This window comes from Hypomesus transpacificus, chromosome 3, assembly GCF_021917145.1.
Source record: "Hypomesus transpacificus isolate Combined female chromosome 3, fHypTra1, whole genome shotgun sequence".
NCBI lineage: Eukaryota > Metazoa > Chordata > Actinopteri > Osmeriformes > Osmeridae > Hypomesus > Hypomesus transpacificus.
In genome coordinates, this window is record NC_061062.1 from 14,798,211 (window position 1) to 14,861,432 (window position 63,222).

The 63,222-nt window shown below is 46.7% G+C and overlaps 2 protein-coding genes across 2 annotated transcripts; one reads left to right on the plus strand and one right to left on the minus strand.

Moving 5' to 3' along the window:
* Positions 1–34,882: 34,882 nt before the first annotated feature.
* cldn11a (claudin 11a) lies at positions 34,883–38,362 on the plus strand. The gene is made up of 3 exons (XM_047014793.1): positions 34,883–35,349; positions 35,719–35,883; positions 37,250–38,362. Exons 1-3 carry the CDS (start codon positions 35,124–35,126, stop codon positions 37,504–37,506), a joined length of 648 nt encoding a protein of 215 aa, XP_046870749.1. The 5' UTR covers positions 34,883–35,123; the 3' UTR covers positions 37,507–38,362.
* Positions 38,363–42,017: 3,655 nt separating this feature from the next.
* slc7a14a (solute carrier family 7 member 14a) lies at positions 42,018–51,854 on the minus strand. The gene is made up of 9 exons (XM_047015684.1): positions 51,434–51,854; positions 50,801–51,037; positions 49,721–49,938; positions 49,208–49,354; positions 47,328–47,536; positions 44,911–45,058; positions 44,295–44,790; positions 43,720–43,956; positions 42,018–43,171 (listed from the first exon to the last, which is right to left on the minus strand). Exons 1-9 carry the CDS (start codon positions 51,741–51,743, stop codon positions 42,873–42,875), a joined length of 2,301 nt encoding a protein of 766 aa, XP_046871640.1. The 5' UTR covers positions 51,744–51,854; the 3' UTR covers positions 42,018–42,872.
* Between the last annotated feature and the right edge of the window lie 11,368 nt (positions 51,855–63,222).

A 63,222-nucleotide genomic window follows, 5' to 3' on the forward strand; every position in this document is an offset into this window, starting at 1 on the left:
AGATTACCAGTGCAAGCACCAGTAAGTGTGTGTGGTGCTGGCTCACCTGAGGCAGACAGGGTGTGATATTCGCAACAGGAATAGCAACACTACCTCAAACACAGCCAACTCACCCAGATACATTTCATCGACATTCACATTTGCAACCATTTGTGTTCATGTCGAAATCGTTTTGAATCCATCAAATGTGTGCATCATTTTTTATTTGGATGTATCAGTCGGGTGACAGTTTTCCTTTGCTAAATCCCATTCTTCAGAAATGTATTGTTTCTAAAAGACAGGCTGCACCTAAGCATACTCACCCAGTTCCCCAGACTGGAGAGAGGGTGAAAATAGGGTGGGTGGGGAGGGTGACAACAGTGAAAACAACAACAACAACAGGAGTCTTCCGAGCACAGCAGTGATGAATCCAGTGCTTCATCCAGGAGTTTGACCCCAGCTCTCCTCAATAACAAGTGTGGCGGTGAGCCAAGAAACAGAATTCTTTGGATGATGAGGGTATGAAACACACAGGGCTTCTCCCTGACCTGTGTAGAACCCTGCTGTTAACCCAGCTCCACCAAGATGGCGGCCGTCAGTAGGAACACCTTAAAACACCTTGACAAAACGTGTCCTGCACTTCCACCTGCCTTGGTCTGCTACTGGCAGCTTGCGTGTAGTTAATAGAAGTTTTTTTTAGTGTAGTTACAAGGTGTGTGTGTGGTTACAAGGTGTCTGTGTGTAGTTACAAGAAGTTTGTGTGTACTTACAAGATTTTTGTGTGTAGTTACTAGACGTTTGTGTGTAGTTACAAGGTATTTTGTGTGTGTAAGTTACAAGGTGTGTGTGTAGTTAGTTTCAAGGTGAAGGTACAGTAAGAGTCTGCCACAATGTCGCTGAATCATCTGGGTCTTTTACAGTCCGTGTCCACGGCAGCGACGCGATGCGACATGCTTTCCATTCATTTTCAATGGAGCCAGGCGAATCACTTGCGTGGTGCATCATGGGCAGCGACATAATCCAATCGATTCGAGTTGAGATTTTCTTAACTTTATGCAAATGAGGAGCGATTTTCGCTAGCGGTGGCCAATCGGATGGTTTTCTTGTTTCTCGTAACGTAGCAACCATGGTAAACATTTCTAACTTTCAGTTTCAAGATGGAGGACAAACTCTGTCTGTGTGGCTGCATACCCAGTCCTGTTCGATACGTTTCTGTATTTGTACAGATATGTTAACAAAAAACAATTAGGCGTGGCCAGGGTTTGCCAATGTTGTCGGTGCTTGTAACAAAACAGAACTGCTAGCTAGCTACACGACTGGTTGTTGCTTGTTGGTGACAGTGTGTGTGAACTGGCCACTGGTGAGTGTTATTGTGTGTCAAAAGGAGAAACTTGTAATAATTATCTTGACTTTTAGTATGAACAATACATCCAAGCGAGTAGCCATTAGTGGTTTGCCAAAATTACACCGAAATTAGTAGGTTTATGGCTAATGAAAGCTTGCGATTTCCGTTATTGTTGGTCAACTGTTGGTGCGCGCACCTGGAAGAAAGTGTCCCTCATTTGCGGTTGAGAAAGATGGCAACCCTGCCCTAAGTGTCCATACAGTGGCATACTGTGTAACATTTAATCTTTCACCCTGAATAAAATACAGAGATACCGTTTTCTGAGTAGCGGATAGGATCATGCCACATCTAGCTAGCGTATTGGATTTCTTGCATCATGTGTGTAAAAGTTATTTCATCAGTATTGTGAGAGTGCGTTGCACATTATTAGTGGCGTTCGTGTCCGATCGCTACAATCAAATCTTTTATATTTCACTCTAAATTAAATACAGCAAAAAAGAGCTGAAACTATGTGTATAGTAGATAACATCATGCTACATCTAGCCAGTGTATCGGATTTTTGCTTCATGTGTGTAAAAGTTGTATTTTGATCGATATTGCGAGTACGTAAACCCAAGTCTGCACACTTTGCCATGACGTTATACGAACTACAACAGTGACTTTAGGGAACTAAAACTCTACATTCATCCGTCTGACACGCCCCCCGAGCGTGGTGCACGGTGGGAAGGCACGCAGGGTAACTGAGCTTTTACACACATCAAACAAAAATCCAATCTTTCCTAATTTGCATAAAGTTGAGAAAATCTCAACTTGAATCGGTTGCATCGCTTCGCTACCTACTATGCCCTACGCAAGCGATTTGCCTGGCTCCATTGAAAATCGTCGCTGTAGTGGACACGTCGGGTTAGTCTCTTTATATCTGTCTCTTTTTCCACCCCCTCCCTGCTCTCTCTCTCCTCTCTATCTCTCTGAACACCTGTCTGAACATCAGAATTATAGTAGCAGTCTAAACAGACTCTCCAAACATGACCTCCCTCCTTCCTCCGCCCACATCCCCGTAATGAGACAGAATCACGTCCTCCTCCACTCCTCCTCTACTCCTCCCATCCTCTCCGCAGACATAGCCCGAGATTTACAGTTGCGGGTCATTCAGTGGGGTCTAATTAGCTTAAGTACATTGGGAGGAATAAGCACTTTCTCACCAGGCTGCAGATCCTTCGGTTCTCACCAGAGGGAGGGGGTGAGAGAGCAGAGGGGGAGAGTGTTGAGAAAGGGGGGTGGGTATCGAGAGAGAGAGAGAGAGAGAGAGAGAGAGAGAGAGAGAGAGAGAGAGAGAGAGAGAGAGAGAGAGAGAGAGAGAGAGAGAGAGAGAGAGAGACAAAGGAGGAAGACAAAGAGAGAACAAGAGAATGAGAGAACGAGAGGGGAGAGAGAGCGACACAGGCAGACAGTTTGAGGAAGCACCGAGGCCAGCCTCTACCACTGGGACCCTCCTAATGTAGTCTGACTCCCTGAGGCCCTGCTAACCACATTAGCCGCTGTTTAATGTGGGACTAATGCTTTCCAAACTCACACTTCACGTCACTGTCTGTTTGTTTTTTTTTCCTGACAGAGTCCCTGCTGGGTGATGGGATAATGGTGTGTGTGTTTCTTTGGTGATCTGAGACCATATCAAACTACATATATCACCATGTCTGACTCATGACTGATGATTATGAGGGTAGACATTTTGCAGTGGGTCCAAACATTTCGCTCCCTCTGATTCTCTCTCCCTCTCTGTTTTCTCTCTGTTTTAAACCCTTTCTTCCTCCCTTTCTTTGTTTATCTTGGTGTTCCCTCTCTTTCTCTCTCTCTCTCTCTCTCTCTCTCTCTCTCTCTCTCTCTCTCTCTCTCTCCCTCTCTCTCCCTCTCTCTCTCCTTCTCTCTCTCCCCTCTCTCTCTCCTCTCTCTCTCTCTCTCTAAGCACTTCTGTGTCTGTCTCTCTCTCTCCTACTCCCTTTCACCCCCATCCCAGTATTACGTCAAATTCAATCAAGTCATATTCAACAAGGCTTTACTTGAGTCGGAAGAGCAATCCTTGTGTTGCCAAAAACACACAATGAAGCAGATTTTACCTGTTTTTTCTCTTTCATCCCAGAAACCCTCCTGTCTGACACTCCTTCCTGGAACTCTACTGAGCCTGTGTGTGTGTGTGTGTGTGTGTGTGTGTGTGTGTGTGTGTGTGTCTGCGAGTGTGCATTTGTGTGTGTGTGTGTGTTTGTATGTACGTGTGTGTGTGTCCATGTTAGTATTCCCAGCAGCAGCCTAAACTGTGTGCCAGTCAGTCAATCCAGCCCCAGCCGTATCTGTCTCTCTACAACTGAGCAGCCAACTGCAACACATACTCGCACACACACACACACACACACACACACACACACACACACACACGCATACCCACCCATAGTTTAAGAGGATCCATACAGGGAGATAAACAGGAGCATCTTAAAACACACAGGATTATATACACTTACAGGCTCAAAGACACACACACAGACACACACACACTTATGCACACCCACACACACACACACACTCACACAAAGACCAGCCTCTGAGGGTGTTTCTCCCCACACCTCTGCTGGTGTTTCATCTGTTAACATTGAGTGATTCTCACTGAGAAGTGCTCAGCCTCCTAATCACAACCTCCACCCTGCAACCCCAACCACCCTGCAAACACACACACACACTCTCGTACTCTCTTCTGCCCAGATCCTCTTCCCCCTCTCTCTTTCTCCTTCGCTCCCCCTTTCTCACTCTCTCTCTCTCCTTGTCTCCCTCTATACTTATCTCTCTTTCACACACACACACACACACACACACACACACACACACACACACACACACACACACACACACACACACACACACACACACACACACACACCTACTTCAGGACATTTTAACCATATTGTTCTTAGAGAATACATCTTTTTTTACATTTACATGTATATTTTGTCATTTAGCAGACACTTTTATCCAGAGCGACTTACAGTAAGTACAGGGACATTCCCCCGAGGCAAGTAGGGTGAAGTGCGTTACCCAAAGACACAACGTAATTCGGCCAGCTGGGAATCAAACTGGCAACCTTCTGATTAATAGCCCGATTCCCTAACCGCTCAGCCACCTGAATCCTTTTTTTAGTTATAAAACCACAGACCCTGTTTTATATAATCGTCAGATTCACTGTCTAACACACAGACTAACAGTCCACACAAATACATCACACACAGGCTAGTCTACATAGACACAGTACACTTGGTTGGACATACTGGTCCTGGACCAGTAAGGGATGCGACAGGTTTGGTTTCCTCTCTCCCTATCAGCTGTGTGCTGTGCTGTCACACTGCCAAACAAGACAGGCTCTCATTCACTTCATCACTAACACATTGACTGCCACATAACGGGATATTGTATTCGGTTCCTGGCAAGACCTTGAAAAGTTGGCGAAGGCTAAAGTACATTGATGTTTTGTACCAGTGAAACACGCGCATGCACACACAGACGCAATGACACAGACACAGGTCTGGACTGGGACTGAAAAACGGCCCGGGACTTTGAAACGCAGACCGGCCCACGACAGTGCTATTATATTTCATTGCATTAGCCTATGCCGCGGCCGTTTGACCGACCGTTCGGGAAATCTCCCGACTCCCGATCAGTCAGACCCTGCACAGACAACATATCAAACACATAAACACGCACCCCCCCCCCCCCCCCCCCCCCCCCAAACACACACACGCATTCTCAATCATAATCACACACACGCGCATCCTGTCCTACCTTAGTCGCGAGTGGCTCCGTCTCCTCCAGTATGGAGATGAACGGGATCTCCAGAAACGACGAGAGAAAGTCCACCTGGATGAGCTCTTCTGGTGACCGGGGAAAAGCCAGGATACCGGAAACCCCACGCACCACCAAGTCCTGGCAGGCGCTCCGAGATAGAGATTCGGGGTCGCCTCCTGCGGGGGACCGGGCCACCATCTCGAGCGTGAGGTTGTAGGGAAGCAGTGGTGGCGGGGAAGTGGCAGCGACGTCTGCCCCGGTTTGGTGCCGGAGACTCGCAAGAGCGCGGTTGAGCGCGTTTTGTATCTTCGCTGGTTGTCGGGTCGGTAAGAGGGCACCGAGTCGCACAGTGTGCCCTATCCGGGCCAGGATGTGGCAGGGCTGGGGATGCGGAGCGCAACGGTCGAAAGAGAGGAGGACCAAGAGTAGAAGAAGCGGAACAAGTTTTGCAGTGGGAAAGTGTCGGGAACGGAGAAGTCTTTCCAGTGGAAAGTAGCAAGTCCAGAGTCCAGAGAGCGACACCATCCTGCTGCTCCGTGAAGGACGACAGGACCACTGGGCTCCGGTCGACGGGAGATGGCATAGCTCCCTCTTTCTCCCGGCTCTCCTTCCCTTCTCAGACTTGATGTTTTCTGTTGCCTTTGAATTGGACTTGGTCTGCTGAAGGCGATGACATTTTGACTGGTTGATATATTTTTTTTCTTTGAAAGTTACTGGAGATGAGAAGAAGGCGAAGGAGACGAGAAGGAGCAATGAGCGCGCGCAACTGAGAGCGGTCGCCCCGCTTCTGTCAGTCTTTCACGATGAATCTTGGCGGAAGACAAAGCGCTGTGTGTGTGATAGTGAATGATAGAGAGAGACAGCAAGAGAGAGAGAGAGAGAGAGAGAGAGAGAGAGAGAGAGAGAGAGAGAGAGAGAGGGGGGTAGGACGAAAGAGAAGTGTTACATAGAGTGCGCTTACATTTTTTAAGACAATCTCACCTGTTCAAAGTTAGGCGATAACCTATTGCTCGTTGCTCATTTTGTCACCCAGCCTCTACTCTGTCCTAAAATGAGGAAGGTTTCAATACCTATTCATTTCCCGATGGTTTAATTATGTAATGATGATTTTATGAGATTGTCATTGAAAATCGTAATAAAATTACGATTCTTCTCCTTATTTTTTTTTCATTATAATTACAGTGACACAGCGAAATTGTCTTTATGTCGTCATGTACTGCGTTAGATCATATGTCCCCACCATGAATAGCAATGGTTACAGATCCATAGTGACTATACCCAACCCTGCTCCTGGAGGGCCTCCATCCTGTTGAGATTTCACATAACCCCCGGTGGAACAAACATAACTCAGCTTGTCAATGAGCATAGTATTAAAATCAGGTGTGCTGGATTAGGGTTGGACTGAAAACTACAAGATGCTAGCTCTCCAGGAAGAGGTTTGGGAAGCCATTGAGATAAGCTTGTGTGTCTGTTTCTCGGCTGGTCTGGCGGTAAGTCTGTGTGAGTCTATTTTCATATCTTATCGATTCAGCTCCGGTAGCTTTGTCTCATTACCTGTAATCAGGCCTAGTCGTGTGTGTCACTGTGTTTCAGCATTGCCCCAAAAATGGTTCTGCTGTCACGCACATGTAGGGATCACAGTCCAGAGAGCTGTGTGTGTGTGTGCTGGTGGGATTGTGTGTGTGAGTCGTATTTGTGCAGTGTGTGTGTGTAATAGTTGTGTTGTTTGAAAAGGGGTGGAGTATCAGAGAGCTTTCAGATGTACACGGACCATTTGAGCCCTGACGCACACACTGACACCCTGGGCTCACTAAGGCGGAGAGAGGTGTCATTAGATCACACACACACACACACTCCCGACTTTTCACAGGATCAACAAGTCATTTCACACCTGGATAGCCTTGTGGTCTGATGGCGGAGATCACCCTTTCTCGTACTCCTCCCTCCATCCACCCTTTCTCCCTGTTCTCCCCCCTCCCTCCTCGTCTTATCTCCCTCCCCTCCCCTCTCCCTATCAATCTCTGACAAGCACTGTGCATGGATGCATGTCTTTCCGACCGATCACATCCCATAATAATCGCAGGTCTTTTCCTCGCTTGTTAGACAGACGGACGAAGAAAGGGCTAGATTGGGGGTCAGGAACTGGAGCCGTGGCTTTGTGGAGGGAGTTCTCTGTTTGCACTGTGCTGTGTCAGTGGCATGTGTGTTATATCAAGAGATTACATTAAATTCCTTGTGTGTAGCAGTTTGAACTGGTCAGGAAAAGCTATCGAAATCTCTCTCTGTAGCTCTACATGTGCTTGTGTCTGACTGTGTGTGTCGGTTCTGTATGTATGTCTCTGGGTGTGTGTCCGTTTGTGTGTGTCTCACTCTTTGTATATGTGTGTGTGTGTGTGTTTGTGTGATAAAGGGAACCTGCCCGCGTATATCAGAGCTTCCTATTATAACGCGTGTCTCTCTCTCTGGGGTGTGTTTGTGTTGATTATGTGCGATGTATGGGATTAATAGAAAGAATGGGATTAAGGCTGAACCTAATTAAACTAGCATGTATCTAAGGGGGATTACTCCCTCAGCTCAGTTAACATGGGTTTGTTCCTGTCCATAATCCTCCACTCTCATAACCTCCACACCTCCATCGCGCATCCCTCCATCACCCTCTTCCTTTCTGTTTACCTCCGCCCCTCCTTCCATCACCCTCTTCCTCTCTGTACACCCCGCTCTTCTTCCCCCTCTCCTCCCTCTGTCCTCTTTGTTTCTGTATTCACTTTCTCATCCTTCATCCTGCCTTCATCTCCCTTTTTCTTTGTTCCCTTCTTTCATTCTGTCAATTTTCTCTCACCTGCCTTTGACTTTCTTCTTGTTCGCCTCCCTCCTCTACGTATCCCCTTTTCCCCTCTCCTCCCGTACCCGCCTCCTTCAGTGTTATCTCTCTTCATCTGTTCTTGCTCTTCTCTCGCTTTGTTTCTCCCTACAACCCTAAATCTCTCTTTCACTTGCTCTCCCCATGTCTCTATCTCACTCTCTCTGTCTCTTAATTGCTTGTAATTGGCATGTATGTTTAGGTTAAACTTACATCTCTTTCTTTCTATTTCTTTGACCCCCCCCTCTGTGTCTATCCCCCTCCTTCTCTCCCCATTCTCTCCTCCATTTCTCTCGGTTCACCTCTCCGTGGCTGGCTGTGAGAGGAAGCATTAGCACTGCTCTCGTCTTGGCCATTTCCCCACATCAATGATTCATTCACTCACTGACACTACAATTAGACTGCTAAAGACTGCCTCCGAAAACACCCGTTCTTATAACGAGGTCCACCACAAAAGCAGCCAATTGCCCATTTACTGTAAGATTGGGGGTGGTGTGTGTGTGTGTGAATGTGTGTGTGTGTGTCCGTGTATGAACAGTTGTATAATCCACAGTAATCTGGCAGCACAGGCTCTGGTTGAGAGAAGCTGTACAAATGTCAGTGAGCCATGAGTTAGAATTCCTGGCATAGCTCTAAAGCTGCTATTATCACCTTTTACCACAACACCTCCTAGCATGGGGAGACAGGGGAGAGGGGGAAGCAGAGAGAGACAGGGTAACAGAGAGAGGGATAGGATACAGGAGGAGAATGAGGGATAGAAAGAGGGGAGTGAGAGAAAAAGTCTGAGGTGAATGAGTAGAGGGTAAGAAGCTGAGGAGTGGTGAAGAGGGGTGGGGAGGAGGGTGGCGTGGAATGAAAGCGTCCAGGAAGTCAAAGAGGAACAGACGTGTTTAGAGAGGATTGGAGCATTGGAGTGTGTTGTGGATTGAGCGTCGAAACAAATTAACAGCAGAACTCACCGCTCTAACCTCATGCTCTCCCAGAGTCTCTGTCCAATAGAGAGACTTATCTGGCTTTAGCAGTACCCACTGTTATTTTTAAGCCACTGTTTGACTGACGGACAGACAGATGGATGGAGAGACAGACAGACAGACAGACAGACAGACAGACAGACAGACAGACAGACAGACAGACAGTCAGCCAGTCAGACAGACTGACAGGCAGACGGACAGACAGACAGACATACTGTCAGACAGACAGACAAACAGACAGACAGACATCACATAAACATTCTTTTTGTCAACTTTTCAGGTAAATGCACTCAGAAGCAGCCAACACAATTAGCAGACTGCCGTCCCAGCAGCCCAACAATAACAGACACACAACAACAGACTCATTTCCATTAGAGCTGGAATCTAGATGGTTTGGAAGGGTCTGCAACAAAACAGAGAATTCTGGGTCCTATTAAAACACCGTCTGTCAGATCAGACGAGGAGATCTCAAAGAGGGAGCGAAAAGGCAAAGAACACACAGAGGGAGGGGCTAACAGCCAAATAGTAGATCATACAACTGCAAAGGAATAAATATAGGGTGGATACACATGGAGAGGATGATTATGTGCAATATGTGTGCATGTATGCGTGTCTACATGCAGTATGTATACAGTGTGCAGAATTTGTAGTGGCAGAGACTGCATATGTATATTGGAGGTATGTGTATGTTTTGGTGTTACAGGGTTACTGACGTCCTCCTTTTCTTTCCCTACCAATCTTATCTTGAGTGTGTGTGTTTGTGTGTGTGTGTGAGAGAGAGAGAGACACCTTACCATGACCTCGCTTTGGGAGTGTTTGCAGGTGAAGGACCTACATGGGCTAATGAGGACTTCGGGCTTCTTGGCAAGGATGTGTGTTTGTGTGTTTGTGTGTGTGTGGGTGTGTTCTCCTGGATGTTTTTGCTCATTTATGGGTTTTTGCGTGTGTGTGCTTCTGGATGTATGTGAGTTAATTTCCTTGTTATCTGTGCAGACACGTTGATCTAAAGTGGCGAATGAGGGGAGGGATTTACAACCTCTGACATTTGAGTCTGCAGTCAGCTGCTCGACCACTGAGCTCTACCTGTCCTCTATGGGTTCTTTCTGTTGTTTAGATGGATCAATTTATAACTTTATTTGTCCTTGACAGGAATTGAGGTGTCCATGTGTTTCTCTCACATGTATGCTTTTGTGTGTGTGTATGTCTGTTTGCTGTCATATTCACATTCCTACTGTTGTTTAGACAGCAGAGCTGAACATCCATTGTTAATATCTATTCTAGCATGCCCTGCCTCACCCGTCAGTTTGAACTGAACATCACAGGTGAATCCTGGGAAATGGCCTTCTCCTGTTCCCTCCAGTTTCATCTCCCAGGGAGGGCGGGACTCTACTTTAATGAGCTGTCCTGTGACCCACCTTCTGAGCTTAAACCAATCAATGCTCAGCTAATGGGCTGTCAATCACCAAGCCCCTCCCACTCCAGGTCAGGGTCACCCCATCAGCATCCCTTTTGAACAGCACAAGTGTATGTGTGTGTGTATGTGTGTGTGTGTCTGAGAGTGTATGTTTGTATATGAGTTTGTGAAGGTATGTGAGTACATACAGTATGTCTGCGTGTGTGTGTGTGTGTGTGTGGGGGGGGCAAGGCCAAATCTCAAAGAAGGTACCCCCCCCATGGTCTCCAGTCCAGGGGTTCTGTGGGTTAATGAAGGAGGGAAAACCGTGTTGTAATTCAGGCTGCTATTACTCCTATTGTCACCCCGGGCTCCGTTATGCTGAGCTGGCATAGTGGGATCAGGGGATTACATTAACATCATCAGCCTAGAGACTGACCGTTGGGCAACCTGCTCTTTATACGGTGAGGAGGAGGAGGGGGGAGGAGGAAGAGGGAAGAGGCAGAGGAGGAGGGGTGGGGGAAGAGGGAGAGGGCGGGTGCCGGGGTGGAGGAGGGGGAGGATGAAGAGGGGGAGAGGAAGGAGGAGGATGAGAAGAAGGTGGGGGGAACAGGGCGAAGGAAGGGGAGAAGGAGGGGGGAGGGAGGGGGAGACCCAGCAGGTAATGTAGTGTACTGTAATGCAGGTCCCTGTAAGAGCTAATCTCTTTCCTCTCTTGTCCTCCCTGCTCCTATCTGTCTGCCATCAGTCATTAGACTAACAGGGCCAGCTAATGAAGTTCACTGTCGCCCTCCACCCTGCCTGGTTGGCTGTCGCTGCCACCATGGACCCATGCTGATGGAATTACAACCCCCTGTATCTCTCTCTTCCACTCTGCTTCTCTCTCTCCCTCTCTTTCTCCCTTCACATGGCCGTCTCTCTCTCTTCCCCCCTCTCTGTTCCACCCTCTCTCTGTCTCTCCCTCTTCCCTCTTCCTCTGTGTCCGTCTCTCCCCCCTCAAATGGCTATCTGTCTCTCCCTCTGACTTCTCTCTCTCTCTCTCTCTCTCTCTCTCTCTCTCTCTCTCTCTCTCTCTCTCTCTCTCTCTCTTTCTCTCTCTTCCTCACTGCTTTACCTCTCTGTTTGTTTAACTTCAGTCTACCCTGATCTTAGTCACCCACACACTTCTAATCTGCTCTCCCTCCATCTATCCCTCCACCCTCCCTTTCCCCCTCTGATTCCTTGCCTCTAAATCTCCCCTTTTCTCCCTCCTTCCCTTTCTCTCTCTTTATTTCTTCCTCCTCCACGCTCTCTCTCTCTCTCTCTCTCTCTCTCTCTCTCTCTCTCTCTCTCTCTCTCTCTCTCTCTCGCTCTCTCTCTCTCTCTCTCTCTCTCTCCCTCTCTCGCTTTCTCCCTCTCTTTCTGTCTGTCTGTTCACTTTGAGGGAAGGCTCTATTGATTCTCCCTCTGATGATATTGCCCAAGGACGACCACAGGGCAGAAAAACTGTTTAACTTCCTTGTGTGTGTGTGCGTATGTGTGTCAGGCCACAGGGTAGAGGACCAGTTTAACTTCTAGGCACCATTGCTAATCACACGTCAGAGAGCAGAGCCCCTAGGTGTGCGGGCATGTGTGTGTGTGTGCGGGCATGTGTGTGTGTGTGTGTGAGAGAGAGAGACAGAGAGAGAGAGAGTGAGGGAGCCTTTTCCACTTCCATTTCTAATTTGTGGAACCATGGGCCATAAATCTGAACCCCAGCCCATGAACAAGCCATCACAACCAATCAGGGTGTGTTGTGTGGCGCTGTTGTTGTTGTTGTTGTTGTGCTCTCCAGGGTTCCAGAGCACATCTGCAGCAGCCCTCAGTTCCACCTGATTACCACACACCTCAGAACTCCTTTGGAACACGATACAATTTTCAGGTTGCTATGGTGGTTGTGGCATTAACATGGAGTTTACCCCCACCCCTTTTTGTGAATATAACAGCTGCCGTTATTCTGCAAAAGATGTCTGCAAGGTTTGAAGTCTGTCTTTGGGAATTTGTGCCTGTTCAGCCACAAGAGCATTAGGGAGGTTGGGCAATGATGTAGGGTGAATAAACCTGGCTTGCAGACGGTGTTAGAATTGATCCCAAATATGTTTGATGGTGTTAAAGTAAGGAATCTGGCCGGTCAAGGTTTTCCACGCCAAACTCTACAAAAGATTTCTGTATGAGCCTCGCTTTGGGCATTATCACGCCCAGTAACAATGATGGGCTATTTTTCATGGTTTTCAACTTGCACAAATACAAAGGCTAAAGCATAACATGTCATTCTAAACAACTTTGTGCCAACAAGGCCCTTTCCAGCTTCAGCTTGATAATCCACCAATGCCCAAAGCGAGGCCCACACAGAAATGCTTTGTCAAGTTTTGTGTGTGAAACCTTGTACTGGCCTGCACAGATCTTTGACCTAAACACCATCCAACACATCTGGAATGAATTCCAATTTATTTATTTATTTATTATATGCACCACACAGATAATTCTGAGCAATTAAATTCAAGGCAAGGCAACAGCCCATAGTAGGCATAAAAACACTAAAAAGGAAATGCAACTGCTCGTCAAAAATCCTGGCAAAAAAGCAAAAACATTCCAAACAGTAATAAAAAGCAACAAAAGGACGAAAGCACCAGTGAAAATAAACGCAAATAACAGAACAATAATACTAGCAGCCAAGATGGTTGGAAAGACAGTTATACTGGCGATTTAAATATATTTAATATAAAGTGTTGAAGTGCTGATAGTGTATATTAAATATTAAATAGATCATGGTTGCTGGTTGAGGAGCCTGATGTCCTGGAGGGAGATAGTATTCATCAGTCTACCAGACGGCAGCAGCGAGAATAGTCCACAGGCTGAATCCTTGATTCTCCGTGCTTTCCCAAGGCATTGTGGGTAGTAGATTCCTTCCACCGAGGGGAGGTGGCAGCCAACAATGTGCCGCCCTGTCTTCAACACCCTCCAGAAGGTCTCACGATCAACAGCAGAGCAGTTGATTACCAGGAAGTGATGTAGCCAGTGAGGGATGCACGTTGAGATCAAGAGTTTTTACAGACATGCCAAACTTCTTGAGTCACCTCAAAAAGTACAGGCGCTTTGGGGCAGATTTTACTGCCGCATACAAACTCTTTGACAAGTCATCGCTGATGGATCCACCAAGGATCTTGAAGCAGGAGATTTTCTCCATCTCAGCTCTTGTCAATGTGAACAGGAGTGTATTGGTTCCCGAAGTCCACGATCATCTCCTTGGTTTTGCAGACGTCGAGAGGTTGTTCTCCTGTGGCCAATATGTTCAACTCTCTCTAGGCAATCTCATCATCGCTGGAGGTCCAGGATGGTGGTGTTGCCTGAGAACTTCAGGATAGCGTTGGAACTGCGCGTGGCCACACAGGCGTGCATGAGCAGACCATACAGGAGGGGACTGAGAACACAGCCCTGGGGGACTCCGGTGTTCAGGGCCAGTGCGGAGGAAAGGTCATCCATTCTCTCCACCTGGATCTGCCCTTCAAGAAGTCCAGGATCCAGTTACAAAGGGAGGTGTCAAGACCCAGGATCCTGAGCTCAGAGATTGTGTTGAATGCTGAGTTGGGGTCAATCCTCATGTATGTGTTGTGGTAATCAAGATGGGAGGTGATGGGGTCTACAGTATTGGGACGGCATGCAAATTGCAGGGGGTCCAAGGTGTCAGGAAGGCAGGAGAAAATTCAGATTCGATCTGCAAGCCAGGTCTAATCACACCAGTGCTGTAGGAAACAAGTTGGAAGGAAATTGGAAAGCCTTCCCAGAAATGTAAAGGCAGTTATAGAAACAAAGTGCTAACATGATTTTGGAATGAGAAGTTCAACAAGCAAGTGTTAGTATACAGAGCGGACGAGTGTTTGCCACATTCAAGCTAGGATAGGTCATCTTTTTGAGAAGCACTTTTGTCATATTTGCTGAAATAAACTTCACATCATAGCAACAGCATGGCAAATATAAATCAAATGCTCTGACAACAAAACATGTTTTATCCGATATCTGTTGCCGTCGCAGGACTGTCATAAACACGACCTGTCCTTGCGTTCGGATCAGATGCAATGATTGGATGGCAGTCGGACCGAATGTGATGAATGAGCAGGCTACTTGTCTGTCTACCTGCCTACCTGTGAGCAGTTGTCAGGCAACGCGTTCATGTGTTTTGGGTCAAGTGGCTTCGAAGGGAGGGGGGCCTTATGTTTAGGGGTGGATGCTTTCAAACTTAAGCCAAAATTACTAGTTTCACAAAACGTGCCTACCCTGCCTTTAATATTTCGATTTTATAATTTCATGTGTGTTCAGAGTCTTAGTGGTGCAGTCAGGAGTTTGAGAGAGGGAGGAGACTGCATCGAGGAGGAAGAAGAGGAGGCGGAGAAATATCTACTGTATGGGATGGACGGAATACCCTGGATCTGTACCTGGTTCCCGCTGTGACTGGCACACACACACTCACATGCACACACACGCGCGCGCACAAACACACACTCTGAAGTAAGCCAATAAGACAGAGTGAGAGCATGCATAAATTGCTGTCACGGGGAGCGGGTTGTCCTGTGAAGGTCAGAGCTGCGCTTCTCACAGCAGCCTAGAGAGTGATGGATCCTCTCTCTCTCTCCATCTACACCTGCGCCTCACTAAATCTCTCTCTCTCTTTCTTTGTATGCCTACGTCTCTCTCTCCATGGTATGCAATTTACCCTCCTTCCGCCTTTCCACTCCTCTCTCGTTCCCTCTCTTGTTCTCTCACTTGCTGCTGTAGTTGTTAGGCTCTGACTCCTCTCTCACTTGCTGCTGGAGTTGTTAAGCTCTGACTCCCCTCTACCTTGCTGCTGTAGTTGTTAGGCTCTGACTCCTCTCTCACTTGCTGCTGCAGTTGTTAGGCTCTGACTCCTCTCTCAGTTGCTGATGTAGTTGTTAGGCTCTGACTCCTCTCTTACTTGCTGCTGTAGTTGTTAGGCTCTGACTCCTCTCTCAGTTGCTGCTGTAGTTGTTAGGCCGTGACTCCTCTCTCTTTCGCTGTGGATGTATTACGTAGGTTCTCTGAATCCAATCTCTTGTTGTGCAGTTTTTTCTCACTTCTTCGACTCACTTCTTTCTGGTTTTTAGGCTCTCTTTCTCACCTCTGGCTGTTAGCCTCTCTGACTCCTCTTTCTCTGGCTGTTAGGATCTCTGACTCCTTCCTCTCTCTGTTGTGACTCCTTTCTCTTATATGTACGTATCTAGGCAGCACAGGGACCAAAGGAGTCTCAGAGTAGCTGTTTGGTAATGAAATAGAGAACAACACACACGTTTGGAGACCACCAGCCTTACTCCTCCTATCTCTCTCTCTTTTACTTCTCTTTATCAAACACACTCTCTTCCCCCAGTGTGTACGTGTGTCTTTGTGCGTGTGTGTTTTGAGGATCTCAGTAGACCTTTTGTGAGTCTATCAGACGCTGAGCTAATTGAGGTCAGTGGTGGAGCTAATGCAGAAAACAGGGACAGGACATACACACACACAAGAGACAGCCGAAACAGCCTGCTTTGAACTCTCTTCAGCTCAGAGCAAACATCCAGAACACACATTCTCTCATCATGCTCTTTTTTTGACTGTCTCTCTATCATAAACACCCACACCACACACACTTTTAATATTCCTGCCAATCTTCAGGCAAACAGAGGCTGTGAATTCTCTGCTTGCTGTATGTTTGTTTTTCTGTCAGTGTTTTTCTACAAACTTTGTATGTTTCTGTGAATTACACACACACAAGCATTGGACTTCAGTATGTGTGTGTGTATGAGTGTATGTGTGTGTGTATGGTGTGTGATGGAATGTGTGTGTTTGTGTGTGAGTGTATGTGAGTGTGTGACTGTGTGGTTGTGTGTATGCGTTTGAATGAGTGTTTGGTTGTATCTGAATGTGTGAATGTTTTTTGTGTGTGTGTGTGTGTTTGTTTGTGTGTGTACTTGTGTGTTTGTATGTGTTTGTGTGTATGTGAGTGTGTGTGGGAAAAATGTGTGTGTGTGTCTCTATGTCCCCACCTGCTACTGTATGAAGGATTGCCTGAAACAGAAATCAATCCTGGGAAATACAACCATCTCTTTTACCCAGGGGTGTTTCTGTCCTTCTGAAACTGTCAATAACAGACCCGCCCTGACCTGCAACACACACATACACACACAACCACACACTCACACATACACAAACAACCAAATGCACACACACAGATAAGAGCTAGTGAGGCAGCTCCTAACTCTGTATCCCAGTGATTGATGCATTGATTTGTCACAGCCGTGACAAACCACCCTGTCATCACCTTACTGAATACGGTCACCTCCTAACTGAATACCGTCATCTCCTAACTGAATACTGTCACCACCTAACTGAATACTGTCACCTCCTCACTGAAGACTGTCACCTCCTAACTGAATACCGTCATCTTCTAACTAAATACTGTCACCACCTAACTGAATAGTCACCTCCTAACTGAATACTGTCACCTCCTAACTGAAGACTATCACCTCCTAACTGAATACCGTCACCTCCTAACTGAAGACTACCGTATCTTTCTGAAAATAAGCCGCATTTTCTATAAGCCGCACCCCACCAGTACGGGAGTATAAATCCACATTCGAACAATCACATGTGCAACACTACTCCTTAACGGATTGAATAGCAGTCACGAAAAAAGTGTTTCTACTGTTGTTTTGTAAAAAAAACGTGCTATAAGCCACATCGAAATATAAGCTGCACCACCTCATTGAATACTGTCACCGCTGAACTGAATCCTGTCACTACCTGACTGAATACTGTCCTTTATACTGTCCCTTCCTTAATGAAGACTGTCACCTTGCTGAATACTGTCACCACCTAAATGAACTATCACCACCTTACTGGATACTGTCACCTCCTCACTGAATACTATTACCTACTCACTGAATACTGTCATCTCCTTACTGAATACTGTCACCTCCTCACTGAATACTGTCACCTCCTCACTGTATACTATCTGTCACCTCCTCATTGAATGCTGTCACCTCCTCACTGAATACTGTCATCACCTGACTGAATAATACTAAAACTGAATTGAATGCTGTCGCCTCCTAACTGACTACTGTTACTACTCATTTGTCACGTGTTCACTGAAGATAGTTACCTCCTCAGTTGAAACTGTCACCTCCTAACTGAATACTGTCACCTCCTACCTGAATACTGTCACCTCCTAACTGAAGACCCACTTCTCTTCAATCCGAAACTTCACCCAGTAACACACACAGCTCCATCAGTCCTGACCCCCACACATCCTTTGGGTTAAGAACAGTTTTTCTCCGATTGCTTACACATTCAAATAAAAAAGAACACACAGTGGGCCCTATCTTGCACCCAGCGCAATTGACTTATTCAACGACGCAAGTGTCATTCCTAGTTTGCACTCGAAGCAAAGCAGACTTTTCCCTCCACAGACGCACGTCGAAATGACTTTGCGCTCCGTGGGCGGTTCAGCGAAAATGGAGGCGTGTTCTGGCGCAAACGTTCAGTGGTGCTAATTTGCAGTTTCAGAAAAACAATTCCGTCACTGACCAGGAAAAACGTGGTCTAAAGTCAATGGCGCGTTATTCTGATGCTATTTTAAGGGCGCAAGCCTGGTCCGTGCTCACTGCTGGTGAGGCCAGGGTCTTCTCGCGAAGCTACGTAGGCTATTGTTTTGATTGCATTGTTTGTGTTGCATTTCTTCAATGATAATACAAATATTTTCATGAGAAATCTCCATGTATGTGAACTTGATTTATAACAATTGTGGCAATTTCCTCCCACCCCTGTTTAACCGAAACTAATTTCGGTGGTTTTGTTTCTCGCATCTCTATCAGAATCAGAATTCGGTTTATTCGCCATGTAGCCTATGTTACACAAACACAGAATTTACTGTGGCAGGAAGGTGCAAACATTAAACATATCATATCATAAAGACACACGGGTCTTTAATTAAGTAAAAAGTACAATAGTTAAACTAATTTTAAGAACTAAACAATTAAAAAATATAACAATTTAAATAGCCTATAAATAATAAGAAATTGAATGAGCAGCATGAACGGGCAATTTAGCGCAATGAAAAAAGGAAAACTGCTCTGCCTTTCCCATACAATGATACTTCTCTATCTGTTACGGCCCTGACTAGAACGTCGGTCTCCTCGGCTGTGAACCGCTCCTGGCGTGCGTCAAATCCGCCGTTATACAGTTTTTTTTATTCGTTTTGGTACTATTTTCACAAGTATGTGGTAAAACCTCACAACTATTAGTAAAAAACTCAAAGCAGATCAAGTCTGTTTTTTCAAACATGTAATAATCACATGTTCAATTGAAAAAGTACAATGGACAACATACACAATCACTTTTTCACCACAGCTATTCAGTGTGTCATCAAAGAAATACCTTTCATATGAAGTAATTGTCTTTCACAATGCTCACGATACTTTTGATAGGCTTCTCGTCTAATTTGCCTAAATAAATACATTTGACCAACACTTAATCCAACTGATCTTAATGGTTAATCACTGAACCGTTTGGTAAACCTATACATTTTCATTTCAGCAATAAACAGTATATCGATTTTGAGAACTAAAGAAATAAAATGTGTTTTTGTACGAACATATCAATTACTGTAACCACACATGATGAATACTCGTTACAGTTTTTTTTATTCGCTGTGGTACTATTTATTTATACATTTATAAGTAAGTTGTACATTTTCAAAACTCTTAGTACAAAGATCCAAACTCAAACTTGTAACGCAACTAGTCATTCTTTCAAAACCTGATGGAATGCTTTCAGTTCACATAGTCATTGTTTCAAATACAAGATTATTGTAATATGTAATGGGAACATTTGGTTTAATCACCGAAACACAACAGTATGATCTTCTTTCAGTTTAGTACTTTTAACAATCAGTTCATCCAACAGCAAATAATGCAAGATACATGTTTCAAATCGGCCTTAGAAGTGCTGAAATTACTGTAATATGCTACAGTACTATGTAAAAGACATGTTACAGTTTCACATTAATGCACTTACATTACTCACATTTACATAATCTATAACTTCCAAAATATCCATCCTATGTGTAATCAAGTAAAGGATCAATGAAGACATTGTCTACAATTATTTGGCCAAATAACTTTTTATCCTACTGTATTTTTCAGATAAAATTGTAACATAGGTATACTTTCTATTATGTAACTAAATGAGAACAAAACATAACATTTACTGTAAAGGCCCCATGCCCACCTCTCTGACATCTCTGTTGGAGCCCATGCCCACCTCTCTGACCTCTCTATTGGTGCCCATGCCCACCTCTCTGACCTCTCTATTGGTGCCCATGCCCACCTCTCTGACCTCTCTATTGGTGCCCATGCCCACCTCTCTGACCTCTCTGTCGGAGCCCATGCCCACCTCTCTGACCTCTCTGTTGGTGCCCATGCCCACCTCTCTGACCTCTCTGGTGGTGCCCATGCCCACCTCTCTGACCTCTCTGGTGGTGCCCATGCCCACCTCTCTGACCTCTCTGGTGGTGCCCATGCCCACCTCTCTGACCTCTCTGGTGGTGCCCATGCCCACCTCTCTGACCTCCCTGTTGGTGCCCATGCCCACCTCTCTGACCTCCCTGTTGGTGCCCATGCCCACCTCTCTGACGGATCCCTTGTCCACAAGCTCTTCCTGTTTCCTGCTGTCTATCCTGCTCCATGTTGAAAGAAGCCAGTGTTTACGCCCCCACTTTTACATATATCTAATGACCAATTGTGGTTACCCCAATTTGAAATCAAGAAGCAATAACGAGTATTCATCATACGTGGTTACAGTAATTTATATGTTCGTACAAAACACATTTTATTTCTGTAGTTCTCAAAATCGATATACTGTTTATTGCTGAATTGAATATATATAGGTTTACCAAACGGTTCAGTGATTAACCATTAAGATCAGTTGGATTAAGTGTTGGTCAAATGTATTTACGCAAATTAGAAAAGAAGCATATCAAAAGTATCGTGAGCATTGCATTGTGAAAGACAATTACTTCATATGAAAGGTATTTCTTTGATGGCACACTGATTAGGTGTGGTGAAAAAGTGATTGTGTATGTTGTGCATTGTACTTTGTCAATTGAACATATGATTACATGTTTGAAAAAACTGACTTTTTGATAATCTGCTTTGAGTTTTGTACTAACAGTTGTGAGGTTTTACCACATACTTGTGAAAATAGTACCAAAGGGATAAAAAAAAACTGTATTGCAACTTGATTTCAAATTGGGGTAACCACAATTGGTCATTAGATATACGTACTGTAAAAGTGGGGGCGTAACACTGGCAATTTCTTTCAACATGGAGCCGGATAGACAGCAGGGAATAGGAAAAGCTTGTGGACAAGAGATCCGTCAGAGAGGTGGGCATGGGCACCAACAGGGAGGTCAGAGAGGTGGGCATGGGCACCAACAGAAAGGTCAGAGAGGTGGGCATGTGCTCCAACAGAGAGGTCAGAGAGGTGGGCATGGGCACCAACAGAGAGGTCAGAGAGGTGGGCATGGGCACCAACAGAGAGGTCAGAGAGGTGGGCATGGGCTCCAACAGAGAGGTCAGAGAGGTGGGCATGGGGCCTCTAAATGATATATGTTCAGTTACATACGTAATAGAAAGTATTCATATGTTACAATTATATCTGAAAAATAGTATAAAAACCAATTTGGCCAAATGATTGTAGACAATGTCAGAGAGGTGGGCATGGGGCCTTTACAGTAAATGTTATGTTTTGTTCTCATTCAGTTACATAATAGAAAGTATACCTATGTTACAATTTTATCTGAAAAATACAGTAGGATAAAAAGTTATTTGGCCAAATAATTGTAGACAATGTCTTCATTGATCCTTTACTTGATTACACATAGGATGGATATTTTGGAAGTTATAGATTATGTAAATGTGAGTAATGTAAGTGCATTAATGTGAAACTGTAACATGTCTTTTACATAGTACTGTAGCATATTACAGTAATTTCAGCACTTCTAAGGCCGATTTGAAACATGTATCTTGCATTATTTGCTGTTGGATGAACTGATTGTTAAAAGTACTAAACTGAAAGAAGATCATACTGTTGGGTTTTGGTGGTTAAACCAAATGTTCCCATTTCATATTACAATAATCTTGTGTTTGAAACAATGATTATGTGGATTAAAAGCATTCCATCAGGTTTGGAAAGAATGACTAGTTGCGTTACAAGTGTGATCAGTTTGGAACTTTGTACTAATAGTTTTGAAAATGTACACCTTACTTACAATAGTACCAAAGCGCATAAAAAAAACTGTAACCATTAAGATCAGTTGGATTAAGTGTTGGTCAAATGTGTTGACACAAGATTTCCAGTGCAAAACTCAACCGTTGGAAATGCATGGATGCATTGATTGATTTTACAATGTGGAAACAAATTCATATTTTTGTCAGTTTGCAGTAGGCCTACTGGTCTTTTGTATTGAATTTGGTCAATATATTCAAATACTTTACTCTAACAATATCTCTGAAAAAATCAAGCATTAACCATTAAGCATTAGCTTAATGGTTCGCTGAACCATTAATGGCTCGCCGAAGTCTTGAGCACACCCATTACTGTAAACAAAATAAACAAGATGAAGGGATGAGTCGTGTCTTAGCCTGTAAGTCCAGTTTCTTTCCTGGACAAAAAAACATTATTGTAGAACAGACTAGACCAGCACAGAATCAACAGTAATGGCACACACTCGGACCAGCTACCCTCCAGCTACACCACACCTTTACGTTAAGTCTCCTCAGACACACACCCACTCTTACACCCACTCTCGCTCACACACACACTCACACTTTCACTCATACACATACACTCTCGCTCATACTCATACACACACTCTCACTCATACACACACACTCTCAATCATACACACACACTCTCGCTCATACACACACACTCAGACAGACTCTCACTCATACACATACTCTCTCGCTCATACACACACACTCTCACTCATACACACATACATTAGTACCCACTACAGTTGCCATACATCATAGTCCCAGTAAGGGCGAGTCAGGTGACAGGAACATGAAGCTGTTTCTCCTTCCTGTGGCCCAGGGCTGGGAGACTCATTAGCTGGTGTAGACCTCTGCCTTCTGCTCTGCCACACTGGGTCAGAATGGTAATTAGACTCCAGGTGTTTGAGAAACAGTGAGACTCCAGATGTTTAAAGAGCCTTGAACTGAGGGTCTGTGGATCACTGAGGACAGCTGGAGGGCTGGAGATCCATGGGTTCTACACTGGAAAAACCCTCTCAAATCAGAGGTTCCTTAAACTGTAGAACCCTTTTTGGATCAGAAGAACCTTTAACTGTTCTGAATAGCATGTTGCAGTAAGGAGGTGGAGATGAATGTACCTCGCCGCCTAAAGTTCCATTTAGAAACAGAGGGTCCTAAAATGTTTCAGAAGCGGTCTTTTATGGATACCTATGTTTCTACTGAACATCTGTTGCATGCTAGATTTTATAGCAACAGTTCCGACTAAATGAGTGCTGGTATTTTAGCAATACCAATACTGGTACTTACTAACTAAACATGTGCCAGTAAGTGTCCATTAACAACCATTAGACTTCGCACCACGACAATAATGGACGTATTTCCACCAAATAACGTTCAATTAAAATGATGAATCGTCGTCAGGAGAGGACCATGTGGAGATACCTCTACTGATACATATGACATCAGCCGACCTAGACAAAGTAGAGAAGAGCCTCCATGAAGCTAACACTGGGAGCCCAGTCCCAGTCCAGTGGTGGAACGATTTTGTGCTGGCAGAGCCAAATAAATGACCAAACAAATCAATCATAATCTGTGGTCGCTTTGTGTGTATAAAAGCAACATCCCACTCGATGTTATGCGTTACTGGCCTCGTAGCTATGACCGAATTACAGCCATGCTGACAGTCAGCAATCACCCACTCCCTGTCATCTGCTTAAGTACAGAGTTTAGGAGGCTGAGTGCGTACTGTTAAGCCTTTCTATCTCTACATCAATTTATTTACACACGCATACGTATTTTTTGACTGTATCAGTCTGTGTCTTGGCGTGGAGGGGTGAGGAGGTGCGAGGGGCTTGTTGCGTCTCTGTGAGAGTGAAGCAGCAACGAAGACAGACAGCAGCGATACAGCGCTCCTTATCCCCTCTCCGGCCAGCTCTGCATATATGGACGACTGCACATCAGCACTGCTGACGACACACACAATACACGAGTGCATGTGTAAGCACACTCACGCACGCTGAGAACTCAGTGAGAAGGGCGCACACACGCGTGCACGCACACATTGGTGCACACACATACATACGTGCACACACACACCTACACAGACCTACACGTGCACACACATATATGCATTCGTGCACAATTGAACACATACGTGCACACAGACACACACACACAGAAATGGGCAGATGACCCTCGGGTAACTGCTCTTATCAGTATAAGCCCTCCCAGTCCACAGGATAAGCAGTAGGAAGTACTGGAACACGCAATTTGTATAGATTTCTAGAAAATGTACAGCTCATGCATTTCATATTTGAGTCCCAAGGCTGGAGTTACAGTAAAGTAGTGTTGGCTGAGTGAGCAACCTCACTCATTGGTCAGAACCCATTTTGGAGACTCTTCCTGTTATTTGATGCTCTCCTCTGCTCTCCTGTGGAAGGGAATATGCAACGTTTTCACTGCGTACCAGACTGTGGATGAAATGGGACAACTGAAATCCGGTTTCTCAGTCACTCACAGTAAATCCCACATGTGCGGAACCCACCAAACCATCACAGTCGTTTTTGTAAACACACAAATCCTTCCGCCTCTCCCGACCCAGAGCAGCAGAGAGAGAAAGGAAGGGAAAGAGGGAGAGGGAGAGGACTCAAAAAAGACAGACCTATGTGGCAGACAAAGGCAGGGAAATATCTAAACACCCATTGTCTAGCCCAATCAAACCCTTTAGGGTATCTGCTTCACGTACAGTTGAGACTGTGTGTACTGTGTGTGTACTGTATGTCTGTGTGTGTATTATATGTGTGTGTGTGTGTGTACTGTATATCTGTGTGTGTGTACAGTATGTCTCTGTGTGTGTGTGTGTGTGTGTGTACTGTCTGTGTGTGTTTGTGTGTTCTGTCTGTGTGTGAGTGTGTGACAGAGAGAGGGAGATCGCACGTGTGCTTGAGCATTCGCGTGTGTGTTGAGTGTAGTTCTCAGGGTCTGCTAAAATGAAGATAAGCCAGTTGGCCCTCTTAAGGCACAACACTAAAAGACTGTTAGGTAAAAGTAATCAGGCTGTTTGTCCCTCAGCCAGCTTGGCAAGCCTCTCTCCCCGTACAGAAAAGGATTCTCTTGTTGATGCCTTGTGCCTGTCATCATTAAAAAACTACAGTAGCAGCAGGTGTTTAATTACGAAAGACAACGTGAAGCTAACATGGCACGGCTGACACTGTTGGTCTCGCTCTCGCGCAGACTAACAACGTGCTAGAGACGTTCTGGAGATGTTCTGCAAAAGTATGCACCCCGAACAATATGCTCTCCAGCTTCTAACCTCTCCTTCTCTTCTCTCCTCCCCTTCACAGTCTCCAGATGTCCTCATGTGGATGCCATCAAGGTCAGTGTGAGAAGACCCTGAGATTTCCTGACTCTCCTCATCCTTCTCGTCATCCCTCAAGATCTCCCTCACATCCCTCATCCTCCATCCATCATTCTCCCGACCTCCTCCACTCCATCTCTCGACTTTTCCCACCACCTCGGAAACCTTGAAAGAGAGGAGGGAGAGAAATCGAGAGAGAAAGAGAGAGAGACAGTGTGAGAAAAAGAGAGGCAGAGAGAGAGAAATCAAGAGGCGATAGAGTCCTCAGTAGTCCCTTCTGGTAGTGTGTTGAACCCTGATGACCTCGGATCCCTCTGTCACTCTTTCTTCTGCATGCCGGGCAAGTGACACCCTTCCAGGACGAGAAGAGCTGCAGCCGAACATGTCACCTGTCCCTCCTCAGTGCCTGATGTCATACTGACTTTTATACGGAATGATGCTTTAGTGAATGATGGTTATAGCCCGGAGTGAGCGAGAAAGAGATACTAAGAGAGGAGAGGGGGGGGGGGATTCTGGACAGCGAGAGAGTGGAGGGTGGAGAGAAAGTGAGGGAGAGGGGTGGGGAAAGGAGGAGATGATGTACTTCGCAAGGAAAGAGAGGGGAGGGAGATACTGTACAGGGATATAAAGGAGGGGGAGGGAGAGAGAAAAGGGAGAGATATAGAGAGGGTGAGAGAGAGAGGGGGGGAGTGAGGGAGGGAGGGAGGGAGGGATGGAGAGAGAGAGAGAGAGAGAGAGAGAGAGAGAGAGAGAGAGAGAGAGAGAGAGAGAGAGAGAGAGAGAGAGAGAGAGAGAGAGAGAGGGGATATTTTAATATTGAGAGTGGATGTTGAGTGGACAGAGCCGAGGGGAGGAGATGGATTGGAGACATGGCCTCAGAGAAGCCAGGACGGTTATTGAACCCAGAGCTCATTACAGCCCAGTTCTGTTGTTCATCTACTGAGGGCCTCTGTGAGGGGAGACAGGCACTCTGATTGGCCATTAAATCCAATCCACAGCTGGGCTAATCTCCTGTCAGAAGAGACCATTAGAATTAGACTAAGAATCAGATGACATTGTGGGTACAGGAAGAGGAAGATGTGAAAGAATCCGGCTGGATGTTTTTTTGGACTGTAAGTGAGGATGTAAAAGGACCATGGATAGAGAGGAGGAGATGGCTAGTGTGGCTTTAGAATCTACTCCTTTCAGCCCCATACCCCCTAAACTAACAATATATCCCTCACTCCTCAACCTTCATCCCTTCCTTCCTTCTCCCCACCTCTCACCCCTTTCCCTCATTCCACCCCTCTCCCCCTCCCACACACATACACACACGCCTACACACACAGACCCCAACACACGAGACAGAGAGGTTAAAGCGTCCATGTTTAAATGGGTTTGTTTCAGACCACAGAGGTAAGATGAGGCCTGTAATACTTTACAAGGTAGGGCTTATTCCTCTACGCCTCAGGATTTGTTTCCCGTCTAGTCACTTCCTGTCTCAGTGGTTTAATACAGACAGATAGGGAAGACGGAGGGGACACACATGCACATCCAGCACCCTGACAGTCCCCTCGGAGGTTGACAGAGCTGGCTTTGGCGTTCCTGTGTGAGCGAGGCTTTACCCTGCTGCTTCCTGACAGGCAGTGCTAACAACGTCAACACACAATGGACGACTGGGGCTATGGCAGGCCCAACGCAGGGGAGGGGGGAGAGAGAGAGGGGGGAGGGCGGAGAGAGGGGGGAGGGAGAGGGGAAGGGGGCGAGAGGGGGGAGAGAGAGGAGGGAGGGAGGGGGGGAGAGGGGGGAGGGGGGTGGAGAATGGGGAGAGAGAGGGGGGAGAGAGATAGGGGTATGGAGGGAAATGAGAGGGGGGGGGGGGGGGGGGTTAAGAGAGGGGGGAGCTGGATTCGATCGGACTGGACTGGTCTAGGCTGAGCTGGGCTGGACTAGGCTGAGCTGGTCTGGGTTGGAATATGACACTGTGGTCCAGTTTTGGCTCAGCACCAGCTGAGACCAGTCACCGCTGCAGAACTCTGCCGATGATATATGAGACACGAGCAACAATCTCTCTACTTCTCTCTCTCTCCCACTCTCTACCTCTCTCTCTACCTTTGAGGCTCTAGTGTTACATTGGTCACCTGGGGGTGCTTTTTGTGTTAATTTGTAGTATATTAGTTTACTATCCTGCTTCAATGTAATTGTGTCATTTCTGTAATGGGATGTAACTGGTTGCCATATGGCTAGTAGTTTAAACTAACCAATTAAAGGTTTTCAGAAATCTAGATCTTTTTAACTTACCTCTCTCTCTCTCTTTCTCTGCCTCTCTATCTCTCTCTGTCTCCCTCTCCTCACACCTTACCCTCTTCTACAGTAGATAATGCTGGGACCACCGTGTAAAAAGCAATATATTATTCTATTCTGGGTGACAACAGGGAGAGAAGAGGAGGAGAGGATGGAAGGATTACAGGGAGGAGCGCGATGATGAGAAATCTAATTTAAGCAGTTATAAAACGTGAACACGAGCATGTCAGAGAGAAGCTTTATGGATGGTCGGGTGGATGGTTGGATGAGTGGATGGATGGAGCGACTGACGGATGGATGGATGGATGGACTGATCTTAGAGGGTAAAAAGTCTGCCTCACGTAAGAGCGGAAAATAAATGGATTCGTAATGAGAGAGAAAGATACAGGGAAAGAGATAACCAAATAGAAAAAAGATTATGGCGATTACATGAAATTAAAGGGAGCAGCATGGTTCCAGAGAAAGATATGCTGAGATTGGAGATAATGAACTGAATGTGCAGGATCTCCTACAGGCCCCATCGACCACTGTGCTGAGAGCTGACAATCATCACAGCTTCAGCCTTAATGAAATGTACAGTCTGGGTACAAGGAATCAGATGAGCCCTCCTCCACCTCCCGGCCCACAGAGTTGAGGGGAGACAGGTAGCATGAAGACCATTATCCTGGAGACCAACCCTGGTTTTGATTGGCTGCACTGCTTGTTCCATCATTTGGATAACTTCAATCATTTGTCGTTAAGATTAACAACGCTGGGCGGAGCACCACAAGGAAGGGTTGCCAGGCAACGAAACAGTGGTCACAGTTCTTAGTTGGTTGTGAGTCTGTGTAAATAATCCTAAAGAAATTAACTTAATACAAAGAACAAATGGATCATATATGCTATATATACAAGATGTGTTCACAGTAACTATTACAGGATTGCAATGCTTTGTAGTATTGTGGCAGGTTTTGAATCCCTTCTTGTCTAAAAGCTGGTACAACAGTCGCAGTAGGGCGCGCCATGAAAGTCCTCTATATTTACTTATTTATAGTATTTATTTATTTAGGGTCCAGACTTGCTTTCTACCTGTTTTTGTCATGGATGTGCCCCCTTCAGCTCGTTTTTGCTGCTGATGAAATTTCCTATGGAGGATCTAAAAAGTTATTTTATTTTTCCTTGCTGTCTGTATATACAGTGCCCTCCAAAAGTATTGGAACAGTGAGGCCAATTCCTTTATTTTTGCTGTAGACTGAAAACATTTGGGCTTGACATCAAACGATGAATGTGAAACCAGAGATCAACGTTTCAGCTTTTATTTCCAGGTATTTACATCAGGATCTGATGCACAAATTAGAAAATATCACCTTTTTGTTCGAACCCACCCATTTGTCACGTGAGCAAAAGTATTGGAACATATGACTGACAGGTGTGTTTTGTTGCCCAGGTGTGTCCTATTACATACATTATTCAATCAATAAATACCACTGAATGTCTACAGTCAGGTTCAGATTGGGTAAGATAGGTTTTGTCTATGCAGACTGTATTCAGAGGTGAAAACAACATGAAAACCGGAGCGCTGTCTTTGGGTGAAAAACAAGCAATTGTGAGTCTTAGAGAAGATGGAAAATCAATCAGAGCCATTGCAGAAACATTGGCCATAGCCAGTACAACCATTTGGAATGTCCTGAAGAAGAAGAAAACTACTGGTGTACTAAGTAACAGACGTCGAACAGGTAGACCAAGGAAAACATCAGCAGTTGATGACAGAAACATTGTGAGAGCTGTAAAGAAAGACCCTAAAACAACTGTTAGTGAGATCAGCAACAACCTCCAGATGGCAGGAGTGAAGGTATCACTATCTACTGTTCGCAGAAGACTTCATGAACAAAAGTACAAGGGCTACACCAGAAGATGCAAACCACTCATTAGCAAGAAGAATAGGAAGGCCAGGCTGGAATTTGCCAAAAAGTACAGAGATGAACCTCAAAAATTCTGGGACAAAGTTTTATAGACTGATGAGACAAAGATTAACTTTTACCAAAGTGATGGAAAGGCTAAAGTTTGGAGAAAGAAAGGAACTGCTCATGATCCCAAACACACAAGCTCATCTGTGAAACACGGTGGAGGTAATGTCATGGCTTGGGCTTGCATGGCTTCTTCTAGGACGGGCTCATTAATCTTCATTGAGGATGTAACACATGATGGCAGCAGCAAAATGAACTCGGAAGTCTACAGAAACATTTTGTCTGCCAATTTAAGGAAAGATGCAACCAAACTGATTGGCAGAGCCTTCATCATGCAGCAAGATAACGACCCAAAACACACTGCCAAAACAACAAAGGAGTTCATCAGGGGCAAGAAATGGAAGGTATTAGACTGGCCAAGTCAATCTCCAGACTTAAACCCTATAGAGCATGCATTTTACCTGCTTAAGAGGAGACTGAAGGGAGGAACCCCACAAAACAAACAACAACTGAAAGAGGCTGCAGTGAAAGCCTGGGAAAGCATCAAAAAGGAAGAATGCAAAAGTTTGGTGACGTCAATGGGTCACAGACTTGCTGCAGTTATTGAAAGCAAAGGATTTGCAACTAAATATTAAGTCTTATTCACTTAAATATGTTTTAAGTATATCTGTTCCAATACTTTTGCTCACATGACAAATGGGTGGATTCAAACAAAATGTGATATTTTCTTAGTTGTGCATCAGATCCTGATGTAAATACCTGGAAATAAAAGCTGAAACGTTGATCTCTGGTCTCACGTTCATTATTTGATGTCAAGCCCAAATGTTTTCAGTCTACAGCAAAAATAAAGGAATTCGCCTCACTGTTCCAATACTTTTGGAGGGCACTGTATATATATACTGTATCTATGGACTGCATTTACCTAACTTTCTCTCTCTCTCTAGTCCTCTTTGAGTTTGGGCTGGGCACCAGCATAAATCTATTCATTGACATTAATGTACAGACAAGTACACACTCACACAGACAAACAGACAGTATATTTACAGTAGTGTTACACTTCTGGTCTTGCTCCTTACTCCAGAGTGCCAGACACTAGCATAGATCATTCTCTCCATTTCTCTTGCTAGTCCACGGCCGTCCCCATCCTCTCTCCCGCCCTCTCTCTTTCTCTCTTTCTCCTTCTCTTTCCCTCTTCACCCTCCCCTCTCCACCTCTCTTGTTGTTCCACTAAAACCCATGACGGACCGCCGCCTCTCACTCTCCTGCTTTATCGCTCCATCTCTCTCTGTCCCTCCATACCTCCCTCTCTCCACCTCTCTCTTTGTCCCAGAAAGACCTATGGGGAGAAACAAGTGCGAGGGGCGTGTGTTTCTCCATCTCCCCAGTGGCGAGGCTGGGCCAAGCGGTCGTTAGCGCCAGCAGTGATGTATCATGGGTAATCGCTAACGCAGTTTGTTGTGATTAATTGATACCAATCGCAAACACGGTCTGCAGTGATGGATCTCAACTGCAGCTCCGACACACAGGGAGAGAAGATCAGACACAAATATCTGAGGGGGGCCCTCAAACCTCCAAGCTGTTCCATCTGGTGGGACGGCAGCAGACAAGGAGAAGGAAGGTGAGGCGAACAGCAGAATAGAGGAGAGCAGAGGGAAGGAAAGGTGAGTGGAGGGGAAGAATAGAGGAGAGAAGAAGAGAAGAAGCGAGACAAGCGATGAGAAGAAAAGAGAGGGGCTGGAAGAGGAGAGGAAAGGAGAAGCATCCCTCTTTGTTTGTCGATGAAGACGCTGACAGTTTGAGGTGGGGACTTTGTAATCGATTGCTTGCAGCGAACAACTTCAAACTGCAAGTGACTTCCTTGAGTCTTCATGTCCCCCATAGGAGAGAGGAGAGACAGGGTGTCTGTCATGATTGGCTGGTTTCCAGAGCAGTCCTGAAGGTGTCCTCTGGGTTCTGGACCATCAGTCATTGCTCCACTTGCTCTTCACCATCAGTCTCCTCTGCAGGTAGACAGTCGTGGCGACCTCCTCCTGTTAATCCTGCTACACCTCCTCTTCCTGTCAATCATCCTGCTCACACTTATTCTCCTGTTCCCCATACTCTTCCTGCTCTGTCTTCTCCTCCTGCTAATCCTTCTCCTCTTTCTCCTCCTCCTTCCCCCCCCCCTCCTTCTCGGTCTTCTCCTAGTCCCACTGCTCCTAATCCTACTCCTCCTGTTCCCAGACTCTCGGCTGAGTGACAGTTCCCTCACTGAGGGGTGTGGTAGTCTCTCTCCCCTGATCTAATGTACGCCCCCCCCACTCACACGCCCCCTCCCCCCAAGCACAGAACCCCAAAGGAGAACCAAAATCCCATCATCTCTCTCTGTCATCACGGCGTCCCTCCACATTAGCATAATATTCCCATTCCCATGCTGCCTCACTCCTCCTGTATCAGACAAACTATGCCGGGAATTTTTCGTTCTCTCAGGTTAAAATATATATTTGCGTATATAGCTCTTTCTTTCCCTTTCTCTTTCTCTCTCTCTCTTCCCTTGCTTTCCATCTCCCTAAGCAATATCTGTGTCTCTTTGCATGTTCTCCAGAGCTAGCTCCTCCATTAGATTAATGAAATGAGTGAGGAAACAAAAGACGAGAGACACAGAGAGAGAAACAGACAGACGCAGAGAGAGACGGACAAAGATGGAGTAAGCAAGCACGGAGACAGTAGGAGATAGAGAGTATTACAGAGGACGACAGAGAGAGAGAGTTTGGGGGAGAGAGAGTTAGGAGCAGTGGAGCGTCACAGTGTGCGTTTACAAGGCTGGGTGGTCACAGCTACTTATCAACATGATGGAGATGTGTTCAGTTGTTTCAGATGGAGTCAGGTGGCTGAGCGGTGAGGGAACCGGGCTAGTAATCAGAAGGTTGCCAGTTCAATTCCTGGCTGTGCCAAATGACGTTGTGTCCTTGGGCAAGGCACTTCACCTTACTTGCCTCGGGGAGAATGTCCCTGTACTTACTGTAAGTCGCTCTGGATAAGAGCGTCTGCTAAATGACTAAATGTAAATGTTCAGATGAAACCACGAGTTGAGGGAGGGATGGGTGTTGGAATGGGAATGTACTAGGAGCGGATGTGAAATCTAGCCATCGAAAGGGGCTCAGTTCCACACCTCCATCCATCACCATGTAGGCTTGATGACGCCCTGTCTTAGATTTGTGAATTGTTCATTAATCTCTCATGACAGAGTTGGTATCATCTACACGTCAATTCATCTATTACAGCCAGAGGTAGGGCAGGAATTGAGGACCCCATGTAAAAATATGCACCCTTCAATTAATTTAGATTGCTGGTGCCTGTTTGGCTTCGGTTATCAAGTCTTATCAGGGCGTCATTTAAGATGGGGGTCGTGGAATCACTGCTCATCTTGCTCCCATCATACCACACCCCCGCCGTATGTTGCAGATGGAAATGAATGGCAGAGCTAATCTTTCATTTACATTTTTGTTCCAATTGCTTAAGCACAATTTTGGAAACAGGGCTCACTTTGTCAAAACACAACACACGATTCACACAACTAGACACACAAGTAGCAGAACACCTCTAATCTTTTCCAAAATGAAACACTTCGCTCAAAACGATACAATCATGTATAAAACCCCATTTCTGTCACCGTATGCCACACACATGGTTCATAAAATTGGACTCTGTTTGAACCTGTTACACACCGTAGTGCAACATTTAAAACACTTTTACACTAACTATTCTTTTCTAATGAACCTGCTTGATTTTGTCAGAGATATTTTTCCAGTAGAGTACGTACAAGTACATGAATATGTTGACCAAACACAACCCACAAGACAAGTACTGCACACTGATGAAAATATTTACAGTATTTTTTCCACATTGTCTACGTAAAGGTTGCATTTTGTGCGGAAAATCTGAACATATTTCAAATAAAATACTGTAGTAGGCTACATAGTAGTCTGTAAACACAGCAAATACATTTGTGGAGACAAAAGAAAGAATACAGCAAATGAAATACAGTACATTATTTCAATCATGGACTGCAGTGAATATGTACAAAAAAGTACTGATGTAGTGCATATAGCTGTAGCTACATGTAACTACATTTTACTGTACTGTACTGTGACAGTAGAGAATAGTAGTTTTCACCTGTGCTCTTGTCGAAATGTCCAAATGACTGTTGCAACAGTATATCTGCTGAGGTTGGGCTGAACTCTCTGTCCAGCCTCTCTTTGTGTTGCCCCACGGCTCACAACATGGTCAACCAATGTTCAATGTTGTTTGAATTTCATTAGATACTGTAAATGTGTCCCTATTCTTCCACGGCCTCCAGGTCTACCGCTCCCTCTCCCTACCTTCCTCCATGGGCTCCCCCTCTCATCCTCCCTCTTCCTGTACCTGCAACCTGCCTCCCATTTTTGATGAGGACAGGTACACTGACCTGTTGCCTTTTTATAGTGCTTACACCTGATTGGTTTGTTTACAGTTTAGCACTTTAGTGATGCCCGTATTTGATCCATCTGTTCACGTGTGGCATTTTACAAGGCAGTGTCTAAAAAAGGCAATGAAGTGATATAATCTTATATTTAAAAAAGGCAATGAAGTGACGTAATCTTACTATAATGTTCTATAATGTGCCTAATGTAGAGAAGTGTTAAGTGATTTGCAAAACACTGTGTGTAGTATTTAGCAAATAGTGTGAGGATGAGAAAGTGCTTATAGTTGTGCAGGTCTGGCCTTCTGTTGTGCTCTTTGAGTGTCATGTTTCACTAACTGTGTGTTATTTGACATTTTTGTGTTTAAGCAATTGGAAAAAAACTGTAAAGACCACTGCCACCATGTAAACTTATGACTCTCTCTAGTGGCCGCAGGGAGAATTGCATCATTGTGGCGCCGTTAGTGATGAATGTGCAAACAAATTCTTATCATGAATTTTGGTGTTATGAAGTATATGAAGTTATAAAATATGACTACATTGGTCGAGATATAGATGAAGTGTTTCCGGAGTGGATCGAGCCGTAATTACAGTAATAGCGAGAGCGGACTAAGTCATTAGGCGAGTCCAGGGCTCTCAAATTGTATCAAAACATTTGGCGTGAGATTACCATTCCTGTCAACGTTTGGGTACTACTACATTTGGAGGGGGGGTAGGAGCGGTTGCTGGTGTTTCTGATTGGCTGGTAGGTGGCATTCAACTGCATAACTCTAGACAGCTCAACTCGGCAGAAAACTTACCTCCGTATGCCTGCTCCTCGTCTCTCCTCGTGGTCGTAATTGTATAACGGGACATGTTACCCTTAAATACATATAAGGTGTTAAATTTGATCGTGTGAAATGGTTGAATGATTTAAGAGCGCTGCTAGTCATTCAGTCCAGTTTTAACAATTTAGCAGCTCGAGGCGTCACTGATACCTCCACAAGCCAACAGGTGGCAGTAATGTTCTATGATGAGAGAAGAGTCGGTCCAGAGGCATGGAGAGGGCTACGGCCAGGGCAAAGGAGGAGATAATACATTTTTCGTTTTTATTTCCAAGCATCCCATTGGTTGGACGTTTTTGGGTGGTCTTCCTCCAAAACAACTTTTCCATATAAAACCCATGTAGAAGCGCTTCTCTCATTCTTAAGAAGTTGCGTTTTCCCCCAAACTCAAGGAATTATTGTATTGAGAGATCATTTTCAGATTGGATTAACACTTTTGGAATATCATCACTAAAATCAATACAACTGCCTTTTATAACATACTCTGCCAAAACGCAGTCAACTGATCTAAATCAACTAGTATTTGGTGCTTTTGGGGGATTCTTTTTTCATACTTTAACCCGGGATTATTTGACTCATGGCGAACTCCTGTCTTCAGATGTGCGGTTTTCTGCTCAGCTTCGTTGGCTGGGTGGGCATCCTGATCGCCACGGCCACCAACGACTGGGTGGTGACGTGTAAATACGGCATGAACACCTGTAAGAAGATGGACGAACTGGGAGCCAAAGGCCTATGGGCCGAGTGCGTCATCTCCACAGCCCTGTACCACTGTATATCTCTGACCCAAATCCTGGAGCTGCCAGGTAAACCTAGACTAGAAACGTATCTTCTTGTTGTCTTTAGTCTTTTCTTCCAGTAATTTCTTTAAACATCTTGAGTACGGAAAACGTTTATGCACTGTAACAAATCATTTTTTATTTTTTGTGTGTCGTCAAAAATCGTTCATCTTTAATAATAAAAGAAGCTTGGAAGCTTCTCTCTCCTGTCCACAGAAATTAACATTGTATTTGACCACTTTAAAGAAATTGCCCTAACGCTTTCAGTGTATTTGTGTGTATGTGTTTGTCTGTCTATGTGCGCATGTGTGTGTATACGAATGTGTTTCTGTGTATACGTGCGTGTGTCTGTGTAAAAATCTGTGTGCGCGTGTGTGTGTTTATGTGTGTGTTCAGCGTACATTCAGACGTCGAGAGCTCTGATGATCACGGGCTCTATCCTGGGTCTGCCCGCAGTGGGTCTTGTCCTCATGTCCATGCCCTGCATCAACCTGGGCGGAGAGCCGGAGAGCGCTAAGAACAAGCGCTCTGTCCTGGGGGGCGTCCTGCTGCTCCTCGTAGGTAAGACACTGAAACCCTCCACCCACTTAGCTACAGCTGACCCCTTAGCTTAGCTACTGAACTAGGCAACTGATCCCTCAGCCTATTTAATAAACCAGGTAACTGCCCCCATAACCTTGCTTCCAAACTGGGTAATTGTCTCCATAGCATAGCTACTAAACTTGTTAGTGGACCAAACAACCTAACAATTCTAGGGACTAGACCCACAACTTGTTGAAACTATTTTGCCCTCCACACAATATTGCACAGTCAATACTTAACTCCATACTGCTTTAATACTTTACACCATGGGCGTATCTAGCAAAAGTTTCATTAGCCCCCCCCCCCCCCCCTCTCCCCCTCAAAAATGTCTTCTGAGGGAACACGCCCCCAGACCCCTCTAGTTTTGCTGGGTCACAGGAAAAGTAATAGGTTTTATCTAGGGGCTTAGCCCCCCCAAAAGTGGGAACCTAGATTCGCCCCAGCTTTGCACTCTGTTCCATGTATGTATATAAATTGTTCATAATATGAACCTAATCTAGGTTAGTTAGCCGTTGGATGAGTGTTAACCTCCCAGACAGGAAACCAAAACCTCATGCCCAGCCCATGACCCAGCACCACCTTGCTGAAACCCTGGACCACCAGCTCTAGTCCTTATGATGTGCTGAGAGCAGAGGATACAAAACATGACTGTCTTCCTCCCTAGAGTGTTTGGAAAAACACATACACACAGTGTACACATGCACTCACACACACACACGCACACCGACACACACAGTTCCTGTCAGTGGATCCTCCCCACCCTCTGAGTCCAGCGTGCATTCCTCCCCTCCCACCTCCTCCACACCCTCTCTATTCCCGTTCACAGTGGAACTTCAGCTGCTGCCCTACCCCTCTGCTAGCGTGTGTGTGTGTGACTGTGTGTGTGTGCATGTGTGCGTGTTATTTATATCTGACGGTTTTCCAACATCTATAGCCCACACACTGGCCATGAAAAACGATGTAAAAAAAGTGTGATCACGTTTCTATCTATATCCTCTCCATTTGTATGCAATGTCTTACTTCACAGTGGGAAACACAAAATGCAAAGAAAAAAAGATTCTATGTGATTGTGAGAGAATTTGTTAGTGATCTGTGTACAGTGTGTACACAGATCACTCTCTCTCTCTCTCTCTCTCTCTCTCTCTCTCTCTCTCTCTCTCTCTCTCTCTCTCTCTCTCTCTCTCTCTCTCTCTCTCTCTCCTCTCTCTCTCTCTCTCTCTCTCTCTCTCTCTCTCTCTCTCTCTCTCTCTCATATGTATCTGTGTGTGTGTGCATGTCTGCAAATGCTTGGTGTAGGTGTGCTCTAACCGTGCACCCCCCCTCTCTACCCCCCCGCCCCCCCCAGCCATGTGTGGGATCATTTCGACCGTGTGGTTCCCCATCGGAGCCCACCAGGAGCAGGGCCTCATGTCGTTCGGCTTCTCCCTGTACGCCGGCTGGGTGGGGGCCGCCCTCTGCCTGCTGGGGGGCTCCCTCCTCACCTGCTGCTCCTCAGAGTCCCAGCACCCCTACCAGGACAACGGACCTTTCTACTACTCGAAACAGGGGGGGCCAAACCAGCCCCCTCCCTCCTCCAACCATGCCAAGAGCGCCCACGTCTGAGGTTGAGGCCCCACGACAAGCTTAGCCAACTAGCCAAGACACACACACACACACTTATTGGGAAGCTCTATTTCAAACCACAATGAATGGTTTTTGTACAGCTGAGCTAATCTCCCAGCATCCTTTGCAGGGGGGTGGGGCACAGACTCGACCCCAGGTTAAGTAATTAGATAGGCGCCCGAGGTGACGCCTGCAGACAAACCAGGGGTCCTACCCACATGCCCTGCCCTGCTGGACTTTTTAACTGAGCTTTGTTTTTAATCGTTTTTTCTTAAATTTTATATTCTTCAATGTTATTTTGCTTTTTTTTTCCAACATAAAGATGTGTACCTTTTATTTTGGCGTATGTTAAGTGTAACGAATCGGTTATATTTCTTTGAGCATTTCACATGTGTGTAAATAGGACAGGATCATTCGAAACTGAATCAGACCACAGACATGCTAAAGCTTATGAACTGCTAGCACTCTGTGACACCACATTTTAGTTCCCAATCCTGGCAGTGGATGTGAACCACATGCCAATATGTCTTCAATCAGACTGGACCAGCCTATCAGGCAGAGTTGGCTTAGGTGTGGATGTCTGAGTATTCACCGGGGAGGGTATACCATTCTGTCTCATCTGGCAAACCAGAAACAAGGTCCTGACCTTGAACGATTTTTACACAAGCCTGGCCCTTGGTCCCGCTGGTGCTCAGAGACCACAGCACCTCTCTGCGTCACGTATCATCTCTGGACCTCTGCAGTCTTAGCCTCAGTTATTTATTATGACCTATGTGTTCCAGTGTTGTTCCATTCTTGTTCCGTTGACGTACTGTTGTTTGGTTTGATGTAATAAAGATGAGAATACCGACGTAAAGACAGGCGTGCGTGTCTTCAGTGTTTGTGGAAACAGAGTTCCTACTTGGTGAAGGTTGAAAAGAAAAGGATAAGATCAACCGCCAGTTTCTATCTCTTGCTCTCTCCACTCGATTGTCCTCCCTCTGTCCCTTCATCTATCTCCATCTGTATTTCTCCCTCCTCCCCTCTCCCTCTTTGTCTGTCTCTGGTGAAATCATTTAAATTTGACCAACATCCACAGGAAGTTGAGGTGTGTGTGTGTGTGTGTGTGGGGGGGGGGGGGTCATGTACTCTGTAATCCTGGGCTGTGCTCTGCTCAGTCCATCTGGCTCCAGGACCTGTCGGTTATCTCTCTGTAGATAAAGGATGGTGACGTGGACAACTGTGTGTCTGTTTTTAACGAGCTGTGGCACAGCCACCTGCGTGTGTGTTTGTGTGTGTGTGTGAGAGAGAGAGAATCAGATAGCAGCCACTGCATCATTACCAGAATGTTCTATCAGTGTCCTTGTGCTGGATACACCAGAACAGAAGATTCTATCCCCTAACAACACAGTCACACGCTGTCCTGCTCCTACTCCTCCCCACGCACTCCCAGTCTCATTTTCCCTCTTGATATGAGTGCAAATGTGTGAGTGTATCGTGTGAGTGTTTGTGTGTGTATTCCGTATGTGTGTATGCGAGTGTGTTCAAATCCCTGAGTCAATTAACCAGACACAGCAAGGTAAAACAGGAGTCATTCGTTTGGTATTTGCAATAAATATAACTTTCATTTTTGCATGGAAGGCGATATCAACAACGCAGCAGAGAAGTGCACCAAGGAGAAGAGAATCAGACACAAGGAGGAAACCATAGAAAACATCAACATAACAAACCCCATCTACATTATACAACTTTGTACTAAAATATACAGAGGAGAAAGGAACATCCAGGCAGCAAAGAGAGCCAGCAGCCAGCATCAACATGGCTGATAGGCTGGACACCCTGACACACTAGGCCTGGACACAAGCACAGGGGAAGCATGGCGACACCATCTCCCAAGACCAAAGTAACAAATAGTAGCGGTCTTTAAAAGTAATTGTGGCAACATTTGTTATTGTCAGTTGGATAATGTCTTTTTTTTTGTAGAGTTATAATAAAATAGTTTTTTTATATACCTAAAGTAGTCCGCCCTAATTTCTAAACAGTTTAATAGAGTAGAATAAATGGTCTTGGATCCAAAAAAAAGAAAACATCTTAAACTGAGCCTTATCCTTCTAAGTAGACGGAAGTTGTTAAAAAATATACGCCTTCCTGTCACACTTCCCTGTGGTTTGATGACCACACAGGAAGTGAAACAGCAGGTGGGGCTCCGCCTTTCCGGTTTCAAACGTGTGAGGTTGGGAGACAGCTATTGAACAATCCCTTCTTTGTTAAAGTGTTTCTTCTGTTTCACCGTCTCCTATCTATGCTGTCAGGCATCCATCACAGGACTGTGTACTGGGTCAGATTAGGTTTGCTGGGCCTGCTTCTTAAAATACTACAATAAAAACACCCAGTGGTTAACTTACAGTCAGTTAAAGGATCACCCAAATGGTCTGGATCATGTGAACATACGGAATCTAGCGCCTTACCAGGGGTCATGAAGGGTCAACCGTATCGGTGATGAACTCGTTTCTGAGCGAACGCTCCACTGCTTCTCTGTAACCCGCTCAGGTCAGTGGCTGCTCTGTTCTAATGGTGCTCACCTTTGAGAAAGTAAACGATGGTTGTGGGACTTTGGCTTGCTTTGTAAACAGAGGCTGTGGTAGAGGAGGTTGGGGTGGGGGGGTCGATGGTAATGGGGTCACCCCCCAGCCCACCCTCACCCCCTCCTCGAGGCCTGCTACATGGATCACTCTGTCAAACATGCACCCAGGTACCCTAGACGTAGACGTGGACCTGGTTAAAGCACAGAGTTTTGGGTTGGTTCAATAGGGCTAGCCTTTAGCTCAGCGATTGAATTCGGTTTGGAGCTGTCCGTGTTGTTTTTCATGTCTGGTAAGCTGCACCAACTGTACCCTCGTGTCACACGTTCATTAGGCACCCAGGGCCAGGGGTTAAGGGTCAGATGGTTTGGGGTTGGGCGTTGGAGTGAGTTCTATAGTATCCTGCACGGTCAGTCACCACATGCAAGGACAACAGCTGGGATAGAAGCCTCATGCTTGACAGCATGCTACAGTCACCAAACAACCACATGGAGGCACAAAAACCAGAACCACACACACAAACACACACACACAGCCACAAACTTGTGCAGACACACATGCACACAGACACTCATGCACACATGTGCGCGCACCCAAAAATGCACCCAAACAATCCCTCACACAGACACTTGCAAAGACACACACACACAGAAGTTAAAGAGCTAGTTTGACACAAGGGCCATGTCCCTTGTTCATTTTGGCTGAATTATGAATGTAAAGAAGGGATGTTTTGGCTGAGCTGAATGTGTGTGTGTGTGCGCGTGTGTTTGTCTACAGTATGTGAGGATTATATAGGGATTGGCATACGACTTCATACAATCATTCACAGGATAACACAGGCAAGCCCATACCTGAACAGGAATGGGAACTCTGGGAAGTGTAGTTTAAGGGGAAACTGGAGTAGGAGTTGGAGGGCAGGGGTCAGGGGTCAGGGCTAGCGTGGCATCAGTTTAGTGCATTTGACATGTAAGGCTTCCCCAGGAGGGGCCAATGCAGCAGCAGGGGCTGGAGGTTGGGGTGAGGACATGGGCTGGGCTGAGGTTAGAGGCAGGGGCGGGGGGGATGAGGAAGGGGGGGTCGGGGCAGAGGTTATGGGGAGGGCATGGGAGTGCCTAGGGGTTTCCTAGTACAGTCTATGGGGCGCTCTGGAAAGATACGATCACACAGAATTCAACCCACATCCCACAAGCAAAAGGAACAGAGGAGGAGGAGGTGCAGAGGAAGAAGCAAGAAGAACCAATCAGAGAGGAGGATAGGCAACAGAAAACCACACAGAAGAACAGGGCACACAGAACAGCAGACAATTAGCTAGCCATGCAGTTAGCACTTCAAAGTTCCTTCTATCTTTCACTTCGTCTCTCTTTCTCTCCCTCTCTATCTCTCTTCTCTCTCTCCCTCTCTATCTCTCTTATCTCTCTCTCCCTCTCTCCCTCTTTCTCACTCCCCTTCTCTTTGTTTACTCTCTTGTTCTCTTACCTCTATTTTTGGAAAGGTAAAGCTGACAGGTGCAGGTTGTGTGGGTGTCTAGTGTGTACGTGTGTGTGCATATGCTAACTAAGGGACTACCTGGACCAAAAGGTAAGACCAACACAAATGTATGTTTATAGGAAAAGGAGAAGCATAATGGCTACAAACAATCGATATTTTTGCCATTAGTGTACACACACATGCACACACACACATGAAGGCACTATTGCAAGCCCAGTCCAATTACAATTTGTGCCCATCAATGCCCATTTCGTATAGTAAATCATTCATTCAGTGTGTGTATGACTGGTAAGAAAGAGAGAGAGAGAGAGAGAGAGAGAGAGAGAGAGAGAGAGAGAGAGAGAGAGTGAGAGAGAGAGAGAACAAGAAAGAAAGAAAGAAAGAAAGAAAGAAAGAAAGAAAGAAAGAAAGAAAGAAAGAAAGAAAGAAAGAAAGAAAGAAAGAAAGAAAGAAAGAAAGAAAGAGGAGGGGAGGAATGGTACTGTGTATTTTATTTAACACAAACCAACTAGAATTAGAGTTAACTAAAATCTCACTGGACGATTTGGTCACTATTTCAATAGACACACACACACACACCCTCACACATGAATGAACACACACACACACACACACACACACACACACATAGAAACAGTCCATAGAACAGACTATGAGCATTAGCTTCTATAATAGGACTGTTCCACTGTTTAAATAGGCCTGTTCAGCAGTGTCAGTGTGTGTGTGTGTGTGTGTGTATGCAGCTGGTTTCTGTCCATCATAGATAAGAAGAGCAGAGCAGAGCAGCAAATCAGACACCTGGACACAGGAAGTGACCCGGGGCTCAGTGCTTTAACAGCTTCCTGTGTGTGTTGAAACAGGAAGAGGGTTGCTGACTCATCTCATCTTTCTCCTTCACACTGCCCTTTCTCTCTCCCTCTCTTTCTCTCTCTGTTTTCTAGGAATCGAAGAAAAACAGACACTGTGCTGACACTCTGTCAAAGACATTTGAGTTTCAGAGGATCCAGTAAATGGCCAGTAAACTAAACACACTTTCTATCTTTCTTCCTTCCCCTCTCTTTCTCTCTCTGAGAATGGGGCCGATCCTAACTTTGATCTGCTGACAACCTTGTGAGGAACATAGTGACAGGGTGGACAACAACAGGCATTGCTGAACAACCAAACATTCACCAATCAAACAAAATTGGACAATCCAGTCCGAGGGTGAAATCCCCCCCCCCCACACACACACACTCACATACACTCACACACACACACATACACCATCCCCAGGCAGCAAACAGGCAGTACATTCAGGGCAACATCAAGTCAGTCTCTTCAGAAATCCATCGGATCCTCCTCCGCCAGGCCATGATTGGCTATGCTCTTAGCCCCGCCCTTCGGTGCCGTCCCATCCACTCCGGCCTCGTTGGCAGGGGGTGGAGTCAGCCCAGATCCCCCCTCGGGGGCCCCCCAGGCGTCGTTGGTAGGGGGGTAGAAGTCGTCGTCGAAGCCGGTGAATCCCTCGTCCACGCCCTGGTCGTAGCGCTGGTAGGTGGAGGCGTGGACCTCCTGTTGCCTGGCTGAGATCTCCAGAGTACTGTTCCACATGCCGTAGCCAAAGTAGATAAGCACACCTGGAGACACACACACACACACACACTGTTTGACCTTCTGTGTCCATACCCTAGCACACACACTTGAACCTTGTGAACAGTCGGTGGAAATAAAACATGCTCTTCCCACTCAGACGGAGTCAGAGTGTGGTTCCTTCTCCCCAGGGAGAAGAAAGGCAGCCAGAATCTTCTCCTACGATCCCACTCACATGGCAACTAACACCCCAGAGAACTCCAACCCACTGGAAGAGGGAAAAAAATGCCCAGAATCTTCTACTCCTACGTTCTGAAGAGTCCAGTCAGTTTGCTTATTTTACATTGCGCAACAATAAAAAAGAAAACCATTAAAAGCATGAGAAAACAAGGTGTTGTTGAGTAATTAGTAGAAGACAAAGTAGAATAAGAAAGCAGTACAGGTAAGTAGTACAACAAGTAAAATAGCTAGTAGTAGTACACTACTAAATAAGTGGTGGTAGTAGTACTAGACTATTGGTAGTAGTTACGTAGAATAAGAAGTACTAAAATAGCACAAGAAGAATATCCAATCAAAAGGGGGCTCTTTCTCTCACCCACAAGGCACCACACGGCGAAACGAATCCAGGTGATGGCGGACAGCTTGAGCATGAGGTAAATGTTGACGAGCATGGCGGAGGCGGGGACGAAAGGAACGCAGGGGGCCATGTATGGTAGACGCTTGGGGTTCTCCGGCTGCTGGAGGATGATGACGACCAGCAGGGCGATGAAGATGATGAGGAAAACCAGCAAGAAAACCGCCCACCAGCGACCCTCACCTATGTAGCCCGCCCCTGTAGAGAGGAAGTAGACGTGGAGGAGGAAGAGGAGTTAGAAATGAGGAGGAGGAGAAAGGAGGAGCAGGAGGAGGAGGAGCAGGAGGAGGAGGAGAAGGAGCAGGAGGAGGAAGAGGAGTTAGAAATGAGGAAGAGGAGAAGGAGCAGGAGGAGCAGGAGGAGGGGCAGGAGGAGGAGATTTTACTTTCCCTTTTGTGGAATATACACTTTATTAATTTATTTGACAGATGTAGCATTTCAAACAATTGAGTGTTTATTTCGAATGCAGAAGACCAGAAGTCAGTGGTGACAGACAAAGTCTGGGCCATTCCAACCTCCAGGGCTGGTCTCCTTACCGAAGATGATGAAGGAGCAGAAGACGAAGAAGATGATGAATAGCAGAAGCACGCACACGGTCACCGTCTTCCCCGTGACCACGGTGGGCCGGTCCATCTTTCCCGGGAGACCCAATCGGATCCTCAGAGTGTAGTAACGTGGACCAATGAGCTTCTTCAACCGCCGCGAGAACCCGGTTTCCGACTCCTCGGATTCGATGCCCGTCGTCATGTCAACCGTGCCATAATTAGGGTGGCTGGCCGTGTACGCGGTTTTATCGGGTTTGCCGATCAGCATCTCATTGTCGCCTAGCGACGGGAGGTTTTTGGCTCCACATGTGTTCGTGGCCACGCCTCCATACTCATCGGCTTCGCTGATTGGTGAGCAGGCGTCCTTCTCACACTCGGCCAGCACACCTTCCTTCTTCCTGTTGTTCTGTTCCTCGGACAGGAAGTTGACGAAGCCATGGATGTCACTCTCGGGCTGGTAGCGTAGCAGCAGTACACACAGACTAACCTAGACACACAAACACATCAGACCAGATCAGACTAGATCAGAGCAGACCAGACACCAGGCCAGGTCCTCCTCTCTAAGGGGGTGTGTGAGGGGATCAGTGTGAGGCTGGGGCCGTCTCACCAGAGTGTAGGCCAGCAGGGTGCCGATGGACATCATCTCGATCAGGTCTCTCAGGCTGACCAGCAGAGACAGCAGGGCCGCCAGACACCCTGACACCACACACGCCACTGCTGGTGTCTCTGTGTAGGGAGACACGTTGGCCAGGAACCTGCAGACACACACACACAGAGAGACACACACACACAGAGACACACACAGACACCGACACAGAGACACACACACAACGGGACAGAGACAAACACACAAGCACCGACACAGAGACACACACACAGACACACACACAGACACACACAGAGACATACACACACACACACACACAAGAAACAACAACATATAAGAACATTCATCCATTAGCAAGCCTAACAACAAAAACTATGGGAAGGAAGTATGTGTGTGTGTGTGTGCACTGGTGTTCATGTGGTGTGCGTCTTTCAGAGTGTGTGAGACTGTGTGTGTTCATGAGTGTGTGTGTGGAGGGATTCATTTTTCATTTCATTCACTTTAGCAGGTGCTTTTACCGAAGCAAAGCACAGATAGTGCACATAGAAAGTACATTAGAAGATTAAGCATGAGTTCTAATGATTCATTCTACAGTGTTTCGGTGATCAGAGTCAAAGAAAAGTGTGTATTTACTAGCAGCATCACAAAGTAGTCACATCTCAAAGTAGACATGGTGAACGAAAGTAATACGACAATATACATTACTACAATCCTATAATACTACAGTGGAACTACATTACTACAATCCTGTAATAATACAGTGGAACTACATTACTGCAATACTGTAATACTACAGTGGTACTACATTACTGCAATACTGTAATATTACAGTGGAACTACAGTGCAACGAAGGTATGTCAATTTCCTAAGTATGTAGCAACAACAACATCTCGATTACAGTGGCTGATTGATGGTGAACAAAACTAATAGTACTACAGTGCAATACTGTAATAACATCTCACTTACTAAAGTCTTTCAATTATGTCTCAATAACAGTAGTGCCTAGAAAAGTGCTGTCATGCACTTAGTGCGTGTGTCCATGTGTGTGTTGATATTTATGTACACTGTATACTATGAGTGTGTGGTATGAATGCGTGTGGCTGTACGTGTTCGTGTGTGTGCTTGTGAAATTGTGTGTGTGCGTTTGTAAATTTGTGTGTGTTTATATGTGTGTTTATAGGTGTGTGTGTGTTTGTGTGTGTGCGCGTGTGTTTATATCGGGGGGGAAATCGATTCTCATTTGAATTGTGATTCAGTCTTCTAGCGATTCATATCGATTCACAAATATCAAAAATTGAATTTTTTGCAAGTAAAACAATAAATGTCAAGGTGTTGATGCATTGGGATTTCTTTTGTCAAGACTGCCTATCTGCCTTTGACTGCCCATCACAGTCAAATAGAAACAAGTAACACTAAACAGCAAACTGGAATCAAATGTAAGCATATATTACGTAAATCGAAATTTTATTACAAATCAAAAAAGCAGATCGTGAATCGATTTTTAATCGAATCGTGAGCCCAAGAATCGATTAAAATCGAATCGTGAGGTACCAAAAGATTCCCGCCCTAGTTTATATGTGTGTGTTATCAGTGTTGCGAATGTTACTGTAACTCCACTACTTTTGGCGGTAACAAGTAAACTAACCCATTACTTTTTCAATTAAATAACGCAGTTACATTACTGAAATTTAAATGGGCTCGTTACTCGTGACTTTTCATTTGCATGAATTCCCCAATTTCCTGTTTTTAATCTAATTTAAACAAGTTTACGGTGACACAGTGTATGAATGAATCACTCCGCATTTTGCATTTTGTGTCATGGAAATATCGACATTATTTTTCTCTTTTCCAGATCAAGGATAAAAATCTACTGGTAAGTAGTAGTTTGTGTGCAGGTACAAGAACTTCATCCACTGAGAAGAATAGTAATTGACTGACAGGGGCCCCCAAAAATTGAAAAACTAATAGAAATGATCAAAAAATATAAATATGTATTTTCTTTTTCATGGGGCCCAAAATTCCTGGCGCGCCCCTGACTACATCTATATATAACTATCTGTGTGCGTTAATTCTATAATAGAAGCAGGGAATTACAAGTAACGTAAACGTTACTTTCCCTTGTAACTAATTACTTTTCTATGCAGTAACTGGTAAAGTGATGCAGTTACTTCTGAAATAAGCAACTAGTAACTGTAACTAATTACTAATTTTCGGTAACGTTCCCAACACTGGTGTTTATGTGTGCATGTGTTTGTGTGTGTTTATATGTGTGTGTGTGTTCATGTGTGTGTGTGTTCATGTGTGTGCGTGTTCATGTGTGTGTGTGTTCCTGTATGTGTTCATGTGAGTTCATGTGCGCGTTCATATGTGTGTGTGTGTTCATGTGTGCGTGTGTGTTCATGTGTGTGTTCACTCACTTGAAGAGCAGGCCGTCCCCGGCCATGGCGTATATGACCCTGGGCATGGGGAACAGGGAGCCCAGCAGGGACACAGTCAGCCCGGCGATAGAGCCCACAGCCACGATGTACTTGGCAAACAGACAGCCGTGCATGGCAAACATCTCCATCAGTGGAGCGTCAGCGTCGATCTCACTGTAGGGCACCATCAGAGTCAGGACCACCGACACCTGGGAGACCACACACAGATAAGAACATCCACGCAAACACACACAGGCACACACATGGGTTAGACACACACACACACACACATGGGCACACACATCACAGACAGGAACGCACACACACACCCACATACAAACTCAAATAAAGAGACTTTCAGTCACACACACACACTTGCAATTCCCTAGCCTGCGTCTCTCCACGCATAAGCGCATAACTCACACTTGTGTGTGCGTGTGTCTGTCTGATACGAATATGTGTGTGACATCCATGTGTAAGACGTATACAATCATGCAGGCCCAGCTGTCAGATTAAGAGCACGGGCTGTGAGATTTGGATGGAGAGATTATGGAGAAAGACACATAGACCAAAAAGACCAGCAGTTACTGACAGGGAGAGATCATGTGAGCAAATAGAATCATCCTCCCACAGACATGTCAGCCAATCAGAGAGTCACACTGGCACAGATCAAACCTTAACCAATCCCAGTCATCGTTATGATGGTCCCTCATGGGGAGGAGAGTAAATACACAGCCTTCCTCAAGGAAAGACATTCTAAATATTATGAAGATGAGAAGAAGAGGAATGGAAAGAGAAACAGACAGGAAGAGGTGATGAAGGATAGAGTGAGTTAGAGAGAGGGATGTAGAGAGAGATTGAAAACGCGAGTGAGAAAAGAATGTATATAGTGACACGACAGCAAAGAGACAATATGTTGGGGAAAGAAAGATTGAGATATAGAGTGGGTGAGAGAAGACCGGGATAAAGGGGTGAGTGAGAAAGAGAGAGAGAGAGAGAGAGAGAGAGAGAGAGAGAGAGAGAGAGAAAGAGAGAGACTAATAAACAGAGGATGGGCGCCGCCTAAGGCTATAAGCTAGGGCTTCCTCAAACTCACTGCTGATTGGCCACTGATAGCTAGGTAACCATAGCAACAACCAACCCCAAAAAACGTGGGTGTGTTCTTCAAGCAGAATCAGCAAAGATCTGGGATTGGAGAGGAGACAGACTCACACACACACACGAGCACACACCCACACAGGTAAAACAAGGGACCAGTACGTTTAGAAATAACAGTTTGAGGGGTTTGAAAGGGATCAAGATACTTCCTCCCTCATCTGGCCTATCAGATCTCTTCATGATTAAAGATGAAAGACGAGAAGGAGAGGAGGATGAGATAAGAGATAGAGACAGAGTGTGGACTGTATATCACTGAATAACATGTCATGTATAGCTGGCATAGGGCAGTTTCTCAAGTGGCATATAGTACGTGTGTGTGTGTGTGTATGTATGTCTGTGTGTACGTGTGTTTGTGTAGGTGTGTTTGTGCATGCCTATGTGTGTGTGGACATCTTTGTGGGCATGTGTATGTGCGGCTTTGTGTGTTTGTGTGCATGCCTGCGTGTGTGGTTGTGTGTGTGGGTGCATGTCTGTGTGTATGTGTATGTGTGTATGTAGGGTATGTATAGGGAGTCAGGTGGCTGAGCGGTTAGGGAATCGGGCTAGTAATCAGAAGGTCGCTGGTTCGATTACGAGCCGTGCTAAATGATGTTGTGTCCTTGGGCAAGGCACTTCACCCTACTTGCCTCGGGGGGAATGTCCCTGTACTTCCTGTAAGTCGCTCTGGATAAGAGCGTCTGCTAAATGACTAAATGTAAAAATGTGTGTGTGTGCGTCCTCACAGAGACATAGGCGGTGAGGCAGGTGACGAGCGAGGCCGTGATGGCGTAGGGGATGGAGGTGTTGGGGCTCTTGGCCTCCTCCCCCGTCGTGGCGATGATGTCGAAGCCGATGAAGGCATAGAAGCAGGTGGCCGCTCCCTGCATCACCTGCACACACACACACACACACAAGCACCCACACACACACACACACAAGCACCCACACACACAAGCACCCACACACACACACACACACACAAGCACCCACACACACACACACACACACACAAGCACCCACACACACACACACACACAAGCACCCACACACACAAGCACCCACACACACACACACACACACACAAGCACACACACACAAGCACACACAAGCAGACACACACACAAGCAGACACACACAATCAGAAACACACACACAGGAGTAAATGAATGGTTACCAATATGTGTGATTGCCTGCCTGTTCATGTGCATGTGGATGCGTGTATGTATGTGTGTGTGTGTGTGCACAGGAGACCGTACCCCTGACCACCCAAAGGGGAGGAAGCGTCCGTCGTCCCAGTTGGCTCCGTCGACAAAGAACATTCCGGCGATCATGATGAACACCCAGACCATGAGGTTGATGACATTGAGAATGTTGTTGAAGCCAACAGAGTTCTTCACCCCCAGAGCCACAATCACAGTCACCAGGATGGCTATCACCAAAGCCAGCAGATCGGGATAAGACTGCTCTCCCTTACCTGGGACACACACAGTCATACACACACAGTCACACACACACAAATATATTATAAGCACACATTAATACACAGTCAGTCAACCAGTCAGTCAGTCACCCAATCAGTCAGTCGTCAGTCAGTCGGTCAGTCAGCCAACCAGTCAGTGAATCAATCAGCCTGTCATTTATCCAGCTATCTAGCCAGTCAGTCATCCAGCCAGTCATCCAGCCAGTCATCCAGTCGTTCAGTCAGTCAGCCAGTGAGTCAGTCCTTCAGCCAGTCAGTCACCCAGTCAGTCAGCCAGTCAGTCCTTCAGCCAGTCAGTCATCCAGTCAGTCATCCAGTCAGTCAGTCCTTCAGCCAGTCAGTCACCCAGTCAGTCAGCCAGTCAGTCCTTCAGTCACCCAGTCATCCAGTCATCCAGTCAGTCATCCAGTCAGTCATCCAGTCAGTCAGTCCTTCAGCCAGTCAGTCATCCAGTCAGTCAGTCCTTCAGCCAGTCAGTCATCCAGTCATCCAGTCAGTCATCCAGTCAGTCAATCCTTCAGCCAGTCAGTCATCCAGTCAGTCAGTCCTTCAGCCAGTCAGTCATCCAGTCAGTCAGTCATCCAGTCAGTCAGTCCTTCAGCCAGTCAGATGACGGCTGCATGTTTCAGATTTCACACACTAGGACCTGACTGACCTGGATGCCAGAGCTGATGGCATCTGAGCTTCAGATACAGTAAGACCCATGTTCAACACACACACTCATGTTCAACACACACACACACACACTCATGTTCAACACACTTACACTCATGTTCAACACACACACACACTCATGTTCAACACATACATGCGTACACGCAATCACACACACAAGCACTGATCCCTCTCCTCTCACCTAGGCCATTGAGTGTCCCAATGTGCGTTGTCATGAAGTTGCTGATGCTGTGATTGGCCAGCGAGTCAGCCATGCTGCTGAGGGCCGACGCCCCCGCGGCTGTACCAATCAGGTACTCCAGGATCAGGTTCCAGCCAATGAAAAAGGCCACACACTCGCCCACCGTCACGTAGCTGTAGGTGTAGGCGGAGCCTGTGGTCTTAGGCACACGCACCCCAAACTCTGCATAACACACTCCTGTGAGGGGAGGAGATATGAACACACAGACACACACACATTATGTGTATGTTACAGTAACACCAGCTCCCAGCCTCTTTCCTGAGGAAGTCTCTGACAGTTCCTCATGAGTAGCGGCAGCCATAGTCTCCTGGCCTTCCGCTCTTCTTCATCATCGCTCCGATGACGACAGAACCTTGCTCTGTATTTGCCAGTCCTTAGTGTTCTCAACCCCTTAGTCACTGCCTGTGGCTGGCATTCCCCTGCTTTCCCACAGACCCCCCTGGTCACGTTACAGTAATGAACACAAGCCCTTTAGTGTGACACAACCAGAAACTTGACAGTAACAGAACAGCAAACCCAACAGATTCGAATCCAACAGCTATGCAACAATCACGTTCATAGTCGGCGCCTCACCCGAAAGTATCGAGGCCACCGCGGCGATAATGAAGGACACGATGACCCCTGGCCCCGCCATCTCCTTGGCAACCAGCCCGGAGACCACGTACATGCCCGTGCCGACGCAGCTGCCCACGCCTAGCGACACCAGGTCCACCGTGGACAGGACCCGGGCCAGCCTGGTCCCGTGGGCGCCGGTGGCCGACGAGCCCGAATCCAACATGGACTCCACCGGCTTGGTCCTCAGCACCCTGGAGGTGAAGGTGTGCCAGGCGGCGCCCCATTGGATCCTCCGAGGGTCCAGCTTACCCACCAGGCCTGAGGCCATACTGAGGACAGGGGTGGGGGGCGAGGAGGGTGACAGAAGCTTCTGGAGTTTTCTCTCTTTTTCTCTCTTTGTGGCTTTGTGTCTTTCTGTCTTTCTCTCTCTCTCTCTCTCTCTCTCTCTCTCTCTCTCTCTCTCTCTCTCTCTCTCTCTCTCTTTCTTTCTCTCTTTCTCTCTTTCTCTCTTTCTCTCTTTCAATCTTTCTCTCTTTCTCTCTCTCTTTCAGGAGGAGGAGAGGGTCGTGGAGGACTGGGAATCTGTAAGGTTCCTTTGCTGGAGGATGGGGTGAGACCTGAAGGTCTGATAAGGTCTCTCTCTTTTTTGTCTCTCTTAGTTAGTGGAGGTTCATCCTAGCAGTTCTCTGGGACACCGAGGGATCTGTGGGAGATAGCAGAAGTTGCTGTTAGATATGTTTTACACGCTGCAGATGTGTAAATATAGGAGAAAAGATACACACACACACTCAGACACACACACAGAAAGGGCCTACCTGAATAAAGAAGTAACTAATTAACACCCTCTTCTCCACAGTCCCGTTGCTATAGTGACCATGCTCATTAGTTTGCTGCCAGTATATGACGGATCATTGCCACCTCTGTTTGTGTGTGTGTGTGTTTGTGCATGCACTGTACTGTCAGTCCCTGTTTTGTTTGATATTACGTAAATCAGACCACAACCAGGTACAAGCATCTCCAGATGAAGCTTTATGCAAATCATTTCCAACAGAACTTCCTGAAACAGTTTCTGAGTCGCGCACTGAAAATCTTCCTGACACATTTACTAAGACACTGCAATGTTCAGTATTCCAAGGCTCGGTCAAATCAAACTGACTACGAGTGTATTTTGGCAGAAGCTAAGTGCCAATGGGCAGACGTGGGACCAGTTTCTCTCTCTCGCCCTCTCTCCTCCATATTCTATCTGGCTCTTTCTCTCCCTACACTCTCACTAGAACGGGACGATCACAAACCACTACAGTGAAGTGGATTGACAAACCATTCATTTAGCAACCACACACGCACACACCCAGACGCGCACACACATGCACACACACAACACTGAGTCATCAAACACTTAAAAGAGCTGCAATTACCCAGCTGTTTAACCACAGTGTTCAGAAGGGGGTCTATTGTCACTATATTTAGAGTGTGTGTGCATGTGTGTGTAGGTGTGTGTGCGTGTGTGTGTGTGTGTGTGTGTGTGTGTGTGTGTGTGTGTGTGTGTGTGTGTGTGTGTGTGTGTGTGTGTGTGTGCGCAGAATGTTGACTAGTCAAAGCTTTTAGTATAAAGAAAGGGACAGCCTTGATGTTGTATAGAAGATACGAGGGGAGAAATGCTGTTGGAGAAACTGGGAAACGGTTGAGAAAGTCGGACAGTTCAAGTTTAGAGGGATGAACAGGTGAGTAGAAGGGATGAGGAGGACGGATATATTAGGAAGGAGGGATGAGAAAGGATGATAGATTGAGATGGAAAGATGAGGATGATGGAGAGAACAGAAAGATGGGATTAGGAGGGTGAGAGTTGATACTCTGATTGTACGTCCGGGAGAGAGAGAGAAAGAGAACGAGAAACAGAAAGAAAGAGAGAAATAGAGAGACACAGAGTGCAGCTTGTCTGAGTTGTTATATGTGTGGAAACTGCAAGTGGCAGCTTGGGTCTAAGACGGATTCGAGAGACCGCAGATACAGTCTGGCTTGTCTGGGTTGTTATGTGTTTTAGATCCATTACTTTTATCACTTGTATTACTGTTTTCGTTGATTTTATGTAAAGCACCTGGAGCTGCCATTCTTGTATGGACTGTGCTATATAAATCAAGTCTTACTTACTAAAGTCTTACTTACAGAGAGAGAGAAAGGGGAAAGAGAAAGACAGAAATTGACAGACAGACAAACACATGTCGAGAGATATATATAAAACGAGAGAGAAAGAGAGGGAGGGAGACAGGGAACAGAGAGAGATATAATGAGACAGACACAGTGAGAGACATTGAGCAAACAGCATGCCTAGACAGAACTAACCATGTTTGACTGATAACCACACGGTGAATGTACGTACCCAGTCGCAAAGATGTTTGCGAGACGATTAGTAAAGAAATGTGTGGTGCCTACACTACTGTATATGACAAACAAACATAAAACCTGACAGACATGACATTATGGGATGCGGCATGACTATTGAGCTTTAAAGCTTTCCCTATAACATGCTCTAGTAGAAATTAAGATGGAGATAAGATCAAACTGTCAATAAAGATCAGATAGGACTTCACAAGCCTCAACTGCAAGGACATACACCCTGAAGCATGGGATTCAATAGACATACACCCTGAAGCATGGGATTCAATAGACATACACCCTGAAGCATGGGATTCAATAGACATACACCCTGAAGCATGGGATTCAATAGACATACACCCTGAAGCATGGGATTCAATAGACATACACCCTGAAGCATGGGATTCAATAGCGATGTCGACAGAGGATATGTTCTGACAAAGATGGAGGGAGAGAGAGAAAGCGAGAGAGAGAGAGAGAGAGAGAGAGAGAGAGAGAGAGAGAGAGAGAGAGAGAGAGTGGACCAATACTCTAGACCGCTGTAATAGGATCTAAACAGCACTCACATCCATACCAGCAGAAGAGTAAACAAACAAGTCGTTATCATGTCTACCTTTGTTGATCAATATCCAATCAACCACTGACATCACTTCCTGTCTGCAGCCAGCTTCCTGTCTAATTGGCTGTCAGTCTAATCAACAGTGACTGAGCCAATGGCTGCATTCCGCCCTCGCCCCTGCCACACCACAGGATTAATATCCTGATTGAACCTCCGCTGCCCATAGACTTGAAGTTTTAATACAGCTAATAGCCCTGATTCACTCCAACCTGGCAACACGCCCTGTTCAGAACCCGACCTGGCAACCTGCCCTAACTCTGAGTGGCTTGCAGACAGGAAGCAGCTAACTCATCATCGTACAGTAAAGCCTGAATCAGGGGAAATGGAGTCTCGATTTCTCCATGACACTGTTGTTTTTTCTCTTTCTCTCTCTGTCTCACTCTCTCTCTATTTCCCATGTCCACTTTTCCTGCCTCTCAGAGAACATATCCCTTAATTAAAGGTGGTTTCATACTCTCCAAGATCTCAGACAAGACACACCAGTGAAACTGTACCCAAGCACAGCCACTGTCCAGCAGCCTGCCAGTGTCGGTCTGCCTGCCTGCCTGCATGTCAGTCAGCCTGTCTACATGTCTGTCTGTGAAGCAGAGAGGATGTGATCCAGCTTCCTAAAAGTCTTACTAGTAGCAGCACCATCAGAGAACACTCTCTGGGTTACATCATCTTGACAACGTCAGTCTTATGTGTTTGTGTGTGTCTGCGTGTGTGCGACACAACAATGCCTGCGGGGCGTAGCTGTATGTGTGTCTGTGTGTGTGTGGCATGACAATGCCTGCGGGGCATGACTGTGTGTGTATGTGTGTGTGTGGCATGACAATGCCTGCGGGGCATGACTGTGTGTGTATGTGTGCTTATGTGTGCCTGTGCATGAGGCACCACAATGCTTACAGGGCATGGCTGTATGGCTGAGCAATTTCCAGGGCAGGATTTATGGGTACCAGACACTAGACCTTGGTATAAGCCTCCGACAGTCCACGAATAACACCCCCCCCCCCCCCCCCACACACACACACACCCACCCCTCCCATATCCTGTTCTCCCAAACAGACAAGCTTGTTTGTCTCCTGCCCTCCTCAATTCACCCCTTCTCAATTCTCCCCTCCTCCATCCCCCTTCGTCCTGTACTACTCCCCTCCTCCCCTTTTCCGTTCCTCCCCTCCCCTTCTCCCCTCCACCGTCCTCTCCTCCACCATCCTCCCCTTCTCCGTCCTCCCCTCGACCGTCCTCCCCTCCTCCCCCTCCCCTCCGTCCCACCCCAGAATGATACACCCTGCTCATGAAGGCCCCATCCTCTCCCCCGCGGTGTGAAGACCAGCGGACGGCGCTGGCACAGACCGGAACATGGGCAGAGACGGATAAGAGTGCATCCGCCATGACCCCATCTGCCACCTTCCCCAGACAGGTCCTGCCAGCGTTGATAAGCCCAGACGGCATGCCGGGATGGAGGAGACAGGAGGCAAAAATAAAGATGAGCAGAGGCTGGGTGCTTCCAGACAGGAGAGCAACTCCCTCTCTGTCCATCACAGCGGTAGTCCCTGCTGGGATGTGCCACGCCGCGGCTTAAATAGCCCTCCCACACACACGTGCAAAAACAACCGCAACAACAACCCAACGTTACATCCCTCCCCCTCCTCCCCCTCATCCCCCCGTCTTCAACCTTCTCTAAATCTCTCCCCGTCTGTCTCTCCCGCTCGCCCACTCAGGATATTTCCAATCTGTTCAGGCTGTCTTGTCCACACTGTCTTCTACCCCGCCCCCCCCCTCCCGACCCCCTCCCCAAAACACATCAACCACAGGGGACCCCTCCCCCCCCTCTCCCCTCCCTCCTCTCTCTAGTCCCTGTACTGTAGCTGACCTTGTATTCCATTGCCATGGTACCCATGTGAGCCAGACCCCCCTGAGCCCTCATCGCCCGTGTGTCTGACTGCAGCAGTGCCCCCCCCCCCCCCCCCCCCCCCCCCCCCACACACACACACAGCACACACCAATTGGATCCTCTGTCCTTGGCACCAGCAGGCATGTAGCACCAGCCTGGCACATACCCACTCCAACGGGGGCAAGTCTCGACAGCACGTGGATGCTTCCTACACGAGCCTGTCTTCTCCTTCCGCAAGTCTCTCCTGGTGTCTCCTCTCTCCTCCTCTCACCCTCGTTGAATTGCTTCTCACCTCTTCCCCTCTGGACTCCTCTGTCCTCTCCAAGGCTACACTCTGCCCTCACCTTCCCCTTCTCTCCGCGACACAAAGAAGCCCTCTCCGTCTCTCCTCTCCTCCATGGGGTGAGGGGGAACACAGTATAAGTGGTACCCCCCCTGACCCCACCACCCCCCCCACACACACACGTACTCACACACCCCACTGTGACCTCCTGTCCTTTCCATATCTATGAGCTCCGGGCTGATGATAGGACGTGTGTGGAGAACATGAAAAACGCCATTGCGGTAACAAGACCCAAACACAAACACGCAAACAAATACACAAACACACACACTGACTCATTATAGGACATCAGATTAGACTGCACTTTACACAAAACATCTCCCACATGAATCAGCCCTAAAGATCCGTTTATCTTCAGCACATACACCCCCCCCCCCCCCCCATACACACAAACACCCACACACACATTCATACACTCGCAGATGTGCACACGCAGTGATCTTATTGTGTTAGCTTTTATACGCAGGCAGGTTCAGTGACGTCAGTGGAGCCAATGGCCAAAGGGGGGGGGGGGCAACAGAGGGCTCTCTCATTCACAAACAGGATCAGTGTGTGTGCGTGTTTGTCAGTGAGTCACACCTGCTTGCCACAATAGGCCCAGATCTCATCTACAGACACACAATAGACACACGCAAGCCATCCAGTTTAGACACGCAAACAAACATTGACTAAGACACACATAGGATTATCTGCTTGGAAATGGAGCTTCTAAATAGCAGTCACACAATGAGGGAGAAGGCAAAATACACATGCACACACACCCACACATACAAATCCGGACACACACACACACACATAGACACACACATACAAACACAGATCCACTTAGGTCAGCAAAGGTAAAAGTGACTTTTACTGTGGTAACCTTAACCTAATAATTGCTCCATAAGAGTTTTATTGACAGACATACTTTCTGATGAGCTATTCTCAGAAAACAGTCGATTGTTCGGATTGTTCGGCTAATGGGGTAAATGGAGCCAGTCCAAGGCTTGTGAGGGGGCGTAGCGAAATGCTATGAAACACAGCACTCTACAGAGTCTCGCCACCGAACGGAAAAGTCTTCCTCCGATGTGTTCCCAGCGCCATGGAGACGATAACATCTGTTGTATTGTGTAATGACATGAAGACCGAGACCGTCAACATACTCACGAGCACCACCGCTAATGAGAGCCGGTTCAGGACCACGGAGAGCGCCACATCGTTAGGCACAGAGAACGCGGGGGTTGGGGCAAGATGGTAAAGCGATATTAAACCTGACTGAGATAAAGGATGAGAGAGGGAGAGAGAGAGAGAGAGAGAGAGAGGGAGAGAGAGAGAGAGAGAAAGAGAGAGAGAGAGAGAGAGAGAGAGAGAGAGAGAGAGACTTGGCCGTGTCATTGGGGATTAGCCCCGTTTCAGAGCTGAGGTTTTCACTCTGAGTGCTCGTGCTCAGAGAGAGACAGATCCCACGGTCTCATGTGGAGCCTATGAGAATAGGACTGTGGAGACAGAGAGAGAGGGAGAGAAACGACTTCAAACCGCAACCCTGAATAATTTAAATCAATGTCTGCTTCTCTAAGGAACACAGAGGAATGTGGAAGATGGGTCTGAGATCTACTGCAATCTAAGACCCTAAACCTGATAGCAACCATTCCACCCCCCCCCCCCCCTCTCTTTCTCTCTCTCTGTCTCTCTCTCACACACACACTCACACACACATCGAAATTGAGTCGGCCTTGCTTACATTTTTGAGATGACATAGGCTAGCCTTTGGCCTAATAATCGTTTTTTTGTCTTGGTTCCTGACATTAATAAAGAAATTGAGCTATAGGCTATCTAAGACCTTCACACGCAGAAGGTTTAACTCCTTTGTCCGGACGATTAGGAGCTCTCACTCTAGGTCAGTTGAAATCATTCAGCGTCCTTAAAAAGTGCCTCCGCACCGGCATTGACACCCACCAGAACCAGCCATGGCCTAACGCTACGGTATCTCAACCTACCATCCTCTCCACTTGAACGCAGACAAAGGATAATCAGAGCTAAATGTTACATTCAGTCAGTGGACAGGAAGCTGAACACACACAAACTCACACACAAACACACACACAAAGCCAGACGAAAAACAAGAATATGCTTTAAGTGGAATCACATAATCACAGCCATAGTCCAGGCACACATTGAGGACACTCATTATGATAAATCAGAATACTTCATAATAAACATTCAACCTAGTTACCCAAGTGTTGTCCGGCCGCGCCTCTCTCTTTCCCTTTCTCTCTCTCTCACTCTCACTCTCTCGGCCGATGTCTGCAGCAGCTCGAGCCCGGTGAGGAAGCGGCAGCATCCGCCCCAAACATCCCCTCAACACAACCTCAAACACACCGTCCGGACAGGTGGAGCTCACGAAGGCAGCATTTCCGTTTTGACGTTATAATCAAACAACACAATCAGGACGCACACAAACAGTCGCCTTGAAGCGCCATTCGCACGTAAACAGTGACGACACCGACGGATAACCTCGAGGGACCTCGAGGGGGATAAAGAGAAAGGATGGGATGGATGAGATAGAGAGGGGAAAAAAACACTCACGTGCTCTGCTGTGACCCTAGTGGATTAAAAGATGCCCGTGCTCCGCTAACGCTCCAGCTCCATGTCGGATGCTGCAGTCAGCAGCAGCAGCATCTCGAGCCTGCACGCGCATCACCGGGAGTCGGTGGTGGGGGCGGGGGTTAGGATGATGTAGAAGCCTTAAATCATTCAGAAGCCTGCTAACACCACGTGATCAGCCACGCCGTCTATAATTCATCATCAAATGTGCTCCCCCCTCCCCACACACACACACCGAAAAGGGTGCCCTGACGTTTAAGGTATCCTAACGTAAGTTACCGCCGCCTGGTCCCGATTTGCCAATACCACAAAAATGCCATTGTCTGGGAACACCTGCTTTTTGTGTTCATGCAGAGGTAGTGGTTCGCATGCATAAAAAAGTGATGGACAGTTAAGTGTGGGACTTTCCGACGTCCATTCCTAAATGTGCTCCGATTTCTCTTGTCGAGAGTTAAAAATTATGAAGGTGCTGTAATTTGGTGGTTGTAATTTTTCAATTCCCAAACGACCGAATGCACTATGAAATAATTTACAGTTCTTTTTTTTATCAGCGATTAGAGTGCTTGGAGGAACTAATCATTTCCCTAACTGCGGTATTGTCGTTTTTTTATTGAAAGTTCGTCTAAGGACGTCATTATGTGCAGCCCGTAATTGCTCTGGCTCTAAGGTGATCGATGTGCCCGGAAAATGACTGTCTCGAGCAACAAGTTTCAACGGTCGCTCGGAGAAAGCAGAGAGAAGCCTACAATTTTCACACGCTGACTATGATTTTCTAATCTACTCGCAGTGGATATTGCATAGATGCATCCCTGTGGCTTAAAACTGAAGGCTTTTATCATTGCTATGTGCTAAGGCTAGCTAACAGCACGCGCCCTGCCTGTTACACTACTCCCAGCGGCAGTGTGAGAAGGCTTAGCCTACTGTAGGACCAGCATGAATGTTGGAAACCATGCTGTTGATATCTGATGAAATAATCAGACCCTCTCCATGTTATTTTTTACATAGGCTATACAGTATATAGGCTATGTATCCATGATATTATCATCTCAATCTGTGCGTGTGTGTATGTGCTCACAGACCGAATCCCGATAAGCAGGCAGGTGTGTCTATTGATTATTCATTAGTATCAGTATTTGTTTGGCTCCTCTTCCCAGCCTTATCGGCAGGTGTACTGTAGCTACGGGGACATACATGCAGGTTGCACCTGTAGCTGCCTGTCTTTTTGTGTGAGGTGTGTCGTAGGGAGACGGCTTGTGTTTGATGTATCTGCGTTAGTTCTTCTTGCTCTGCTAAATGTCAGCTCCCCCGTGGTCCAGCTTTGTGTGTGTGTGTGTGTGTGTGTGTGCGTGTGTGTGTGTGTGTGTGTTAGTGTTGAGGATGACTCACTAGCTGTGCCTCTCCCTCAGAGAGAAGGGCATGGTGAGCCCCTCTGTGTCACTACCCATAGTTCCACACTACCGTGTGATGAGGTCACCAGGCCAGTGGGGCCAGTATGACCCTCCGACTCTGACACGTCCTAGCTTGGGGTGAAGCACAAAAACACTCACTCACACACACACACACACACACACCACATTGGGCTCACCATGAAACAGGGCTACAAGCACACAGATACCAAAATGTAATGCAACAGGATATCGGGTTCGATTGATTGCAGCTCAGGCTAACGGTTGTGTGTACGCACACCTACTTGTGTGCGTAGGGGATGATGAGTGAGTGCTGCTTTGGGTTTAATAGCGCCCCCCTTCCCCCCCTCTCCCAGCCAGTCTGTTCTGCCCTCCTGTCTGTGAAATGAATGTCTGTAGACCCTCTCGCTATCCAAACCCACTTTTTCTTCCTCGTCGGCAATCTGGCATCCATAATTCACTCAGGCTCTCCAGGCTGCGGTATCCTCCCTGGCCCAGACACCCTCTCTCCTCCCCCCCTCCCCCCTCCCTCTTCCCTTCCTCCCCCAGACCCAGCACATCTGGGCCCTGCTGCGATTCGAAAGGAGGGGGGAGGGGCGGAAGTGGGTGTTGTTTGTGTGTGTGTGTCGGGGGGGGGGGTGAGGCTGCTCTAGCGGGCGAGCAGTCAGGACAAGGGGGGGGGGGGGGGGGGGAATAGATGGACGCAGGGTTCACACCTCCATTTCCCTGTCTTGACAACTCACGATCGAACCTGGCAAACTTGCCGGGTCACTGTTACAGACAGGAAGTTGGGTGTGTGTACTGACGGCCTGTGTGTATGGGAGTGTGTGTGTTTGTGGGTTCACAGTACTAGCAGCAGGAGTCTCCTTGAGGCGCGGCGGGTATATCCCATGATGCTTTGCAACTCTTTGAGGTTGTCCCACACCAGCAGGTGTACTGCCCCCTTATTAGCAGCTTGGCCCTGCTGTCCTGTGCTTTCCTTTAAGCAGTTTGTGAAAGAAAGAGCGAGAGAGAAAAGAGGTAGAGAAACGGAGAGATGAAGAAAGCGAGGGGAAGGGAGGGAAGTAAGGGGAGATGGGGCTGTAGGGAAAGGTTGATCCCAAAAGAAAGTGTGAAAGAGAGCAAGTAAGGGAGGGATAAGGGAGGGGGGGAAGATCGGGGTGTAGGGAGAGGGTGGTGCGAAGAGAGAGGGCGAGAGAGGGATGGAAGGAAAGAGAGGGGATCTGTGTAGGAAGAGTGTAGTACCAAGAGATAGAGAGGGAGAGAGAGAGAGAGAAGGAGAGAGAAGGAGAGGGGGACAGAGGAGGGATGGGAGCCATCTGGTTAACCAGTGTGTGAGGGAGACAGGGAGGGAGGGAAGCTCGTTAGGAGAGGATAATTAGAGGTAATTCCTCCTCCGCCACAATCCTGTTGATTCGTAAAAACACACACACAAACACACACACACTAGGTAGTCGATTTGTGTCTGAACACTGATGAAAGTCCATCTCCTTCCACCAACACCACAGACTTGCTGTTCTCAACATTTCATTCAGTTTGCTCTCCTTCCTCCCTTCCTTTTCCTCCCTGCCCCTCTCTCCCTCCCTGCCCCTCTCTAACTCCCTGCCCCTCTCTTCCTCCCTGCCCCTCTCCACCTCCCTGCCCCTCTCCACCTCCCTGCCCCTCTCTCCCTCCCTGCCCCTCTCTAACTCCCTGCCCCTCTCTAACTCCCTGCCCCTCTCCACCTCCCTGCCCCTCTCTCCCTCCCTGCCCCTCTCTCCCTCCCTGCCCCTCTCCACCTCCCTGCCCCTCTCTACCTCAGAGGGAGGACAGCAGGAATAGACAAAACAAGACTTTCAAGGACTTTCATCACTATGAAACGGACGATTGAGCGTGTGTGTGTCGGTGTTGGCGCTTCCTGCAGGGTGTGTCACAGCGCATGATCAATAAATGTTTCTTCTCCTTCTTCCAAGAGTTATTCTAAAAGTCCCCCTTAAAGGCATATCAAAAAGTCTGTGTGCTTGTGTGTGTGTGCATGTATCTGTGTGTGTGTATGTGTGTGTCTTTCTGTATGTGTGTGTGTTTTGCTGTACGTGCATTTGTGAATGTGTGAAAGAGAAGCTTGGCCATTCTAATTGCCTTCAACACTCCGAGATCCAGATGATCTGTGATACCATGGGGCCACACAGGGCTGCGTGTGTAGGTGTGCGCGTGTGTGTGTGCGTGGTGCAAGGGGGTTACCATGGCAACAGGTCGGCTGAGGCGTGTGTGTTTGTGTGTGTGCGAGAAAGAAACAAACAAACATTGATTACAAACGTAACTTAGCCAGGGCGTGTGCTTCGGCATGTCATTACCTTATATGCCTGCTGCTGATTGGAGAAATACAGAGAGGACAGAGGGAGAGACAGGGAGAGAGGGAGGGAGAGAGACAAGGAGAGAGAGAGAGAGAGAGACAAAGAGAGAGACAAAGAGAGAAGCAGAGAGATGACGAGGGTGCAAGTTATTAGATGTCTCCCTGTTGTTCTACATGAGAACAGTGAGTACACATTAGCTGTGGATTTAACCCGATTACATCTGGGGAATATGAGCCCAAGCTGACTGTTACCACTGTGTGTGTGTGTGCCC

What these genes read in the sequence shown, in the direction of transcription:
- cldn11a (XM_047014793.1), top strand. Translation starts at nt 35,124, where the DNA reads ATGGCGAACTCCTGTCTTCAGATGTGCGGTTTTCTGCTCAGCTTCGTT. An exon ending in CCAAATCCTGGAGCTGCCAG is followed by an intron (nt 35,350 to 35,718) that starts GTAAACCTAGAC and finishes GTGTGTGTTCAG; the next exon opens with CGTACATTCAGACGTCGAGA. An exon ending in CGTCCTGCTGCTCCTCGTAG is followed by an intron (nt 35,884 to 37,249) that starts GTAAGACACTGA and finishes CGCCCCCCCCAG; the next exon opens with CCATGTGTGGGATCATTTCG.
- slc7a14a (XM_047015684.1), bottom strand. Translation starts at nt 51,743, where the DNA reads ATGGCCTCAGGCCTGGTGGGTAAGCTGGACCCTCGGAGGATCCAATGG. An exon ending in TCCCCTTTGGGTGGTCAGGG is followed by an intron (nt 49,355 to 49,720) that starts GTACGGTCTCCT and finishes GTGTGTGTGCAG; the next exon opens with GTGATGCAGGGAGCGGCCAC. An exon ending in CGCCGTGTGGTGCCTTGTGG is followed by an intron (nt 43,172 to 43,719) that starts GTGAGAGAAAGA and finishes GTGTGTCTCCAG; the next exon opens with GTGTGCTTATCTACTTTGGC.